The sequence below is a fragment of the Macaca nemestrina genome, chromosome 17, assembly GCF_043159975.1.
Source record: "Macaca nemestrina isolate mMacNem1 chromosome 17, mMacNem.hap1, whole genome shotgun sequence".
NCBI lineage: Eukaryota > Metazoa > Chordata > Mammalia > Primates > Cercopithecidae > Macaca > Macaca nemestrina.
The window spans coordinates 82,912,854-82,984,273 of NC_092141.1; the positions used below are offsets into that span (position 1 = coordinate 82,912,854).

A 71,420-nucleotide genomic window follows, 5' to 3' on the forward strand; every position below is an offset into this window, starting at 1 on the left:
CTGATGGCACCTCGTGGAAAAGACCAGGCAGGGCCTGTCGCAGGAGGCACTTGGGTTGCTGGAGGAAGGGCGGAAGGGATGGAACCTGGAGTGGGAGGAGAGAGGGGTGGACTCCTGGGCAGGTGACAGGTTGTGCATAGCTTGGAGGCTGTGCTGAAGACGTGAGGTTTGTCCTAGAAGCAATGGAAAGCTGGAGGGATTTAAGCAGAGCTAGGTCAGATCCCAAAGACTGGACCCAAGAGGAAAAGTAGTTAGCACAGGGCCCTCGGCTGCTGGAAAGCAAACAGGACTGTCTTTGAGCCCTGGCCTGGTTTCCTGCACACCATCCGACCTAACAGAAGCGGGGAGACTTAGGGGAGGACTGAGGTGGGTGGGTCTTACCCAGTGCTTTGGGGACCCTCCCTAAGGTGACTCAGAACATCTGTGCAGCAGCCTAAGGCCCAGCAAAGGAAGGGACTGCTGAGGCTTCCTGCCCTGCTCCTTCCCTCGGGGGCTTGCACGCAGCTCTCCGGAATCCCACCCATCTGGGGAATATATCGAGCTATGGATCATAACCCTGTAACGTGCAACTAATGTTCTGTGGACAGTTACACAGCAGCGCCACGGCAGACTCAGCACCAGAGGATGGAAGGCCACCCCTCCTGCAGACGGGGCCTGCCCTGCCGCCCAGCTGCTCTGTGTTGGGGCCTCCCAGGAAATGAGAAAGGAACCCGGGCACCAGCCCTGGGGCAGCCTGGAGGAGCCTGTCCTGGCCCGAACACAAGGACAGAGGCCAGAAAACCCTATGGCGCTCAGATGGGGACCCTCGGAGGCCACAAACCCAGCTAGATGACTATAGTAGCTGGTGCACCTGTGTTAAAACCTGACTCTTCCCCGGCTCCTAACAGCTTCCACTTGCCGAGCGCTTTGCCAACTTCGCCCAGTTAAACCTTTGGAACAGCCCCGTGGGGAAGGTGTTTTCCCCACTCTGTGACTGAGGCCCACCACGGTGGTCACACATCAGGACTGGGAATTCAGACTCTGCTCTGATTAATTCAAAGCTCTCAGCTCCTCGGCCAGGATGGAAAGCAAACCACTCATGCTCTCTGAGCTCCTGTTACTCATTCGTAAAAGACCGACGACAGCTCCCACTTTCCAGAGCTTGCGAGGAGTCCGTGCTGGCAGAAGGCCTGGCACAGGGCTCAACGTGGCTACATTCGATTGGGGTTCTCCAGGGAAACAAAGCCAACGGGATGTGCATTTCTAGGTCTAGAGAGAGATTTAGTTCAAGGGATTGGCTCACTTGATTGATAAGGGCAGCAAGTCCAAACTCTGCAGGGTGGGCTGGCAGGAAGGAAGCGGGAGGAAGAGATGCAGTTGAGTCCAAAGGCCGTTGCTGGCAGAACTCCCTCTTTCTCGGGGGCAGGTCAGGCTTCGTTCTATGCAGACCTTCCACTGATTGGGCGAGGCCCACCACACCATGGAGGTCCATCTGCTTTACTCAGAGTCCACTACTGTCAAGGTCATCTCATCCAAAAAACACCTGCACAGCAACATCCGGGGTAATGTTTGACCAACTATTTGGGCACCGTGGCCCGGCCAAGTTGACAGTGAATTAGCCATCACAACGGTGAACATACCCCTGAGGCGGCCGTTCTGGGCAGAGATGCTGCCACTGCCAACAGCACCCACAGCTAGTGTTTATGTGTTCATGGTTCATCCCTGGGGATGTGGGAACTCATGAGTGAAAATGTGGCATGCACACAGCTCTAAAGGGGACCAATGAAACTGGATATCCCCAGTGGGTGAGCCAAGCTGTGCCCAGATCCTGGGGCCAGAAGGGCTACTTCACTGACCCCACAGAAGGGTGGGGACTGTAGAAGAAGGTAGACAGAACTGGGTTTAAATCCTGGCTCTTGGCCATGACCGTGGAGAGAGCGAACCTCCCTGAGACTCAGTCCTGCCTCCATGAAATGAGTATAGTGACCGCAGCTGCACGGAGCCACTGAAAGGATGCAATGCGTCAGCGGATATAAAGCACCTAGCTGGACCCAGCCCAGTGCACAGACGCCTTCCCTTCCCAATCTTACCGAAGAGAGGAGTACGTCCAAAGCAGAGGAGAAACTTAATTAGGATTGGAAAAATGTGAATTCCAAGGCTTATTAAATTCATGATATTTTTACTTACCATGTACCCAGAAATATATTTAGCAAAGCAATTTACACCATCACTGGCTGATGGATTGTGGTTTTCTAAGTTGGGTTTTAAGATGTAAATGGGCTCCAATCAGAGCACTGCTTGGAGGGAGAAAACCTTCCTCTCCACCGCCCTGGTCCTTGGGCTCCAGCCTCACCTGCGCAGCCTCCCAGGACAGACAGATGGCCCTGCGCTCCCACCCTCCACGGAGGCTCTGCTGGGGTCGGGCAGGGAGTAGAGACGATAGAATATCAATGGTAACAACCATTTATCTAGCACTCACTGTGTGCCAGATGTGGGAGCTTTACCTCTGCTATTCACTTGACTCACGCAGCACCCTTGTAAGATAAAGGGCCTTCGGGCACCTTACCAGCTGTGTGATCTTAGGCAAACCACTTGGCGCTTGCTCTCTCTCTCTCTCCCTCTCTCTCTGTCTCTCTGTGTCTCTCTGTCTCTCTCTCTCTCTCTGTGTGTGTCTGTCTCTCCCTCTCTCTGTGTGTGTGTCTGTCTCTCCCTTGCTCGCTTTTTCTCCCTACCTCAGTTTTCCTCATCTGCAAAGTGGAAATACTAATACCTTACACTGGAGAAGCCCAGTGGCTGAAAGTTAATAAATGCTCAGAATTAGAAAGGGGTGAAAAGGAAAATTTCCTGCCCGAGGTCAACCAGCTAGTAAGTAGTGGAGTTGGGATTCCAAAGCAGGTGTAGACGCTAAAGCTCTTGACTGCAAGTGGGGATGGACAGGCACACAGACACGCAGACGGGGCCTCCCTCATGTGCACGTGTAAGCGTGGGAGGGGGTCAGTGAGGTGTGGCTTAGCCTACCCCAGCAACCCACACACACTCCCAGAAAGCCCAGGCAGGGATCATGCTTCTAGGACCCGCTGACACTTTCCAGATGAGGCAAGGTTTGCTCCATAAGGTCCCAGCTTCCCCAGGGCAGGCCAACTGCAAGAAGACGCCCAGCCCAGCACCTTCCTCCTTGTCAGTCACTGTCCTCCCTCTGGAGTGCCCTTGCTTGAATCAAGGGCTTGCTGGAGCAGGACAAGCAGCTAGCCTTGAAATTTTATTTACTGAAATAATTTGCTTATAAGCCAGATTTTTAATGCAAAGCCAAACATCGTCCTCGCTCAGATGAAATCATCACAATTTCCAAATTAATGGAGTTGACTGTACATGGAACACCTGACTGGGGAAGGCTGGTGAGCTCAGAGTCAGGAACCGTTTCCCAGAAGGGGAGCGAAATGGGAATGCTGCCGGCAGGGCTGGGATATCTGGGTGGGAGGGACACTGGCTATGGGGCCCCAAGCCCGCTGGGAGGAGCTGGGACCAACCCAAGAGAATACTCTGAGCGCTCCCCTTCCAGCGCTGTGGGTGAACAGGCTGAGCTTCCATGCTGCCGGGATTGTGCATGGAATGCAACCACCCCTCCCTTCACTTGCTTCCAGGACTATGAAAACCTTACTTGTGCTTTGAGATGACACTTCCATCAGGAAGCCCTCCCAGATTTTCCCAGTTGAGTTGCTCCGTCTTCATCTGGACACTTGTGTGGCTCTTTAAGCCTGAAAACTGGAAGCTCCTAGAGGCCAGAGACCTTTGTCTTCTGCTGTCTCAGACCTTCCCCATATTCCCACCCAGTGCTCAGCATGTTTATAGTACATGGTGGCTTCTCCAGAAATGTTTGTTGATTTGAACTGAGACATATTCTGGATAGGTATTTTTTCAGTTATTTTAAGAAAAAAAAAAAAAATATATATATATATATATATATATAAACAATCTAAGTAGAATTAGAAAATATGTGAGCAGCAAGAATGCTTGTTAGGGGATACAGCACAGAGGGCACAGAGCCTCTGGCTGGGCCTCCTCCTGACCTCTCCACCTGCCCCCTGGGCACCTCCTATAGCCTGGTCACCACCACACGTGCTTCAGAATTAGCCACCAGCAGGATGGCAAGGCCCCAGGAACCATCCCTTGAGGGAGGTCAACCTGCTGCTCTGGAAGGTTCTCAGAGACCCTAGAAGAGGCTGCCCAAGGCCTGGGAAGGACCCCAAATTACACAGATCTAAAGTTAGTGGCCTAAGCAGGGTATGAAGATATGGACTCTATTCTGGCATCTCTTAATAGTAATAGTTTCCAGTGGGGGCCCTGGGACCGGGGGGAAATGGGTGGGAGGTGGGAGCCCACCCCATCCCACATCTGACTCATTGAGATGTTGCATAGTGATCAGGGAACAACGTTCTGACCTTATTCCCCCCACAGGTGGGCCCAGTGCCAACCACAAGGGACTTGGGTGGACAAGTGCCCAAGTCTCTTCGCTGACCCCTCTGAGACCACCTGGCAGTGATCTCCTTCCAACACTCCTGGCAGGAAGTAAGGGACTCACTTTAGAACCCAAAGGACTCAGAGGTGCCCTAGGAATCTGACTTGCAAATCAACTGTGGAGTGTTTACCAGGCCACGCCCTGCCGTCAGGACTGCATTTTCCACAGTGAAATTGGGCTATTACTTTCCCTTGATCTTGCGCTATTTGTCTGTAATGGGTGTGGGGCTCCTCCTCCCAGCAGCTGGGTCTCTCCGCTGCAGCTGGTCACAGGAGTGGCAGAGACCCTGGTGGAGTGACAGCAGCTTTGCAGGGGGCTAACTTTACTCCAGCCCCTGGGCACTGAGCTCTGGGCTTCCAGATGCCCCCAAAGATGAGCAGAGGCTATGGACACACATCAGATATCACCCAAGACATGTAACCTCTCATTTCTGGGGGGTTGCAGGAACAGGAACCCCAAACAATGTGCCTTGCCTTTGCCTCACCCCATCCCAAGGTCAGCTGTCTTAGTGTCATTATTCCCTTCCAGAAAAGACATGAATATTCCTCTTAGCCTCTGCAGGCGCTAAATAATAATAATAGTAATAATAATAATGATAACACAAAATAAAGAGCATTTAGGCTGGGCGTGGTGGCTCATGCCTATTATCCCAGCACTTTGGAAGGCTGAGGTGGGGGTACTGCTTGAGCCCAGGAGGTTAAGGCTGTAATGGGGGATGACTGAACCACTACACTCCAGTCCAGCTTGGTCCACAAAGCAAGACCCTATCTCTCACACACACACACACAAAGAACATTTAATATGGTTTTTATTTTCAAGCTATAAAATTAATACATAGTGATTGTAGAATACCTGAAGCATGCAGAATAGTATAAGGAACCATACTAAAATTGTCTTATCCACTGCTAGAGGTAAATACTGGTAACATTTTGGTGCATTCTCCTTGAGACTTTTTGTGTGCGTGTGTGTATGTGCGCTCGCGTGTGTGTGTGTGTGTGCACGCGCACGTGTGTGTGCGCATGTGTGTGTACATGTGTGTGCACGCGTGTGTGTGCACGTGCGCATGTGTGCACCTGTGTGCGCGCGTGTGCGCACGCGTGTGTGTGCACACGCGCGTGTGCGCGCGTGTGTGTACGTGTGTGTGCGCGTGTGTGTGCGCATGTGTGTGTGCGCGCACGTGTGTGTGTGTGCGTGTCTGTGTGTGCACGTGTGTGTGCACGCGCACGAACATCTATGTGTCTGCATTATAAAGCACAGTTAGGGTTATACTATATACACTTTGAGTCCTTCTCTTTTTAATTAACATTGATATCGTGAGCCTTTTCTCACCCAACAGAACAGCCTGTAAGGGCCGCCTTACCTTTTCCACTTGCGTTTTGGCCCTTCAGAGGGCAAGGTTCCAGCTGTCCACACCCCTGGCCAGGAGAGAGCCAACCCAGGAAGGAAAGAAAGACAACGGCATGCATTAACCCGGAGTCAACAATTTATAAAGTCAAACATTTAAAAGGCAAAGAGATTCACAGTTAATCAAATAGTCGATTTGTCAGAGGGTCGAAGGAGATAAAGCCGTGGCTTCAATTTTAAGTTCTAACAAGTGCCGCCACCTCCTGTGTCCTATTCGGTCATCCCACCTCTCTCAGAACTAGGACATCCTACAGTTTTGGCCGTCACGGCCCCCAGCCAGCCCGCTCGCCCCTCCACGACAGGCCCTTCACCCTTCACCCTTCACCCTGTTGATTCCCTCATCAGCATTCCCCACCGCACTTTCTGGAGCTTATGCCAAGAGAGCTTTCCTTTGGGAGTTTTGTGAAACGGGGACAGGAAGCCTACCTGGGGTGGGGTGTGTATGTGTGTAGGGTGTAGGTGGACAGGGCTAAAAGACTGATGTAAAATGGAACAGCCCAAGGTCGAGGGCTGGGGGCCAGCAGGAAGCTGCTGTGGCACAGTCATTAATTCTAAATAAATGAAGCCCTCTAAGCGTTTTGTTCTTCTTTTCATCAGTTCTCAACCAGGGGTGATCTTGTCCCCCAGATGACATTTGGCAACGTCTGGAGACATTTTTGGTTATCACAACTGGGGTGTGGATGCTACTGGCATCTGGTGGGTAGAGGCCAGGGATGCTGCTCTGGGATGCAGATCCACAGTCAGATCCACAGATGCAGACTGTCATGAATCTGAAAGACTAGTGTGGGGTGACTCAGTCTACCCCACTGGGGTCAAGAAAAATAAGTGGATGGAAACCGGGAGGGATGGGAACACAGGGTGTGGGTGCAGCTGTGAAAATTTCATGCTCATGATTCCACACACTCTCTTAAAGTTCTTACAAGCCTTTGGGGAGTAACCTTGGGAACCGCAAACACTTTGCCCCCTTCTCAGGTTCAGCAAGGCAGGGTCTGCCTGCAAAGTAGTAGGACAGGGTCTAGGGAGCAAGTTGCACTTTGACAATTGTGTGAGCTGAAAAGAGGAGGAGACGGAGACATCCCAGGGACAGAGGTGGCAGGGTACCGTCTTTGAATGTTAAGGAGATGTTTTCTCTTTGGGGCTCTGTTCACCACCCCAGACTCTTGAGACAAGTCATAGTTACAAAATGGCCACTTTGCATTTGCGGTCACCTCTTGGATGGATGTTGGGTTGACTTAAGAGTATTCTGAGATGCTGTCCTGGTGGACCTACAAATATGAAGTCCACCTCTCTGCATGGAGTGCCAAGGCCACCCATTGTCAATTGTCCAAAGTGGCAGTGTGACCTCAGACTGGACATTGGAACACGGAGATGAGCCTCTGGCCTTCACCTCTTGGACATTCCCTGGTTTGGACACCTGATGGCAGGTTTGGACTCCTGATGGCAGATGCCAAGGTGATATCACTACCTCGATCATGCTGGGAGGAAGATGGAAGAGGGCCCAAGAGCTTCAGAGAGCAAGTCGTCACTTGCAAGCTGGGTCACCTGACTCTGGCAGCCATTTTTCTTTCCTTTGGGTTCCCCTGACACTGAGTACTGTTTTGACAAAATGTTCAGCGTCCAAGTGTCCATGCATGACCTAGAGGGTTCAGGAGGGACAGCCAGCCTGGAGACTTTAACAATAGACCCAGCACGGAAGGAGGCTCTCCGAGGCTGGAGGGGAAGGAAACCTGACTTCTCTCTGGACACACCATGCCTCTATTGCCAACGCATGAAGGGAAATGGTGGGTCCTCTCCTAGTAATACTTGAAGTCTTTGTTATTTGGGATCATTTGATTTTTGACTCTTAAAAATAAGAGTCCATGGGCCAGGCACGGTGGCTCATATGTGTAATCCCAGCACTTTGGGAGGCCAAGGTGGGTGTATCACGAGGTCAGGAGATAGAAATCATCCTGGCTAACATGGTGAAACCCCATCTCTACTAAAAATACAGCAAATTAGCCAGGCGTGGCAGCGGGCGCCTGTAGTCCCAGCTACTCAGGAGGCTGAGGCAGGAGAATGGCATGAACCCAGGAGGCGGAGCTTGCAGTGAGCCAAGATGGTGCCACTGCACTCCAGCCTGGGTGACAGAGCGAGATTCTGACTCAAATAATAAAATAATAATAATAATAATAATAATAATAATAATAATAATAGAAGAGTCCATGAGGACTGAAAATGGTAATGAGGTTACAGTGAAAGCGAGATTCCAGGACAGGCTAAAAGATCAAGAAAAAGAGGCTGGAGGAGAAACCTCACCTCCTTTGTGGCTTTTCAGAACTGGCCTTTGGAAGAAGCAGCAACTCTGAGAACGAACCTGGTGGCCCCACCCAGCGATGGAGAGAACATCCCTTTCAGAGCAGAGATGCAGGATGGAATCGGTGAAGGGAGAAATACAGATTCCCTGAATATCCGTGTCCTCCCTCTTTTTTCAAGGACTCCAGTATCTCCTGGAAGCTCCTAGAAAAAGTCTGGCATTGGTGTGAACTTAATCAGCAGAGACTCATTTACATAATAAGCATTCTGTGAACACTTACCGTATACAAAGCACGTGTCCCACAGCCAGCATAAGTTCTGGCATACAGTAAGTATTTAGTATTTGTCTGTTTAGGAGATTTGTTTTTGAGATGGAGTCTTGCTCTGTAGCCCAGACTGGAGTGCAGTGGCGCAATCTCAGCTCACTGAAACCTCTGCCTCCTGGGTTCAAGCGATTCTCCTGCCTCAGCCTCCCTAGTACCTGGGATTATAGGCATGTGCCACCACACCCGGCTAATTTTTGTGTTTTTAGTAGAGACAGGGTTTCGTCATGTTGGCCAGGCTGGTCTCGAACTCCTGACCTCAGGTGATCCGCCTGCCTCAGCCTCCCAAAGTGCTAGGATTATAGGCGTGAGCCACCACACCTGGCATGTTTGGGAGATCTAAGGGTGACTGAGAGACTATCCCTGCAGCCAAGGATTTTGTAATCCAGCAAGGAAGTCAGAGGTGCCAGGGAGTAATTCAAGGCGGAATGAAATAAGTACATTTCCTGGTGTTTCTTTGGTCTCAGCTGCTAATCTGAAAGTGAAGCAGAGCTCCCTGGGGACCTAAGTATAGAAAATTTCTTTCTTCAGTGAACCCTAAGAATTAATGGGGAGATTTCCCCAAAATAAACCAGCTCACCCTTCCTTTTTCCTTTCCGCGGAGCTGAGTCTAGGGAACAACAGTAGCGCCATCTTTCTTTCTCTGAGGCAGAAGCTGTGCGCTCTATCGGCAGTGGGACAGGCTTGGGCTTTGGACCCAACAGATCTGGAGACCACCCACTAGATGAGGGAAGCTTGGGTACTGAGCCTTGGTTACCTCTTCTGTAAAGGGAGCTAATTTTGTCTTCCTGCAGGGGGTGGGTGTGAGAATCGTGAACGCAAAGTGGTGGGCACACTGCAATGGGTGTTCAGCCGTCTGAGTCTTCGTCCTGTGACGAGTGTGCACATAATAGCATCACGCGTGTTAAAGCTTTTTGAGCACAGGGCCCTTGTATTACTGATTTCCCTGCATCGCCTTAGTGTATAGTACAGTGTTTGCCCATGGTAGGTTTTTGTTGTTGTTTTTGAGATGGAGTCTCGCTCTGTTGCCCAGGCTGGAGTGCAGTGGCACGATCTCGGTTTACTGCAACCTCCGCCTCTCAGGTTCAAGCAATTCTCCTGCATCAGCCTCCCAAGTAGCTGGGACTACAGGCACCCACCACCATGCTCACCTAATTTTTGGTATTTTTAGTAGAGATGAGGTTTCACCATGTTGGCCAGGCTGGTTTTGAACCCCTGACCTCGTGATCCAACCGCCTCAGCCTCCCAAGTAGCTGGGATTACAGGCACCCACCACCACACCCGGCTAATTTTTGTATTTTTAGTAGAGATGAAGTTTCACCATGTTGGCTAGGCTGGTCTTGAACTCCTGACCTCGTGATCCACCCACCTCTGCCTCCCAAAGTGCTGAGATTTCAGGCATGAGCCACCACGCCCAGCCATAAATATCTTTAAATGGGATATTTAAAAGCACACGCATGTTGTTATGATATATATCTTCAGAAACAAAAACCGAGACATGTCTGACTAGGACAAGGACACCCAAGGCAGGCACCGATGAAGCACTTTAAGTAAGGCCAGTCCTCAGAGGTCTGGCTCCAAGATGAACACTGACAAGGCTATGCGCCTGGCTCCCCCATCACTCCCGGCAGCCCTATTTTTCAGGGGGAGAAGGATGAGGCCCAGAGAGAAATTAAGATGACTTGAGCCAGGTCACAAGAAATATGATATTCCAAGAATTACTAGTTCCCAGCTTCATCCTTCAATATCGCTCTTTCTCTTTATTTTGAAAAATCCACCCAAGAGGCAAGAAAATTTCCCATGATGCTCAGCTTGTTCAGGTGACACATCGGGAGACGGGGTGAGGGCAGAGGGACGATTTGGTCTCCAAAGCAGGGGTCAGCAAATGTTTTCTGTAAAGGACCAGATGGTAAATTGTACAGGCTCTGCAGGCCCACCATCTTTGTCACAGCTTCTCAGCTGTGCTGTGGTAGTGCCAAAGCAGCCCTCAACAATATGTACATGAATGAGCGTGGCAGTGTTCCAATAAAACTTTATTTATGGACACTGAAATATGAATTTGATATCATTTTCGCATGTCATAGAATAATATTCTTTTGATGGCTTCTCAACCATTTGAAAAAGTAAAAAAAAAAAAATTATTCTTATCACTCAGGCTATAAAAACAAGATGGCAGGCTGGCTTTGGCTGGTGGGCTGTGTTTGCTGACCCTGGCTCCAAGCACTTGTGAGATGATCACCAGATGGCATGCATCCTCTTACTCCATATTCTCATCTTCCTCTTGGAAAAAGAAACTTCTGGCCATGGGGAGGTGCCTGTTCCCTCAGACAAAAGACTCAGAGGTACAAACAAGGCACTGCTTTCTCTATGAGGCTTCTAGATCCACTTGCCACCCGAGAATGTGAATACCAACATTTTTAGCTCCTAATGGGGGTGGACAGCCAGAAATCAAACTAGAAATGTGTGTTCTAAGCCATCTAACCCCCAGATGCCAGCACTTGGCTCCTCCAGCTTGAGCTAAGAAGTTGCATGAAAGCAGCCAGGCACGGTGGTTCACGCCTATAATCCCAGCACTTTGGGAGGCTGAGGCAGGTGGATCACCTGAGGTCAGGAGTTCGAGACCAGCCTGGTCAACATGGCAAAACCCCATCTCTACTAAAAATGCAAAAATTAGCCAGGTGTGGTGACGGTCACTTGTAATCCCAGTTACTCAGGAGACTGAGACAGAGGAATCACTTGAACCTGGGAAGCAAAGGTTGCAGTGAGCTGAGATCAAGCCATTGAACTCCAGCCTGGGTGATAGAGCAAGACTCGGTCTCAAAAGGAAAAAAAAAAAAGTGTGAAAACAAATAATCCGTGCCTCAACTCTCTTTGCAGAGAGTCCAGGACGCTGGATGTTGGAGGCCTCACTGCTAGACATAGTCACAGAGTGCCTGGTGCACTGCTTAGAATTTGTCTTTTGTAAATTTAACTCGGAGGAGCACAGAAAGTTTGCCTTTCATATTGTGGCATAAATGATTGGGGAGCAGGTACCCCAGGAATGAAGACAGAGGAAGTTCTCAGTCCGTGGTGGAGTGCACAAGAATGATAGGAAACCCAAGGTTTGTGAAAACCATACATATCGCAATGGTATGCAAGGGCAGCCTGGAGAGCATCATTATCTGATCCCCTGTTTTAATATGCTGGGTAGAGAAGCCTGAGAAACCACCGGAGGCTGTAGGGCTTGGCGAAGATTTGGCTGGAGCTAAAAGAAGGCAGCCCATGGGGAGGACAACTTTAGAATAACGTGAAAATACACAGACACGTGCTTGCAGACACTTTCATTCATTCATCCAATATTTATTTCCTGCTTATGTTGTTCCCAGCACTGGACTAGATGCAGAGAGAATCAAGTTGAAGAAGACTCAGCCCCTACCCACACGGAGCCTGGGAGCAGGGGAACGCTGGAAGATACCTACTGGAAAGGTATCTCAGGAGCATGAATTATTGCCAGGGCAGGGGTGATCCAGGGGTGTACCCCACAGAGCACCTGCCCTCTTGTGGAAGCCCAGCTACCTGCAGCCTGAGCGCTCACAGCCTGACCAGCACCTGCAGAGACTGCGGAATGATCCTCCCCAGGTCCTCCTGGGCCGTCCTACCTCCGCCTCAAGCTCCCAGCAGAGAGGATCCCGGCCAGCCCTGAGCCAGTACAATGAAGGAGACAGCTGAACTTAATCTACCGAGGCTCCACTCCTCTTTCTGGTTGGAAAATCTCCATCCAGCCGGCTCAGCAGAGGGAGCTGCCCCAGGAAGAGAACAGTGGCGGGCCTGGGGGCCGAGTGAAGAGAGTACAGAGGGAGGAAGCTAAGTACACACACAGCTTCTGTGCTCCCGCGTGCTCCCTCCGCCTGGTCAGCACCCTGTCGCTGCCATTGATGGTTTCATTTTTCTAGGGAGAAAAAGAACAAACGCGGAAGATAATGGTAGTGGAACTGCCGATAAGTAACGTTTGGTCTCCTTTTTACAACCATTCCCTAGGGCCATATTATGGTAATTTTTCTTCTATAACTGGCAAATTGTATAACGAGTCAGATGATAAACCAGCAAGCAAGGCAGAAATTTGCATTTTAATACAACTGCTGGTATCACTCCCCCCACCCCCCATCCCAGGGAGATCAGGGCCTCTCTGATCCTGGGTCATCTGGCACCCTGCCCTCCTTTTCCCTTCTCTAACTCTGAGTGAGTGAGTCTGGAGCACTCAATAAATGTAGCATTTTCAATGAAAGCATAATCTCTGTTTTCTCCAGATATTATGTAGCATAGAGATTAGGATTCAGGGCCCTGGAATCTGCCAGCTGAGCCCTACCCCAGCTCTGACACTGACTGAGTGGCTATTGTTAGGATCCTGAACTGTGCCTCAGTTTCCTTTTCTGCAAAACGAGGATCATTCTACTCTCTACACTATGGGTTTTCTTTGGATGCCTGGTGTGCAGCAAATGCTCAATAAATATTATTAGTCATCGTGTCGTGATGGTCTGTGTGGAAAAAATTCAAGCTGCTTTTCCTCTCTCCTCCTATCACAATCAACACAGAAGACTTCTGTGCCCAAACATGTGGGTTTTTTCCCCACATGCCAAGCAAGTCATCAATTCTGCAGGGAACATCAGCTGGGTATCCTCCCACCCCAATTCAATCCCAACACCATCTACCTGGAAATAGTGTCAGATCACAGGTTGGGGGGCTCAGTCCTACAAGAGTGACCCCCACATTTCCAATGCCCATCACAAGCCCCAGTTTGCTTCACCTGGGCTTCTGACCTGCTGGATGTAAACTTGGGTTCCCATACCTCTCTTCTAGGGTTCAATTATCTGCTAGAGCAGCTCACAGAACTCAGGAAAACACTTCCTACATTCACTGCTATATTCTAAAGGATAGACGAAAGATAGAGATGAAGAGATGCACAGGTCGAGGAATGGGGGAAGGAGCGTGGAGCTTCCACGCCCTCTGTGGGTAGACACCGTCCTGAGATCTCCACATGCTCAGCTATCCAGAAGCTCCCAAACTCTGTCCTCTTGGGCTCTCTATGGAGACTTCATTGGATAGACATGATTGACAACCATGTAGAAATGTGACTAAACAAAAAGTGACTAAACAATTAGTATTGATCTCAATACTAATAAGCTGAGCAGGGAAACCCAGCCAGGCCTGTCTGTTCAGATTCTTCTTGGCCTCTCTCTGTAGCCTTCCTTCCTCCAGGGTACAGGGCAGGACCTCTTCTGAAATGGGGGCCTCTACTGACTTATAATCAGACAAGGAAGGTCAGAGAATTTCTTTATGGCCAGCTCCAAGACGGAAAGCTGGGGAAGATTGGAGTCCTGCCTTGGCCAGGTAAAAGGAGGGCAGGAAAAGTTCAGAGAGAGAGATTCTGTTTTTTGAGGCCTGCTTTTGAGGCCTAAAGCCCCCCAACAGTATAATAAGGGCTATAGGAGTCATGAGCGAGGAACCATGGACAAAAGCCAACATAGCATAGATGATGCTCTAATATCACAGGTGGTGATGACGATGATGGGTCCAGGTCCACAGGGCAGTGGTTCCCAGTCAAGGCCGTGTTATCAAGCCAGCCTCTCCCTCCCCTGTGCTCTTGCACACACCCCCACCACCACCTTCAGGGCCTTAGCACTGCCTTTATATTCAGAGCCTGGGAGTCCTGGAAAGTTCAGAGCACACAAGGTTAAGGGTACACAAAAAGTCAAGTCATGGGTTATGGAAGATCACATAGATATGTACACATCACCACCAGCCCGCAGGGCCCAGAACTGTTCTGCTCATCCCCTGTGCAAGTCCAGTTTTAGAAATTATAGAATCTTCCAGCCAAAGGAAGTGGTAGAAAGAGCACTGGCCTTGGAGTCACAGGCTTGACCTCGAAGCTCTGCGCCATCACTTCTGTCTGCTCATCTTTGGAAAATGAGTCCATTTCCTATCTATACAAGGAGTAACAACATCTGTGCTTCTGAGGACTGAAAGGGTTAACAGAAGCCCACGCCTGGCACACAACACCAGTTAAATCCACCAATTAGCTGACTCGGAAAGAAAGGCGCTAACAACCTTGGCCAACTTCTCGGTGTGGTGGTTACATTTGGCAGGGACTGCCCATCCTTTCATGCCCAAGAGAAGCTAAGTGGTGTCCAGAAAATCCTGCCAAAAACAAGAGATTATTATTTTAGCTCCAGGAGTGAAGCCTTTGGGGACTTGGCATGCCCTATTGTTCGAATTTATAGACAGGGGCCCCTCCAGTCACCAGTCAGAGGGAGGAAAAGGTTTGCTATCACAGTGGATTTTTTGGAGGGTTGTTTTTAGAATTTCCTACAACCCCTTGAGACCACTGGAAGTTCCAAACCAGGGCCGGGAATTGAGTTTGTTTCTGCAGTGTGATGAGGCTTCTGTCCACCTCACTAGGGTATAGGGGGTAGGAGCTGCTTTTTCTACACAAAATGAACCACAGACCGTGATGAGGACCTTGGTCGTGGTACCACAACTAGGATCATTCATTCGTTCAACAAATATGTATTGACTTCAGTTTATGTTCCAAGCCTGATCTAAGTGCTTAGGATACATCAGAAAACAAAACAGACAATACTTCCCACCTTCATGGGGCTTACTATGTTCTAGTGTGGAGACACACACACACACACACACACAAGCACAAGAACAAGAAGTAGGTGAATTGCATGTTGGAAGGTGGGAGTACTAGGATAAAATAGAGCAGAAAGAGGGAGAACACTGAATATTCTTTTTCTTTTTTGTTATTTTTAAGAAATGGGATCTTTCTCTGTTGCCCAGGCTGGCATGCAGTGGCATGATCACAGCTCACTGCAGCCTTGTTCTCCTGGGCTCAAGCAGCCCTCCCACCTCAGCCTCCTGGGTAGCTGGAACCACAGGCACAGGCGTGAGGAACCAAACCTGGCTTGAATTTTCAGGAGGGAGTGTGGATAGAGTGGATTGTTGTCCCCAGCTTTCCACACCCTCCTGGTAACAGAATCTGATATCCTGGCTCTTGGTGGGTGACTTAGCAGTGCCCTTCCCACCCAGAGCAGGTGTAATACCTTTCCCACTCCATGATGCTGGGCTTTGCCATGTGACTTGCTTGGGCCAATGGGATGTCAGCTGCTGTGATGCATCAGAGGCCTCACGTGTGCTTGTGAGCCTTGGTTTGGCCTCCTTTGCCTCTGTCATTGCTATGTGAAGAGCACACCCAGGTGCATGAAGCCTGCAGTCAGCCTGGCTCAGCCACACCCAGCCCACTCAGCCCAATCGCAGCCAACTTGTCAACCACTCACATGAAATACAATATGACTTAAGACTTCTGTACTGGTTTTCTATTGATACCATAATAAATTACCACAAACATAGCCACTTAAAACAACACAAATCTGTGATTCCAATAGCTCTGTGAATCAGAAGTCCAGTTTGGCTCCAGGCTTCAGAAGGACAAAATCAAGGTGTCTGCTGGTTGGGCTTTTATTGGGAGGCTGTGGGAAGAATTTTCTTCCAAGCTCATTCAGGTCATTGGTTAAATTCAGTTCCTTGTGGATGCAAAGCTAAGATTCCCTTTTTTTTTTTTTACTTGCTGTTGGTTGGGAGCTGTTCTCAGCATCCAGAGGCCTCTCTCTCTCTAGTTCTGATATCTCAGAGGCAGCAATGGCACACTGAAGCCTTCCTATACTTGGAATCTCTCGTTTCTTCTGCTTTTCCATCTGCTATCAAGGGCTTGTTTGATTACACAGGGTCTACCTAGGTAACCCAAGTGTATTAGTCCATTCTCATCTGCTATTGGAACATACCTGAGACTGAGTAATTTATAAAGGAAAGAGGTTTAATGGACTCACAGTTCCACATGGCTAGGGAGGCCTCACAATCATGGCAGAAGGTGAAGGAGGAGCAAAGTCATGTCTTACATGGTGGCAAGCAAGAGAGCATGTGCAGGGGAACTGTCCTTTATAAAACCATCAGATCTCATGAGACTCATTCAGCATCACAAGAACAGCATGGGAAAAACCCATCCCGATGATTCAATTACCCGCCACCAGGTCCCTCCCACGACATGTGGGGGTTATGGAAGCTACAATTAGAGATGAGATTTGGGTGGGGACACAGCCAAACCATATAATTCTGCCCCTGCCCCCTCCCAAATTTCGTATCCTTACATTTCAACCAATCATGTGTTCCCAATTGTCCCTCAAAGTCTTAACTAATTTCAGCATTAACTCAAAAGTCCACAGTCCAAAGTCTCATCTCAGACAAGGCAAATCCCTTCCACCTATGAGCCTGTAAAATCAAAAGCAAGTTAGTTACTCCTTAGATACAATGGGAGTACAGGCATTGGGTAAATACACTCATTCCAAATGGGAGAAATTGGCCAAAACAAAGGGGTTAGAGGCCTGATCAAGTCCAAAATCCAATAGGGGAGTCATTAAACCTTAAAGTTCAAAAATGATCTCCTTTGACTCCATGTCTCACATCCAGATTATGCTGATGCAAGAGGTAGGCTCCCATGGCCTTGGGCAGCTCCATCCCTGTGACTTTGCAGGGTACAGACCCCTCCTGGCTGCTTTCACAGGCTGGCATTGAGTGTCTGTGGCTTTTCCAGGTACACAGTACAAACCGTTAGTGGATCTACCATTATGGGGTCTGAAGGACAGTGGCCTCTTCTAACAGCTCCACTAGGCAGTACCCCAGTGGGGACTCTGTGTGGGGGCTCCAGCCCCACATTTCCCTTCCCCACTGTCCTAGCAGAGGTTCTCCATGAGGGCTCCATCCCTGGAGCACACCTCTGCCTTGACATCCAGGTGTTTCCATACATCCTCTGAAATCTAGGTGGAGATTCCCAAACCTCAATTCTTGACTTCTGTGCACCTGCAGTGCCAACACCATGCGGAAGTTGCCAAGGCTTGGGGCTGGTACCCTCTGAAGCAATGGCCTGAGTTGTACTTTGGCCCCTTTTAGTCATGGCTGGAGCTGAGGGCAGCTGGAATGCAGGGCACCATGTCCCAAGGCTGCACAGAGCAGGGGTCCCTGGACCCAGTCCACAAAGCATTTTTCCCTTCTAGGCCCCCAGGCCTGTGATGGGAGGGGGCTGCCTCAAAGGTCTCTGACATGCCCTGGAGACATTTTCCCCATTGTCTTGTCAATTAACATGTGGCTTCTCATTAGTTATGCAAATTTCTGCAGCTGGCTTGAATTTCTCCTTAGAAAATGGATATTTCTTTTCCACCACGTTGTCAGGTTGCAAATTTTCCAAACTTTTATGCTGTGTCACTTCTCAAATGCTTTGCTGCTTAGAAATTCTTCCACCAGATTCCCTAAATCATCTCTCTCAAGTTCAAAGTTCCACAGATCTCTAGGGCAGGGGCAAAATGCCGCCAGTCTTTTTGCTAAAGCACAACAAGAGTCACCTTTGCTCCAGTTTCCAAGAAGCTCCTCATGTCCATCTGAGGCCAACTCAGCCTGGACTTTACTGTTCATACCACTATTAGCATTTTGGTAAAGCCATTCAATAAGTCTTTAGGAAGTTCCGAACTTCCCCACATCTTCCTGTCTTCTGAGTCTTCCAAGTCTCATTTTCCTATCTTCTGAGCCCTCCAAACTGTTCCAACTTCTACCCATTACCCAGTTCTAAAGTTACTTCCACATTTTCAGATATCTTTACAGCAGCACCCCACTCTACCGGTGCCAATTTACTGTATAAGTCCATTCTCCTGCTGCTATAAGGACACAATCGAGACTGGGTAATTTATGAAGGGAAAAGGTTTAATGGACACACAGTTCCACATGGCTAGGGAGGTCTCATAATCATGGGAGAAGGTGAATGAGGAGTAAAGTCATGTCTTACATGGCAGCAGGCAACAGAGTGTGTGTAGAGGAACTGCCCTTTATAAAACCATCGTATCTCATGAGGCTTATTCACTATCATGAGAACAGCATGTGAAAAACCCACCCCCAGGATTCAATTACCTCCCACAAGGTCCCTCCCACAACACATGGGGACTAGGGGAGCTACAATTCAAGATAAGATTTGGGTGGGGACACAGCCAAACCATATCACCAAGATAATCTATCTTAAGGTCAGCTGATTAGTGATCTTAATTACATCTGCAAAGTCCCTTCACAGCAGGGACTTTAAGCAATTGTTTAAGTAATAGTGCAGTGGTTTAAATAACAGTCTTTCTCTCTTACCCAATACTTGAGGGATGAGTGGTTTGGATTGGTGGGGCCTCTCTGCTCTTGGAGCAGAGAGGAAGCTTGGAGAAGGCTCTTACTCAGACATTAGTGTTTGACTGAATAACAAAAGGATGGGAATCTTGGAGACGTTTTTAGGATTCTGTCTACCACAATCTACAATGTGGGGTTCCTGGAACTGTTTTTTACATGGTGCTATCACTACAGAAACCTGGCTCTCACAATGGCCAAGATAGGCCTCACTGAGAAGTAATGCCTCAGCAAGAGGCTTCTCCAAGCTTTCTTTTTCCTTCCTACTGGATCGATCCCACTTCAACCCAGCTTGAGCCACGTCTATGACAACAGTACCTAGGGGAAGACAGAACAACAGAGCAGAGCAAACTGTTCTCCCATGTCCATGAAGAGTAGAGAGGCCCCAGCAATCCAAACCACTCACCCCTCAAGTATTGGGTAAGAGAGAAAGGCACTTTGTTATTTAAACCACTACGTTATTGCTTAAACAATTGTATTATAGCAGCTTAGTCTTTTATCAATACTAACACAATATCTAATACAATAACTATACTACAAGGCAAATAAACCAATGGATGTGGGACACCTTGGGGGAAGCAGCAGCATGTTTTACCAGGTAAATCTCAAAAGGTTGCTTGCGAGGGGTGTATGGCCTTAACCTCTAAAGTTCACAAGTACAACAGACACTCATGTGTGAAACAACGTGCAGAGGACGGACAAACGGAGTGACTAAGAGTGAAAATAAATGATTCTTATTAAAGACATGCAAAACAAAGAAGAAGGGCAGGTCTAAGAGGGTCAAGAGGTAAGGTTAGCGGAGGTACCAGGAGAACCAAGAAGCCTTCACAGTAGGATCCCCATCACTGGCTGTGGCTGGACTAGATGGGGGATCAGCTTAGACTGGGGAGTTGTTAATCCATGAGGGGGAGGCTGGGAGGTAGAGAGTGACATCCAGCTGAGTCCTGTCCATGCCTGTAGCTCCTCAGCACCTAACACCACCACACTGTAAGCGCCCAGGAAACAGCTGTAAATTGACAACTCAGAAGAATGAGTCTCTCTCCTCCACCTTCCCTAGACCAGGAGATGCCCCCGACTTCAACAGCAAAGCAGAGATGAACGACCTCACGATGACACACATACCAGAATGTCATGAGGTTGAGTTTCTGTTCATTCAATCAACATTTGCAGGGCTGGGTGCAGTGCGGCCATAAAGGTGGATGAGCTATGACTCCTGTCGTTAAGAAGCTTGCCAACTCGGAGATGATATAAGATATGCAGGTAGGAAACTAGGATAAAAAGGAGAAATTGATGTGCACCCTGACAAAGTGTAGAGAAAGCATTCCGAGAATTTCAAGGAGGAGTGCTTCCTGCTTGGGAGGGTGGGAGGGGCAGGAGAGGAGGCCGAAGACATCAAGGCAACACCGAATGAAGGTGTTTGAGCTGAACCTTGAAAGAGATCAAGGCTGGAGGCATGCTGGTGGCACACCTGTGTGAGCAGGCTGGGGAGGAGGAGGGTGCTGGGTGTGGCCGAGATGAAGGCAGGTGTGGGGACTGAGTTAGGCTGGAGCCTGGTCTGGTTCCATAGGTTTACACCACCACTGCTGTTCCCTCATTCTGCACTAAAGGGAAAACAATAGATGTTTAAATGTTCAAAGGTGAGGACTGGGAGGTCCTCTCCATTGTTCCTTATTCTGAGAGCCTTAGAAGCCCTAGCTTTTGCGGCTGGAAGGGATGTTCAAGACAGTTGCCTCCACCTAAGGCCGGAGCCCCTCCTGCTCCAGCACCTGTGGTTCCCTCCCCTGCAGCCCAGCAGCACAGTCCCGCAGGGGCAGGTGGGGCATCCCTTCCATGGCCACAAACCCACCCACCCTCTCAAGCCCAGCGCAAGGGATGACTTCCTGTTCACACACACACCTGCATGCTCTCTGGGGACCAACTGGAGGGAGAAGATGCTGAACCTGAGCGGCACCTTTTGCTGGGAGGGGAACCCTCCCCGCCCCCTTTCCTGTCAGTGTATTCTCCAGTGAGCCCAGAACAGCCCCTTTCCTGTTCACCTCCTCTCCCATCCTGCCTCTCTAAGCAGGGAGAGAAGTGGCTGTGGGCTAGAAAAATGTCCCAAACCTTCCAGGATCAAACTTCTGGGGAGCAGTAATTCCAATGGGAGGCCAGAGCTGGCAGCTCTGGAACTGGCAGCAGCATTTAGGGGAGCAGGATGGGGGGAACCTCACTTTCTCCTCATCAGTGGGAGAAATGGAAGGCTGGGGAGGAGAGGCCAAAGCCGCCCTGAGCCAGGTACATCCACGTCCACACACTTCTCTCAAACTCTCTCATCAAAATGAGACAAACAATTCTTCCGGAAACCCAGCCCAGGAGATGTTCACAGCAGATCCTACTGAAAAGTGGGGATGGGGAGGCAAACACTAAATAATTGAAATTCTTGAGAGCTGTGTGGAGAGGCACGATATTCTTTGCTGCGTGTACAAAGATTAATAAACACGCGTGACACAGGGCAGTGGCTGGGGACTCGCGGCGAGCAGAAACACTTCCCAGAAGGAAGCTCGTGCCTGAGTTTATGCCCAGGGCTGGTGCATCTCACAAGCTCAGCTCCTCCTACTCCTGCCTCTGGTCTGCTAGCCCCAGAAGACACCTCTGAGGCACCCAAGGGCAGAGACGGACATGCAAGACTTTCTAAGTCAGAAGGCTGTGCAATGTCCTGCCCACACCCCCTCACTGGGTCCACAGAAAGGATGGAATCCAGCCTCTCTTTATCTTTCCTTAAAAGGAAGAGGCAGAAGGAGAAAAGTGTCATGTCCTGAGCCTCTGGGCCAACTTCCAGGGATCTGGTCCCACGCTGGAACCATTCGAGATGGACCCTCAGGGCTGGCTGTCTTGCCCTGCATGGCCCTGCATCCCCTCACAATGAAGGCTGTTGAGTGGGGACACCTGCAAGCAGCCCTCAGCATCACAGCACCCCAGTCAGTGTCCCAGACAAACTTGGATGTGGACAGGTGTGCCCCCATGTGCTCTCTGGTAGCTGGGAAAGCCAGTGTGGAGGTGACGGAGGCCCTGCAGGGAGCGAAGATTGCCCCAGGCGTGCTGCTGTCCACCCAGAGTCCACATTCAAGCAGCAGTCCACGCATGGGCCTCCTTCTGCCCTGAACCCCAAGCTGCCAGCGCTTGGCAGCCAGAACCCAGGATGTCTCAGGATGCTGCCGGGTGCTCTGATCTCCCTGGCAAGTGCCTGGCAGCAGTGGTTTACTTTCTAAACACCGCATCTGGAATCTGACAGGGAAACAAGCGCTTGGGTGACACCCAAATGCAGCATCAACAGACATGCTGACATTTCCATCTGCCCCTCAGTCCCCAGAGTCCCCATGTGCAAGAGAAGCCACAGGCAAAAAAGTAGGTCACCCCACGCTGGGTGGAACAGGGCAGGTGTTTACCAGATACTCAGCTAACTGTTTTGGGGGCAGGGGGCGTGGTAAGGATGCAGAGAATAAGGGAAGGGGCAATACTCTGCCTGATTCCCCAACTAACCAGCAGCTGGCGCATGGCAGTCAGTATACTTGGGTCTAGGCCAGCGGTTCTCAGCCCTGATTTTGGAAGGAGCTTCATTTGAGGGGGAAAAAAAAAAAAAATCCTAAAACACAAATGTCTGAGCCCTACCGAAAACCAGTTAATTCAAAATCTCCTGGAAGGAAGAGACTGAAGCATCAATGATATTTAAAAGCTCTCCAGGGGTCAGGCGCAGTGGCTTATGCCTGTAATCCCAGCACTTTGGGAGGCCAAGGCAGGCGGGTCACCTGAGGTTGGGAGTTCAAGACCAGCCTGACCAAGATGGAGAAACCCCATCTTTACCAAAAACGTAAAAAATTAGCCAGGCGTGGTGGCACATACCTGTAATCCCAGCTACTAGGGAGGCTTAGGCAAGAGAATCACTTAAACCTGGGAGGCAGAGGTTGCAGTGAGCTGAGATCACACCATTGCACTCCAGCCTGGACAACAAGAGCAAAAAAAAAAACAAAAACAAAAAAACAAAATCTCTCCAGGTTCTCTGGGAATGTTGGAATGTGCAGTCACAGTGGATCTGCTTCTGGTCCCAGCAGAGGGAGGATGGCCCTTCCCCTTTGTGATCCTGAAAAGGAAAGAAGGGCTGGGAGGCAGAAGGTAGTTCAATGCTGAAAATTGTGTTTTTTAAAAATTATTATTTCTGCAGCTTTACACAAAATGGTCCCCCATCTGGAATGCACCCTTCCTCTTCGCTTACCTGCATTTGACTGACTCTTCAAAGCCCGATTTCAGTTCATCTTCCTCTGATCCCAGGACGGGGTGTGCCCTGTTCATTGTCTCCTGTTTCCTCTTGCTGTCTCATTCCCCTGACAGGCCCTGCACTCCTAGAGACCAACCACTCTCAAAAATGTTAGAGAGACAAATTCTCAGTCTCTAGCCCACACCTACTAAGTTGGAAACCCTGGGGGTGGGGCCCAGCCATCTGGGTCTTCACTAGCCCCCTGGGTGAGGCTGCTGAGAGTTCCTGTTCCAGAGTCACTGTGCTGGTCTCTAGACCGGGCTTCTCAAAGAGTGGTCCCTGGACCAGTGGCTTCGGCCTCACCTGGGAACTGGTTAGATGTGCAGAATCTCACGCCCCATCCCAGACCTATCAAATCAGAATCTTTATTTATTCTTTTTTTTTTTTTTTTTTTTTGAGATGAAGTCTTGCTCTGTCACCCAGGTTGGAGTGCAGTGGCACAATGTCGGCTTACTGCAACCCCCACCTCCTGGGTTCAAGTGATTCTCCTGCCTCAGCCTCCTGAATAGCTAGGACTACAGGTGTGTACTACCACGCCTGCTAATGTTTGTATTTTTACTAGAAACAGGGTTTTGCCATGTTGGCCAGGCTGGTCTTGAACTCCTGGCCTCAAGTGATGTGCTCGCCTCGGCCTCCCAAAGTGCTGGGATTACAGGTACGAGCCACCGCAACAGCCAGAATCTGCATTTTAACAGGATGTACGGGGGTGTGCCTGCTGGGGAAGGTGTGAGAAGCGCTGCCCTCTTCAGGGAATGCCACGATGGACTCCCTGAAAAGGGAAGGGCTGGCAGGCATCATCACCCCCCATCGCGAGAGCCATGTCCCCATCCCCCACTCCGTTCTAGGAGATCTCAGCCTTGATCACAAGCTGCAGGTGCTGGGAGCCTATAGAGAGATTCCAGAAAGGTCATCCGAGAAACAAACGGCATAGCCCCTTATCGCTGCCTAAGATCAAGTCAAAGATGTGTCTCTGAGGGGATTGCATCCCAGCTGACCACATTCTAGCACCATCCGTGAACATGGGCCAGTGTTGAACAGCACCCACTGCAACTGCCCAGGGAGCTCGGCTTCTTCTATAAGGGCCACCCTGAGGAGTGACAGTCTGAATTGCCCCAAGGTTGTCATCTAAGCCAAGCCTCCTGCTCCCTCGTCCTCTCTCCTGCAATCTTGCCCCTTTCAGCCTTCCCTGAGCACGCTCCCCTCAAACGCACCGAGAAGAGCGGCGTCGGACCTCAGTTCCGGGAGTGGGACTCAGGCCAGGCGACAGAGACAGAGAAGGGGGGAGAGAAGAGGATATTGTGGGATTTCCCTGACTCCTCCCTCACAGGCTCCCTTCCATTCACTTCAAGGAACACTTGAACGCCTACTAATCACTCAGCACAGTGAGTCCCTTCTGCCCCTGCTGAACTCCCACATTAGAGGTTGTTAAAAAATGTATTCAATGAGTTTGATATTCAAATATGAGCTTCTCCTGACAGGTTATAAATAGCTTCTTTGAGTCCAATTTGAGGTTTTGATTTTTTTTAAATGTAAGCTATCAGCCATCCATCTGTGTTTGAATCAGAGAGCCTCTTCTCCCTCCTCCCTGAAACCCATCGTCAAAGGCCATTACTACTTTCCCTACTCAGAGAATGTTGTGTATGGAGCTTTAATGTCCCCTGGGGAAGAGACCATTACAGGGAAGGAAAAAAAAAAAAAGACGCATTTCCATCTCTGTTCCAATACGCACAACCTAATTAAGATTTTATAAACACTCACCCAACAGGAAAACACACACGCACACACATTCACAGGCACCTAAATTAGCAAGGCAAATAGAGTCTAGATGAAGTGGTTTTCTTGCCTGTTTCCGTCCAGTTTTAATTAGGCGTCTGTCACGAGGAGGGCGTCACACAGTGGAATTGTCTCATTTTGATTCTTTAGGCTTGGGATGTTGGGTTGCCAGATCCCCACACCTACCCCTTTTTCCTGAGAATCACAGCTCCGTCTCCCCTGGGCTCCTCTCTCCACCACACTCACCTCCTGCCTGCTGTTTGGGGCCCGGAGGAAGGAGGAGGGGCTTGTCCCCAAGCAGTCCCATTTTGGTGGCCTCCCTACAGCACCGGCTCACCAGGGGACTTGACCCTGGCAGAGCCCAACTGTGGGACTGCCTGGTGGCAGTGGCGTCCTGCCTACACCCTCCAGATGCCAGGCTCTGGGGACAGAAAGCACAGGCTCCCTGTGGCCCCTCACCCCCCATTCCTGAGTGCCAGCAGTGCAGCCCCCTAGCCCTGGTGCCCAGGAGGCTGTCTTGGGGGCTGCTCTCAGTCCTGCCAATGTCTTCTCTCCCATCCCTACTGCTGTGCTCCCCCATAGAAGAAAATAGGAAAGATGATTCACTTTCTCCCTCTTCGCAGATCCCTGGGGCTGTTTGGAAAAGTACATTTTCTTCACGTGTGTAGAAAATTAAATCTGTTGTGTTTTTGAGGAGCATGGGAGGGGCGAGTTGGGGGAAATGTCACTCACTCTTCTGAGCAGACTAGGTGTCGGGGGTGGAGAGTAGGAGAGGGGAAGCTCCAGTCTTCTGAATACCTTGTGGGGGTCAGGCTGGGAGGTGCCAGCTGAGCCAGGCTGCAGACTTGGCCTCTTGGTCCTGCCTGGAAGCAGCCTCCTCCTTGAAGCAACTCTTTTTTTTTTTACTTTAAGCTCTGGGATACGTATGCTACAGTAACCAAAACAGCACGATACTGGTACCAAAACAGATATATAGACCAATGGAACAGTACAGAGACCTCAGAAATAATACCACACATCTACAACCATCTGATCTTCAACAACCCCGACAAAAGCAAGCAATGGGGAAAGGATTCCCTATTTAATAAATAGTGCTGGGAAAACTGGCTAGCCACATGCGGAAAACTAAAACTGGACCCCTTCCTTACACCTTATACAAAAATTAATTTAAGAGGGACTAAAGATTTAAATGTAAAACCCAAAATTATAAAAACTCTGGAAGAAAACCTAGGCAATACCATTCAGGACATAGACATGGGCAAAGATTTCACCAAACACCAAAAGCAATTGCAACAAAAGCCAAAATTGACCAATAGGATCAAATTAAACTAAAGAGCTCTGCCCAGCAAAAGAAACTATCATCAGAGTGAACAGGCAACCTACAGACCGAGAGAAAAATTTTGTAATCTACCCATCTGACAAAGGTCTGATATCCAGAATCTACAAGGAACTTGTAATTTACAAGAAAAAAATTTACGAGAAAAAAAACCAAACAATCCCATCAAAAACTGGGCAAAGGATATGAACAGACACTTCTCAAAAGAAGATATTTATGCAGACAACAAACCTATGGAGCAACTCTTTGTTTCCTAGAACAAAGCAACAGCTACGCCTACCCGCCTACCCGGTGACATCCAAACTTTCCAAGACAGGCTGCAGGGGGTGCAGGAAGAACGAGGCTGGGCTGCAGCGAATGGAAGTTGGTGACTTGTCACTGTGAAGTGGACCCAGCCCCCTGCAGCACTTGTCCATCCGAGGTCACTCTGCAGCCTCCTTCTCCTCCCACAAGGACCAGGGTTTGGAGGACGGTGAGGATGCATGTGAAGGTGTGGGGCCGGTGACCCACTGGAAAGATGATAACACCGAGGCCTAGGGGAGAGTGAGAACTAAGAGCTCACTGCTTCCTGCTCAAGAGACAAAGAGAACTTGTTAATTAATAGATCTCTCCGCCCCGAGAAGGATGAGGGCTCCACTCCTCTCTCTGCCCAGCAGAGGCAGAAGTAGAAGAAATCAATGCAAAAGAAAACAAAGACCAGGCACAGTGGCTCACGCGTGTAATCTCAGCACTTTGGGAGGCCAAGGCAGGTGGATCACCTGAGGTCAGGGAGTTTGAGACCTGCCTGACCAACATGGCAAAATCCTGTCTCTACTAAAAATACAAAAATTAGCCAGGCGCAGTGGCGCACAACTGTAGTCCCAGCTTCTGCTGAGGAGGCAGGAGAATCACTTGAACCTGGGAGGCAGCAGTTGCAGTGAGCCGAGATCATGCCATTGCACTCCAGCATGGGTGACAGAGCAAGACTCTGTCTTAAGAAAAAAGAAAATAACATAAAAAATAATAATAAAGAGAGAACAGAAAAGCTGTTAGGTCGACTTGAATAAGTAGCTGCTAGCTCAATGATAACCTCAAGTCCAAGTCTCCAGACGTGGTGAAACAGGTGAGTAATACCACCTGCCTTTGAGATATTTACAGTGCGAAGGAAAATTATTAGCTCTCAAAGCAATGATCACCAGGCAGCTGGGTATGAGGCCGCCATCAGCTCTAAAGGAAATGTGGACGCGTGATGTCCAGGCCCAGTGGACCGAAGCTTTGCCGCCTCCCTCTGCCGGCCACGGGCCCTGCTGGAAGACAGGCTGGCCACCTGTACCCGCTGTCTTCTGGGGCCACCATTCTGCCCTCCACCCAGGGACAGCTGCAGCCACCACAAAAGCAGCCTGGCTCCGGTGAATTAGCTGAAGTGACACTCACTTTGTATACACATGTTTACAATCAGGGCCAGATGGTGAAGTATTGGATTCGTTTCAACACCACTCCAACCTGCTCAGCTGAGCCGGGCTTTGCATGTGACACAAGAACCACAACCCAGGGAAGGGGCAATCCCCTTCCTTAGACACCAACCCCAAATCCCATGGGATATTTATTAGCCCTCACTTAAAAGTAGCCTCAGCTTACCAGCTGTCAGAACATTTTTTTTATCAAATATCCTGAAATTCTACAGACAGAAGAAACACAACCTCCTCTGATACTTTCCAGTTTCTTTCCCTTTTAAAAAAAAATTAAAAATAAGTAAATAAATAAGGCATACTTGATGGAAAGGAGCTTTCAAACGGTCACCGATGACCGTATTTATGTCGCCAAATTATTCATACTGGCAGGAAAAGAGGGCAGACTGAACACAGATCAAATGCAGTGATTATTTACCAAGCGATGAGGACATCCTTAGGTGACATGACAGAGAAACGGGGTGAGGGAGGATGTTGGCAAAGTGCCAGAGACAGAGTTGAGCAAGTCTGTGTGTTTCCATCTGCTTCCTCCCCAAAAGAAAGTGGCAAGGGAGCCTTTGAGGACAGCTGCACTGCAGAGCCAGTAGGATGGGACTGCCGGCCCCCAAGGAGCCCCAGGCCTGAGTGTCCGGCTGGCAGGCCAGGAAGAAAGAGGAGGAGGGGGCTAAAAGGTAGTGATGACAAGAGGAATGGCCAGTCCTTACCCACTGCAACTTCACCAGGAAAAGGTGCCCTCCCAACCAAATCTAGGATAACCAGATATAACACAAAAAAGAAAGAGAGAGAGAGCGGGGGAGACACACACACACACAGAGAGAGAGAGAGAGAGAGAGAGAGAGACAGAGAGAGAGAGAGACAGAGAGAGACAGAGAGAGAGAGAAAGAGAGAGAAAGAGAGAGGATGAAGAAGAAGCAGGGGCAGCAGCAGGAGGAGCAGGAGGAAGGAAGAAGGGGAAGGAGGAAGAGAAGAAAGCAAGAGAAGGAAGAAAGAAAGAAAGTGAGAGAGAAAGAGAAAGAGAGAAAGAGAAAAAAGAAGAAAAGAAAAGAAAAGGAGACCAGAGATATGCTCTTGTCATCTCCAATTGTGGGAATTATATGGTCTAAGTAGAAAGTAACAAACTTTTTGGAAAGAACATTCAAGAACTCCTCCATCAGAGGAGGAGTTCAAATCCAAATTGTCCCTCTGGGAGGTGTAGCTTTATTTCTGGAATGTAGCCATTACTCAAAACACCTTATTTTGAAATTTTCCTTTTGAAACTCCCTTTAGAGTGACTTCGTGAGAAATATTTTATAGCACAAAGCCGTAACCTTGGCTGTGTGTGTAGGAGGAGGGGGTGAAGGCGAAGGTGGGGGTGAGGGTGGTTCTGGTACTAGAACTCTGACATTGTTTGGGCTGGAACAGTTTCCAAATGGTGATTGACTGACCACCACCACCCCTAAAACTAATCTGACCCCAAAGAAAACAGCTTTCTTACCTTTGAGAATGTTCAGAGGATCTGACTGGGCTTCTTCTTCAAGGTAATTCCAAGAGGTTGCTGCAGAAATGATTTCAGCTATAGCAGGACATCTGAGCACGACAGTGGCATTATAGAGTGGTCACTACAAAAGAGGAAAGAGATCATATTCTCTTGAAAGAGCACACACACACACATAAAGTTAGGGCACAGCTTTAGAGATTGGCCCCAGTCATCTGCCTCCATTAAACCAGTCACTTATTCAGCCTTGTAGATTAGCATGGGCCCAAGCCCAAGGAGGATATCATCTGTGTGAAGGCAGCAGTTTGGCTCTTTTTCAGTCACTTATGAATCCTCAGAGGGAGGAACAGTGCTCAGAACATAGCAAGTGCTCCATGAATATTTATTAAATGAATAGACCAAAGACACAGTATCAGAGGAGATTTGAAGTAGGAATAGGTGAGTGTGGTGGCCAGCCTCTAGAATGATCCCAGTGACCCTACCTCCTGGTATTCACCTCTCTGTGTAGTGCCCTCCCATGCTGTGCCAGGGTTGGTCTCTGTGACTAAGAGAATATAGCAAAAGTGATAGCATGTTACTTCTTAGATTAGGTTATACAAGATACAACAGATGTGGGGAAGCCAGCTGCTAGGTCATGAGCAGCCCTATGGAGAGGACCACATGGAGAGAAGCAAGAAACCAAAGCCTCCTACCAACCACCATTTAAGTGCACCAACCACCATTTTGGATGTGGTTGCTCCAGCCCCAGCTGAGCCTTCGGATGACTGCAGCCCCAGCCAGCATTTTGGCTGCAACCTCTGGAAAGACCCTGAACCACAACTATCCAGCTGAGTTGATCCAGATTCCTGACTCATAGAATAAAGTGGGAGTCAATAAACATTTATTGTTTTAAGCCACTACATTTTGGGATAATTTGTTATGCAGTGTGAGATAACTAATACAGTGAGAAGATAGGGAAAAAAATGCATGTGCTAGATTATGTACCTTTGCATTCATCCACAAGGCTGCATTTTACCCCAAACCGATTCTGTGTTTCAAACATTTGTTGGAAAAAAAAATGGGTGGTGTGTCTGTTAATACCTGTATTGTAATAAGGATACTGTACCCCTTAATTTGTAGTAGCTGCTCTTTGCACCCAATCCCAACTCCCCTCTGGTGCCTCCCCTTTGTTTGAGGAGAGGAGCCTTCACTTCTTTGGTGACTTTTCTTTTGTCTTTCTTTGTCATTTGACTTTCCAAGGTACTGCTTGGCCCTAGCTTCTGGAACTGCACCTGCCCTGTACTAGGAACTTCATAAATATTTGTTGAATGAATGAATCAACAACCCAGGCCTCCACTGATGCTGCTCAGGGGGTGCATAGCCAAGCTCTCCTCACTAGCCCTCTCCCTTGCAATCAGGGCTCAGCGAAGGGTGGGAGGCAGAAGGAAGAGACAGAACGACTTATTATTATCACTTGGCCTAATGAGCTGGGACTGAGAAGTTAAATGAGAGAACTATGGGATTGAAAGGCAGACTAGACTGTTTTCTGCCCACTACTATTTGGAAGACACAGCGGCAAGTTGAGAGTAAGCTGGTTTTCATTCCTGGCTAATGAACTCACATGATCTAAGAAAGGGACAAGTTGGCTGGAAAAAGGGGATGAGAGCCTTTTCCCATTCTCCTTTGTCAGGCAAGAGCCGAGGAAGTTAGGGGTGCACCTGGCTGGGAGGAGGAGAAGAATCTGAATGGGCATCTCTCTGTTTTGCTCTGGAGAGAATGAAGACATCCTCACCCTAGGAATGGGGAAATCAACCTGTGGGCAGAACCAGCTTCTGCCTCTGGTTGCAGCCATCGTCTGGCCCCTGCAGATGACTTCTTGAAGTATCAGAATGCTTGCCAACCACAGAGAGTGACAGTTTCTGGAACCTGCACCAGGAGCAACCAGGTCTTGGGGACAGGCAGAGCCCCTACTGCCCTCTGTGGAAACCAATGCAAAAGGAGAAGCCCTGTTTCCTCAGATGAAGGTTCCCTCAGTCCAAGGGGGCATGGCCTGCCTGGGGAAGGAGGACCCCAGGATCAATCCCATCATAACACCACCCAGCCTGACCTGTAATACTTCTTACTTGGTAGCTCAGGGCTACAAAGGTGAGTGTCCCAAGAGACCCAGGCAGACGTTGTCTGGCTTTTCTGACCTAGCCTCAGAAGCCCCATCATGTTACTTCTGCCATGACCTTTGGTAGGAGAAGCAGCCACAAGTCCACCAGATTGAAGCAGGGAGAACAGATGCATCTTATCTACAGAAAATGTCTATGGTCATCCTCACTGCAGGGGCTCTGGTTGTGGCCACTCAGAGACTGGACCTCCAAAGCAACATGACCTCCCTGGACATCACGACATTGGGAAGGGTGTTTAGGAGCTTAGGCCTCTACTTTTTAATGTTTCTGGATTTTGCCAATACAACTGAGAACACCCAGAAAATATTTGCATTTCAGATAAATAGCAAATAGCTTATTTAATATAAATATATCCCAACTATCCTATGGGACACACTTATACTAAACATGAGTCATTGTTTATCTGAACTTTCAGTTAAACTTGTTGTCCTGCATTTTATCCGGCAATCCTCTGATGATTTCCCTCTACAACACATCCTTTCTACCCTCTCCTGTTCCTTACAACTGCAGGGGGTGGGGTAGGAAAGATAATTGTTCGAGATCCTGAACTGTGTTTCTGTGCCAGCCTTGGAGAGATATAAAGAAGGATGTGGCCCCAGTAACGATTGCTGCATAACAAACTACCCTACAGGGCACTGCAGGAATGACTTATCTCTGCTCCACAATGTCTGGAGCTTCAGCTGGGAAGACTCAATTGCTGGAGATAACTCCTGGAGGCCGGAATCACCTGGAGGCATGGTCATCACCTGTCTGGCGGTTGGTGCTGACTGTGGGCTGGGACCTCGGCTGGGCTCTCTACAGGAGCATGTGCACGTGGCCTCTTCATGTGACCTGAGCTTCCTTACATCATGGCAGCCTCTGGGTAGTTGAACTTCTTGGTAGCTCAGGGCTGCAAAGGTGAGTGTCCCAACAGACCCACGCAGATGTCATCTGGCTTTTCCAACCTAGCCTCAGAAGCCCCATCGTGTTAATTCCACCATGATCTATTGGTAGGAGAAGCAGCCACAAGTCCACCAGATTCAAGAGGGGTGAACAGACGCACCTTCTCCACGGCAAGAGTGCCAAAGAACCTGTGGGCTTGTTTTACAACCAGTGGAGGTGGAGGAAGTGGAAGGAACTTGCGGTGAGGGAGGGGCTCACGGTGAGACTGTGGAGGTAGAAAATTTCTGATGACGACGAAGGAGGTTGGAGAAGTTGGCAGGAGTGGAGCTGAAGCTTGGGGAGGTTGGGGGAGATTTGGGAATCATGAGCTCTGTGTGTGAGGAGGACCAGGAGGGGCTAGTGCTGAAGTCACTGGAGATGGTAGGTTGCAGAAGAAACCACTGTGGAAGAGGGAGGAGAGACAGCACCGAGGGTGTGGTAGCCATCAGGAAACATCAGAAGCGCTCATGTGCCATGCACGGCTCACACTGCGCTTTGTCAAAATCGGCGTCTGTCACCAAGATTGCATTCGACTGACACCATCTGCATTGATCCTGCTCACAGTCCCCCAGGCTCCCTCTCCACTCCCACCCATCTGCACACACCGAGTCTCTGCATTCCCCCGTCTCCGCTGGAGAACAGCAGCATCTGCCAGCAGCAAAGCCCCCTCTCCCACCTCTGCCCAAGATGGGTTTTGGCTGCCTGCACAGCACCTGGGACTGTCTCTGCAAACCTCAGAAGAGGCTCACTCTCAGGCCAGGAGAAACATGTGGTGACTTTCGGGGAGCAGAGAGTTTGGTCAAAACAGAGGGGCCGAGAAGTGGGGGCACTGGGCAGCAGCAGGCAGCTGAGGGCCCACGCACTGCAATGCACTCCCCATCCTTTCCACCCCCACCCCTGCCTTGAGGGGGAGGGAGCGACCTTCCCCTCTGCTGCTCTGTCTGGGGAATGGATGCTCACAGCAGCCCTGCTCCCCAGCACCAGCCTCTAGGAAGCCAGCAAGGCAGCCGGGCCTGACTGTTATGGAGGTGGGAACTGGCACCACATGGAGATCATGCCTTTTGAAGCCTGAGTTAATTGGATTTTACATCATCCTCTCTTGCCTGCCCCATCTTTATTAAATGAGAGGAGAGGAGAGGAGCAGCTGATCACCGAGAAGGAAAAGGTTAGGACAACGGCCTCTTTGTGGAAAGTAATCAATGCTCAGCCTCTCCCACCACGCCTCCTGATGTTCAGGCTCAAACAGTGCCTAGAACTCAGGGAGTGTGCAAAAAGATCAGTTGCCTTTATTACTATTCTTGTCATTACCTGGAAGGTACAATCTCACTCACGTATACACATAATCATGTGTGCATGCACACACATGTGTGTACACATGCATACATCCGTATACATCCACACCTGGCTAACTAGTGACCTGGATCGGCCAGTTACCCACCCAAAGGACCAGGGGTGGGGCCTCAGATCTGCTGTCTGTGGTCTTGTTTGGATGGAGAACTGCCCGCAGGGTCCAGAGCTCCAGCAACTGAGCCATCTCAGGCCTTAGTGGCCCCTGTCTGTCCTGTCCTGTCTTTTACATATATGTCCTCTCTTCGTGTTATATGAGGGTTTGAGGATCACTGGGGAGTTATTCCTTCCTCTCACTTTTGTAGATCCATCATTTAAGGGAAAAGGGTGGCTTATTCAAGCGGATACTGGTGAAATTGGCTAGTGTGGGAGACAGAATTTGGGTCTCGGTCCCTCACTCCCTGTGGCCCTTGGCTGCGCCTCCAAGGCGGGCAGAGAGAACCTCCCCACCCCTGACTTCAGGCTGCACACAATGCTTCTGCTAGTGGGCTAGGAGCAGATGCTAAGGAAACAAAAGCTCAATGTGAGCTCCAGGACCGGCCTTGCCCCCTCAGATTTGAGCCACCCCCACAAAAAGAATGTACTCTGGTAGCCTGCTGGTCCAAAGAAGATGAGAGACTCATGGAGCAAGATCTGATTTCAGCCCCAACCTGAAGTCAGGCTCAGCAGGGGTTGGGCTGGATGAGCTGAGCCCTAGCCGACCTGCCGAGAATTAATGAGCACCAGAACAGAGGCTCACTGGTGTGCGCCAGCAAGATTATACGGCTGTTCTACAGGACTCTACGTGGCCACAACTCGCTCGCACAGTGCACCTCACCCTGCATACAGAAACACATTCCAGATGCATGTAAAACTAAAGGAAAAAAATCGAAAGAGTAAATAAGTTTGAAAAAGACTCTCAAAGCTAAAAAGCAATGAAATATTATGAAGAAACAAGACGGATGGATTTAACTGCAGAACTATTAAACGACTCTGCATCACAAAGCATTATAAGCCAATTGAAAACGTAACGTAATACGTGCCAAAGATTAAGCCCAGAAAGTTTTAGTCCCATTTCCTTAAGACATTAAAGCTAGCACCCGTGGAGGAGAGCTGTATAAGGATCTAGGGTAGCCTCCCTTGGCAGAGGGGTGAGAAGAGGTTTTTAAATACACAATGCTAAAAGGATGTCAGGGAAAAAGAATTAGCTTCTTTCTAGAGGTCTAGGGTCAAGGAGAGAGAGGAATACAGTCCTAAGGAGAGAACCAGGAAAAGAAGTCCTCATCCAAGTTTAGGACACGTGAAGCCACCCTTGCATGTGGTCAGCCCAGAACTACAGCAAGGATGCCCTTTGTCCATCCAGGAGCTGTTTGACACAGAAGCATTTCCAGGGGCGACAAGCCTGGCAACGGCTGTCCTGTGTTTGAGTAGTAACTGTGACTGGCTTTTGTTGCAGAGCCAAGTCCAGCAGGGTCCAGCCATAGTATCGATGGGAGCTTGCACAGCCAGGGCTCTGAGCCTGTGCACCACAAATTGGCTTCCAGGAGAAATGCTTCATGTCCTGGGTTCCCTGTGTACTCTAAGGGGATCCCCAGGCACTAGGAGGATCAACCGAGGGAAGACACCTGCACCAGAACTTTAGGCATGGGCCGGGAGACCCTGTAGTGCCTCAAACTGGCAACTGACGGAAGTGCACATCCTTGTTACAAAGACCCAAATTAAAATATTGAAGGTCCTCATCAGTCAAGAAAAATTAGGACTGGGGGTAAAGGAAGACCACAAAGTGAATCCACTTTAAAAGATAGAAAGAGGCCAGGTGCGGTAGCTCACACCTGTAATCCCAGCACTTTGGTAGGCCGAGGCGGGTGGATCATGAGGTCAAGAGATCGAGACCATCCTGGCCAACATGGTGAAACCTCCTCTCTACTGAAACTACACAAATTAGCTGGGGATGCTGGCACGCACCTATAGTCCCAGCCACTCAGGAGGCTGTGGCAGGAGAATCATTTGAACCTGGGGGTGGAGGTTGCAGTGAGCCAAGATCGTGCCACTGAACTCCAGCCTGGCAACCGAGTGAGGTGCCATCTAAAAAAAAAAAAAAAAAAAAAAAAAAAAAAAAAAAAAAAACGGAAAGAAATAAATGTTTAATTGTAATTTTATATTTAGAAAAAAAGACAAATTATGAAACAGTTTCTTTTAGCTTACATGTGACAAAGTAGGCTATTAATGCAACTTTTTAATTCCTCAGATGAAAAAAGAACAAGATAGTGATTTGTGGGGACATACTTTTCCTGACGAGATTGTCTGATAGAACATACGATCCAATAGCCTTGATTTCACGTTTGACTTTTGCAGCACAATCCCAAAAAGGACATTTTTACAAAAAGGACATTTTTTGCAAAAAAATATTGGAAGGCATGATCAATTTTCCCAACGGCCTGTCTTAATCCTCTAAAATTCAAATCTCTCTCGTTTGAAGTGCCTGTCATTTCATCAGCCTTGTAGATTTTCTCTTCTGTAATTGTTAACCGGCTAAGAACTCTGCCATATCCTCATTGGCCAGGAGCTTTGCACGCGATGAACATGATTCTCCATAATCACTGTGATCAACCTCAGGAAATTCTGCATCTTTTGCAAAATTTGAAATTGTCTTGCATTATCCTTCAGAGTGTTGGCAACATATGGCTAACAGGAACAGGCAGACCTATAAATATGATAATACAGGGTGGGGAAACATGCTGGCGTTAAGTTTAAGGGATGCAGGAAGAGGGGAAGGTTTATAAGAGATCAGCCCAACAATGAATTTTTTTTTTTTTTTTTTTTTTTTTTTGAGACGGAGTCTTGCTCTGTCACCCAGGCTGGAGTGCAATGGCACGATGTCAGCTCACTGCAAGCTCTGCCTCCCGGGTTCAAGCGATTCTCGTGCCTCAGCCTCCCAAGTAGCTGGAATTACAGGCATGCCACCACGCCTGGCTAATTTTTGTATTTTTACTAGAGATGGGGTTTCCCCATGTTGGCCAGGCTGGTCTCAAACTCCTGACCTCAAGTGACCCTCCCACCTCAGCCTCCCAAAGTGCTGAGATGATAGGTGTAAGCCACTGCACCGTATTTTTGTGTTGCAATATTATTATAACTTCAGGAACTCAGACTGTAGTAATGTGAGAACCAAGGACCTCTGTATAAAATCAAGGGATGCTATCCACAATATGTAAAGAGCTCATAGAAAGCAACGAGGAAAAAATGGGCAGAAACAGAAATCTTTTCTGAAAAACAAGATAGAAAACGAAAGATGGGAAGAATAATTATTAATAGCTTCACTGTAAGCAAAGAAACATATAAGAAAGCAATATTTTTGCCATCAAATGAATGATTTCTAAATTATAATTCTCAATGCTGCTAAGGTTATGAGGAACTAGGCCTTCTTTGTACACCGCTGGTAGGGTGTAAATTGGTACCGGCTTTCCAGAAAGGAAATGCAAAATTATATCCAGTCTTAAAATCATTTCAACTGCATCATATTTTTTTATAAAGTCCCATGTTGTCTGGGCATATCCTCACATCATTCTTAAAATGAACAAAGACTAAATCAAATGTTGATTTTGAGGGTGTAATTTTTCTGGGGAAAAGAAAATCATCTAGTGGCACAAAACAATATCCTTCACTTTGAGTGAAGTTAATTGCTTTTTCAGCCCTCTCTAAAGTTTGATCTCCCACTCGGAGGCCACTTCGCACAGGAAAGAAAGCCTTTCCCCTCCGGAGAGTGCGCAGAGGAAGGGGCGTGAAGCCCAGCAGAGCCTCATCAAGGCACCCACGCCAAATAGCAAGCAGTTCCTGCCTCAGCCAAGGGGCTCCTCACACACCTGCCCCAGGCTCCCTCCCTCCTCAGCAAATCAAACGACTGTGCCTTACAGGTCTGTGCCTGTGCTCCCCGGCATTGAAAAGCTGTCAGCCAGGAGTCCACCAACACACCCACAGTGAATATCTTTAGTTGAATGGGGTTAGGAAGTTTTTTCACTTTCTTCTTCAAACTTTCTGTGGATTTGTAAGTTTCTACAATGAAAAAGCATCACATTTACAATCATAAAAGGAGATTTTTTTTTTAAGGTAACAGAGAGGAATAGCATAAACAAAGCACAGAAGTAGAAATGAATGGAGGAATGTGGAGGAAATGTCAGGGCAATGCAGAGGCTGGAAGCTTCAGTGGCGGTGAGTTGGGTGGAATCAGATGGCAGGATCCCATATTACTTGGATTGAAAGATCATGGCTCTGCTGGGTGCAGTGGCTCATACCTGCAATCCCAGCACTTTGAGAGGCCGAGGTGGGCTGCACCTGAGGTCAGGAGTTCGAGACCAGCCTGGTCAACATAGTGAAACCCTGTCTCTACTAAAAATACAAAAATTAGCCAGGTGTGGTGGTGCACACCTGCAGTCTCAGCTACTCAGGAGGCTGAGGCAGGAGAATTGCTTAAACCTGGGAGGTAGAGGTTGCAGTGAGCCAAGATCATGCCACTGCACTCCAGCCTGGGTAACAGAGTGAGACTCCATAAAAAAATAAAAATAAAAATAAAGCATGGATCCCTGCAAGTAAAGAGGAGCCAGGCAGCCCCAGAAGAAGGCCATGCCATGGAGGGCACAGTATGGAAATGGAGGGGAAATATACAGTTCTTTGGAGAAACCATTGAGCTACTGAATCAACTCTCACCTGAAGTATACTTTACCTCTGGACTTGCACACACACCAATTAATCCCTTTAATTTTTTTAAGACACTTTGAGTCAAGTTTTCCATATATCGTAACAGAAAGCATGCCAACTGGTAGAATGTGAAAAGGAGTGTGGCTTGGAGAATGTTGCCACTGGCTGTCCCAGTTAAAATAGGGGTGAGTCCCTTAAAAAGAGCTAAGCCTGAATCTTCCTACTGATGGATGGGATGGTCGTCCTCTCTCTCACTGGCAAAAGGACATTTTCTGGGTATAATAAGGGTTTGGATATAATAAGATGTGCCACAGGTCTGAATTCCATAAACCCCTCCTGCAGACATAAGAGCAGTTTGTCCAGCCTCAGGGTTAAATTGCATATGAGGATCAGGTCTGCAGGGAAGTGTACAATGGGCAATGGGGGGCTGGCTGCAGGGATACCGCTCACACTTAGGTGTGTAGGAATGCGGTGGGCGTTGTTATAATACAGGTTCTGGTTCAATAGGTTTGGGGTGGTGCCTAAGACTGCATTTCTAAAAAACACCCGGGCCATGCCAAGGTGGCCAGGAGCTACAGTAAGATTTAAATAAATAAATAAATAAATAAATAAATAAAAACACATCTCAGCCAGGCATGATGGCTCACAACTATAACCCCAACACTTTGGGAGGCCAAGGCAGGTGGAGCACTTGAGGCCAGGAGTTTGGAACCAACCTGGGCAACATAGGGAGATCCTGTATCTACAACATAGGGAGATCCTGTCTCTATATATAAATATATAAATATATATATATATATATTTTTTTTTTTTTTTAAATTAGCTGGGTATGGTCCCACACCTGCAGTCCTAGCTACATGGGATACTGAAGTGGGAGGATTGCTGGAGCCTGAGAAATGGAGGTTGCAGTGAGCCATGATTGTGCCACTGCACTCCAGCCTGGGTGTCAGAGAGAGACCCCAGTCTTAACATTTCAAAAAAAGTAAAAAAATGAAAGCACACTTATACATGTGGCTTCCTTCATCCAAGCACCACATTAAATAACTCAGCCTCTGGGGGTGGTTGTTCCTTCCCCGTCCCCTTCCCAGCTGTGTGACCTTAGCAAATTACTTCTCCCCTAAACTTTGGGTCCCTCACATATAAAAGTGGGGTAATGATAGTGCTCACCTGCCACCTGCTAGGGTTGTTATAAGAGGATAAAACACATAAAGGACTTAGCATGGTGCCCGGCACACAGTACGTACTCAATAAATGGTAGCCGCCGTTCTTATCACAGCCCGGCAAAAAGTCTGTACGATCTACGCTTTGAGGAATGTTACAAGTAAATGCCACTTTGTTAGCCCAGAATGAATGAAATTCAATTAAAATCTCTATTGGAACCTCTCAAAGAACATCAAAGGTGATTCTGTTCATAACCTGCAGCCAAACTCCTGAAACTTGTCTCTCATTTCCACACTCCTCATTTCTTCCACCGCCTCCCTCTGGTTTAACATTTACGTGGTACATGCGTTTAGTTCCCCTGACCCCCTTCTTTTGTTTGGCTTTTGTTTTGCTTTGTCGGGGTGTGGAGGGGTGCTTAGTTTTATTTTGCGTCTGCCTCCTCCCCAGACTCTGTACAACCAGGAGGACCCAGGAGCTGACCCAATGTGGAGGTTGGTTCTCCTCTGCTTGAACGTGGAAAAACCCGACTCAAGCTGACACCATCAAAAAAGGGAATTTTTAGGCCAACATAACTTGAACCTCCAAGGACCAGTGGGACTGGTGCTGAACAGATCTGGGTTCAAGGTCCCAGCTCCTCTTCCTCTCCTGGCTCTGCCTCTCTGAACTGGCATCATTTTTTTTTTTCTATAGAAATCCCCAGCTCACAAACCCCAGCCCCCAGCACAGACAGAGAGAGTGTGCAGGCCCTGGAGCTCAATTCAAAAGGCCCAGAACGAAGGCTTATTGGCTCCAATTGGTCCATCTCAGGTCATGTGTCGATCCCTGAGCCAATCCCAGAGGCCAGAGGGCGGAAGCCACTCATTGGTTCAGCCTCAGCCATGTGCTCCACCACAGCCTGGGGTGGAACCAGCCTCAGCAGAACCACAGGCCTGCCTATGAAAACCAGGACCCTGCGTATGAAAACCAGGATGCTGTTAGAAAGGAGAATGGACCCTGGACAGTTAAAAACCATACACACGTGTAATCCACTATGCGGGATGTCTCTCCTCCTTGGAAGGCTGGGGGAGGAGAGGTTGGCAAAGCTCTGCAGGTTGCAGAGTCTCAGGTCCCTGGGCTGAGACGCCCTGGCTGTGCTCAGTATGAAATCACTGGCAGTCGGTGTATGACAAGTCTCTGCATCTCAGAGTCTAGGGGTATATTACATCCCAGAACACTGCAGCAATTTTTTTTTTTTTTTTTTTTTTTTTTTTTTTTGAGACAGGAGTCTAGGTCTGTTGCCCAGGCTTGAGTGCAGTGGCGTGATCTCGGCTCACTGCAACCTCCGCCTCCCAGATTCAAGCGATTCTCCTGCCTCAGCTTCCTGAGTAGCTGGGATTATGGGCGCACGCCACCACGCCTGGCTAATTTTTATATTTTTGGTAGAGACGGGCTTTCACCATGCTGGCCAGGCTGGTCTCGAATTCCTGACCTCGTGATCCATCCACCTCAACCTCCCAAGGTGCTGGGATTACAGGCATAAGCCTCCGCACCTGGCCTAGCTCAGGCCTTTAACGTGTCACTCCTGACTCGGCCCCCCATGCCATCCAACCAAATTCCTCTGCCTGACATGTGAAGTTCTTCATGATCTCGCCCCATGCACCCTTCTGCTCCCTTGGGGTAGCGTCCTTTCTCCCTGCCACCCCACAGGCTCACCCTCATCCCTGTGCCTCTGTTCCACAGCCCCCAATCCTAGAAGACTTCTCTTCCCTCCGCTTATCCAAATCCTGGTGGAAATGACCCTGGAAGAGATGGCGGACGAGCTGGTTCTCCTCCCGACTCTCCCAGGAGTCATGCAGACTTCCATGCTGCAATTATCCAACCTCATGGGTCAGAGGGTTCCTTGCCAGTTGGTGAGATGGCTGCTGCCTGCCTATGTCAAGAGGAGAGGTCGAGAGAATGGAGACGAAGCACGTGAAAGTTTCAGAGAGATGCCTCACCAATGAGAGGAGGACGCTGTATGCTGAAGGGCTGAGCCTAAGTCATGCCCACCCCTGGCAGGTTTCTCTGATTCCTCAGTGTCCCTGGCCCTGTGTGTCTCTGGGCCTGGTGGTCTCCACGCTGTAACAAGACTGAAAGCACAATTGAGCAGGAGGGGCTGACAGCCCACCAGGATCACAGAAAGACTCTTTTAAACTGAAGACATTTGAGATATGGCAGATGCAGAAAGGGATCTTTTCTGAGCTTCCCTTATCTGATGAAAACAGAGATTCCCGAGAAGTCAGCTGCCATCGCCCCCACTGGGGGAGTCTCCAGACACGAAGGCAACTGACCTTTAACACTGTGACATTCCACAAATACTGTGTAAACGAGCTGACCCCATCAGCTCAGGCTGCCGAACAAAATGTCATAGACCAGGTGGCTTAAATGAAAGACGTTTATTTCTCTCAGTTCTGGAGGCCGGAAGTCTGTGAGCAGGGCATCAGCAGGGTCGGGTTCTGGTGAGGGCTCCCTTCCTGACTTACAGGCAGCCGCCTTCTTACTGTGTCCTCACATGGCAGAGGGGGAGAGACAACAGGCTCTCTGGTGTCTCCTGCAAGGGTTCTAATCCTCTCTGAGGGCCCCGCCTCCATGACTTCATCTTGACCTAATGACCCCTTAATTGCCCTACATCCAATCTCATCACATTGAGGGTTGGGGTTCCAGTGCATGAATCTGGTGGGGATACAAACATTATGTCCACAACATAAGCCTTGTCCAAGCATTTTTTTTTTTTTTTTTTGAGACAGAGTCTTGCTGTCACCAGTCTGGAGTGCAGTGGTGCAGTCTCAGCTCACTGTAACCTCCACCTCCCAGGTTCAAGCGATTCTCCTGCCTCAGCCTCCCAAGTAACTGGGATTACCGGCATGTGCCACCATGTCCAACCTTTTTTTTTTTTTTTTAATATATTTTTAGTAGAGACAAGATTTCACCCTGTTGGCCAGGATGGTTTTGAACTGACCTTGTGATCCACCCGCCTCAGCCTCCCCAAGTGCTGGGATTACAGATGTGAACCACTGTGCCCAGCCTGTCCAAGCCTTTTATGCTTTCCCACTAAAGTCCTAACCCTGCCCTCCAACCACCCCATCCCTCCCACCCATTAAGCTGGTATATAAATCCTTACCCCTGGCTGTTCAGAGAGCTCCTCCTTACAGAGTACTCCCACGTGCATGTGACACAAACCTGTCTTTCCTCCTGTTAACCTGTTTATTCGCAGGCCCCCCACCACACGAACCTAAGCTGGTAGAGGAAACGTTCTCCCACCAGAGCCAGGCACCATATGACTGTGAGCATGGAGTTCTCATTTCCTTAGTAAGGTTCCAGAGAGGACAGAGAGTGTCTTCAGCCCTCTCTGTGCCCACAGACAGCAGCCTCATCCTCAGATCTCCCTTTCCTCTGAACATGCAAGATCATGACCTGCTTCCCCGTCACTGGTTCTGATGGAACCTGTGTTTTTGTGTGTGTGTGTGTTTTGGTTTTTTTTTTTTTTTTTTTTTGCCTAAGTCTTATCCCCCAGCCACACTAGACTTATTGCCAGACTGGCCCATTCTTTTCATGCATCTGACACTCTAGTGGAGGCTGGGGTTGAGTGAAAATAAATCTAGACTTTGGCCAGGCATAGTGGCTCACGCCTGTCATCTCAGCAATTTTGGAGGCTGAGGCAGGTTGATCACCGGAGGTCAGGAGTTCGAGACCAGCCTGGCCAACATGGTGAAACCCTATCTCTACTAAAAATACAAAAATTACTGACCATGGTGGTGGGCACCTCTAATCCCAGCTACTCAGGAGGCTGAGGCAGGAGAATCACTTGAACCTGGGAGGCGGAGGTTGCAGTGAGCTGAGATCTCACCATTACACTCCAGCCTGGGTGACAGAGCGAGACTCCATCTCAAAACAAAAAAATAAATAAATCCAGACTTTGTAAGGAGAGACTTTATCCACAAGGATTATTATTGCAAGGGGGTGAGGGTCTAGGGGACACTAAAATAGGGAGAACGCTGTGACCAAGAGATCTCCAAGTGTCTCAAGGGCAGGTTTATGTTGCATGCATGTGGGAGTACTCTACAAGGAGCGGCTCTCTGACCAGTCAGGGGTAAGGATTTATATACCATCTAAAAAAAAAAAAAAAAAAAAAAAGAGGCTTTTTTTTTTAAATAAAAAAACAACAAACAAAGCTAGAAAGAACCACTGTGGGGAAGTGGATGAAAATGTGGCCTGGGTGGACAGTGGACAGGGAGAATGTTTCCACCTGAGTCCAGCCTGTTCTCAGGAGGGACTGTGTGCTGAGAGTGGGCCAAAGTGCAGAGGTCTGGAGAAAGGAGAGAAGCAGAACCAAAGTTTCGCTAAGAGCCACTTTGTTCCCATTGACCAATAGGGACCAGCATTTTGCAAATCACTGATGAGGCCAAGATCGAGAATCTGGAAGGCCAGTGTCCGTCCCTGCCATACATAGGTAAACATGGGAGGCATCCCAGAGTTTTCTCTAAGTCATGAGAAGAAAGATATGCCTTTGCAGCAAGCTGTTTTCCGAACAGAGGGTGAGGGGATTCCTGTAACCTCGGCTCTTTTCCAGGGACAGGGGCGCTCAGGTGAAATTCAGCATTGTCACTGGATATACACACACACATGCACACACAAATACAGACAAGAAAGCCTTGTTTTGAGAGCTTCCTGTAGTTGCTGTTTGTGTGTGTTTTTAATCTAGAGACACAAATCTGAATCTCTCAGTGAGGGCAGACTGAACCCTTGTTTAGGGGATTACCCTCTTCATGGACCTCTTGGTTTTGCAAAGTTGGCACCCATTTCCAGCTTTAAAATGAAGATCAGAAGAAGCCAGCAAGTTTGATATGGAGAACAGATGCTCTGCATAGCAATGAAAACTTCCTCTGAAATTATAGCTGCTTTCAAGTATAAAAGTTTCCTTTCCCCAGGGCACTTCAGAGGATTGGAGGCCTGGACTCGAGGAGGGAGACCTGCCTCAGACACTCCTGGAGCAGGGAGCATAAGGCTGAATCAAAGTCAAAGTTGGGGCTGAGATGAGGGAGGAAGGAGGGAACCCCATGGATTCTGGGAGTAGGCAGGACACCTGTGTTTTCTTTTCTGGATTGTAATTCCCTCTGCCTGCCCAGGCCTTTGGGAAGTCTATAGGTAGTCCAGCCTGTGGGGAGCTAACGGGAGGCACCCAGTGGTGTGCTGCCAAATATTTAACAACTGGCTCTCTGGGAGCTGGAAAGTGGGAGAGGAAGATTTCTGGTTTGCAGCATTTGCCAATTTCCATGGTGTCAGTACAATCACCATAGCCAATTCAAAGCTACCAAGCTTGAGAAACTCCTGAAATTCAATAATCAGCACTGGTATACCGGTACCAGCCAGCCCCAGCAACGCACTAGTGCGCCTCTTACACTTAAGGCAAAACCACATGGAGAGGCAGTGGACAGAAGCCTGGGGGAGCTAGTTACAAGGTGGCCAAACGAGCAGAGCAGGCTGGGTGCGGTGGCTCATGGCTGTAATCCCAGCACTTTGGGAGGCCGATCACGAGGTCAGGAGATCGAGACCATCCTGGCTAACACGGTGAAACCCCGTCTCTACTAAAAATATAAAAAATTAGCCGGGCATGGTGGCACATGCCCCAGCTACTCAGGAGGCTGAGGCCTTGAGAACCGCTTGAATCCAGGAGGCGGAGATTGCAGTGAAGCCAAGATCGCACCACTGCACTCCAGCCTAGGGAACAGAGACAAACTGTCTCCAAAAAAAAAAAAAAGGAGCAGAGCAGCAGGCGGGCTCTGATAACTGGCTGGGACGGCCTGATCTGGGAATGTGGAAGTATTCCTCAGGGGTTCCCAACAATCTCTGCACTAGGGAATCTGTCTGTAACAGATTGGGTTTCCTGTGCTCAAGTGGAGGCTGGGACTCTAGCGTTACTTGGGAAGCACAGGCACTGAGTGCTAGATCCTGTGTGGCTGACATCAGCCTGTTAGAGAGTGCCTTGCAAGACCCCGACCCTTGAGTTTCCCCAGTCTGTGTTCACTGGCTCCGGAATCACTGGAGGTTTGGTGGAAGGCACCTAAGTATACGCGTCTGTGGGCGGGTGGAGCAGTGTACGGGTTTCTTGCACAGAACAGGCACCCTCTGGGTAGCTCAGCGTGACTGTTAGAGAGGGTTCCTCAGGGTAGGGGATGAGCTCCTCCACATCTGTGTACGTGTCAACACAGACGGCTAAATGCAAACGCTTTTAATCAAGGCCAGAAACTGCCACCACTTTGGTTACTTCCTTTCACCATATCCACTAGCTGGGCAAGGTGGAGATGATGAACAAGAAGTTAAGAGGCCTGGAAATGAAAAGCCATTCATTTAATGAAGTCATTTCCTCCCCTCCCTCCATGGCTATGCCATGAATAAATTTGCAATCAACATCTCAAGGGTGCAAGAAATGGTGCATGACTTTATTTTCTTTAAGTCAAATTCAATCTGACTCCAAGCCCCATCCCATGGGGATGACAAGAAACAATCCTTTTCAATGTTGGGGCTCCCTCCCCAGGGTCATATTGAAGGAGAGAGACATCCCTGCAAAGTAAAACTCTTGAGGAGCCTGTCTGTGGTCTGTCTATACTGGTCCTGGACGTCCAGCAGCTCTCCAGCATCTGTGCTAGGTTAAGGCTTAGACTATGTTGAGGGGGAACCCTGGTACCTGCCCTCCACCCCACTCTCCACAACCCCTACTCCCTGGGCATCTCAGGGGAGCCAGCTGCAGAACTCAGGGGTGGGGGTCATCTCCATCCTATTCTGGAAGAATCTCTTCTTTCTCCACTTTTATATCTGTCCCTGAAAAGCCTCAGCCCTCTGTCTTCCCAATCTCAGCCACCCAGCACCACGTCCTCCTGAGCCGATCCTTTCACAGGAGTCAGGAGGAGTGAGTTGGGCTCTACAGCTTCTACCTTCAACCCTGCAAGTTCCCTAAGACAAAGAGGCACAATGACTCCCTGGGATAGGGGAGTGGAAAATACAAAGAACCAAACCCAGACAGTGTGAACCTTCCACTGCAGTGAAAACAACATGCCAATTAACATCAGTGTTAGCCTGTCCTGTGTGATCGGGAGAAGAAAGGGAGAAAGTTGTGGGGAAGAGAGACGGGGTCCCATCCTCAGAACTGTGGGGGTGGACAGCAGCTGGTGTGGTGACCACAGGTGCGGCCTGCCCATGCCAATGATGGCTGAGCAATATCATCGGGGTTGGATAGCAGCACACAAAGGGCCAGAGGCCGGGCGGGGAAGGGGAAGGCTGGAGTCACACCTTCTCATACAACATTTGCAGACTCAGCTTTTTTGAGGTTGATTCCCTCCTCAGCATACCAAGCACCATCCCAGGGTCCATGGTCTAAACTGTGAGACTCGGCCAGGCACAGTGACTCATGCCTGTAATCCCAGCACTTTGGGAGGCAGAGGCGGGTGGATCACCTGAAGTCAGCAGTTCGAGACCAGAAGACCAGCCTGGCCAACACAGTGAAACCCCATCTCTACTAACAACAACAAAAAAAAAAAAATACAAAAATTAGCTGGGCGTGGTGGCACGCACCTGTAATCCCAGCTACTCGAGAGGCTGAAGCAGGAGAATCGCTTAAACCTGGGAGGTGGAGGTTGCAGTGAGCCAAGGTGGCGCCACTGCACTCCAGCCTAGGTGACAGAGTGAGACTCTGTCTCAATAAACAAACAAGCTGTGAGACTCACCTGCAGATGTGACTTTCTTTTCCCCCTCCTGCCTCCATCATCCCGCTGGTCCACATCCACCTTCCTCTCCTGGCCCATCCCATGCCCTTCCCAGCTCCTGTTACGCTCATCTCTAATGCACTGTTAAACACTAAGATAAATCCACTGGTAAAGGCAGAGACAACTGGGTGGCTGTGGCTGCCACCTTCCTGGTGAGGCCAGTGTCACCACATGAGTCTGACAACGTTCGGACCCCCCTTCTGAAAGCGTTCATAGTCCCTGCTCAAGGCAGGGTGACTGCCAAGACCCACAGCATACTCCATCTTTCATCCTCCCAGCACCCCAAGTAGCAGAGACAGGGGAAGGGGATGGAATGTCTGGCTCCATCTTAAACCCCAACTCCATTACTCAGCAAGCCTCAATCCTATTTCTCTGTTCGAGAAATTCATGGCACTCAAGACCTGTCTAAAGAGTTCCCCAAGGCCCCCATCTCTGCCCAGAAGACCCCAGTCACAAACGCAGAAAAATAATAGACCATCCCTGGACACCGTGTCCCAGGTCCAGGTGTACCCCAGTCAGCTTGTGGAGACTTTGGGGCTGAGCCTCAGGTTGGGCAACGATGATGATAACCACTGAACTAACTGTGTCTGCCCTGTGCCCGGCCACTCTTCACACCTGCTCTAAGACTGGGAGCATCCGTATCTCCCATAGAAGAAAGGAAGCCCGGAGAAATCACTTCTCCAAATGCACACAGTTCATGAGCCTTAAACAAAATCTCAGGCATCCAATGCCCTTTTATGTTGCAACTTTGTTACAGGCCAGGAGGAGGGAAACATGTCGCCCCCACACCCGTGGGTAATTAACGTGGATTCATTTATCAGATTAGACACGCTCAGACAAGAGCAACAGATAGAGCCCTGAACAAATAACTTTCCAGAGCAGGAAAGCCACTGAAGAGGACTAAACGGTCGGGGAGCAGGCTAGGAAGCCCCCCGCATAGTGGGGGCCCAGGTGCGGTGCAGTACACAACCTGCACAGCTGTGCACAGAACCCGCGAGAGTCGGTGCGGGTGTGATTGGTTTTGCTTCTGTCTGCTGGGGCAGCGCTTCTCACACTCGAATGTGCTGCGGGGGCCTGGGGGATGCTGTTAAAATGCAGATTCTGATTCAGCAGATCTGGGCTGGAGATGGAGCATCTGCATTTCTAATAAGCAGCCAGACGATGTGGATGCTGGTTGACGGCCATACAATGAGCAGCAAGGTTTAGAGGCGGTTCCAATCGTCCTAGGGTTAACCTGCCACATGGAGCAGACCAGGGTATCTCTACCTCCTCAGAGTTCCCTCCTGGGCCGTCAGCGGGGGCTACAGATGCACGGCCTCTGATGGGGACTTAAATCCCCTTACTGGGATGCTGTGTGTGATTGGACCTCGTCACACTTCCCGCTGCAATTGCTGGCACCAAAGCAGCTTAGGGAACCAGAGGGACTGAGGAAAGTAATATCCTCACAGCCCGGGGGGTGTAAATAATGAAAGTCAGATCCATAAGTAATTACTTTTTAATTAATTAGGAATGATGAATAGCGAGGACCCAGCGACTCTCGGGTGGAGTGGTGTTAACTGTAATAGCCTTGTTCCTTTCCCTGCCCAAATTGATTTGCTGGCAAAGGAGACAGAGGGAAAAGATCACCCTGGGTCTGGGAGACCGAGGAGAGCAAGGCAGGGACAGAAGGACAGTCCCCTCCCAGGGCTGAGCCCCAGGAACCTTGACCAAGGTCAGAGAATTCTCCCCACCCCATTGAAATATTTTGTTCCTGGAGAAAGACACGAGCCACACTTCTCACTTCCCAATTCTTTACAGACTTACCTAATTAATCTTCATGCACCTCCTGGAGGGAGAGCCAAGTGCTTCTTCCTTTTCACTCAGCAGGAACAGAACCGCTGTCCAGGGAGGGCCTGCTCCAAGCCACAGTGGGTGGGAGAGACCCTTCCCAAAGGCACACCTGGGAGGATGGGAAAAGGAGAAAGGCCAGGTGACCCCCAGGAGGGCCAAGGGTCCGTGTGGTATTCCTCTCACCCAATGCCCTAAGCATAGTAGATCCAGACCCTGCCCCCTGCCTACCACTAACTCATGAACAAAGCCTGAAAGCAGAGCCATTTGGGAGCATCACCCCTATCCACCACATCTGGAAGAAATTACATCATTCAAAGGTGTTAAAGGCACCGAGCGTTCCAGCTTCTCCGTTTGTAGAGGAGGCAATATTGGATCTCAAAACGTGAACACCATTAGGCATCTACAAGGGGTCCTGGTTCCTCTCCTCCTGCCTTTAATGACCATGTGGACCCCCTACTTTCCTCCAGTTCAACCAGGGAGGCCGGCAGGTGGGAAAATGACAGGGTAAAGATTTCTCTACGCTTTTGAAGAAGAGCTGGGTAAACTAGGGTAAGGCCAGTGAAGTACGTGCCTCCAAATTTAAGGGGGTGACCCCCAAACTCAACATATTTGCCAGGTTTGTCTCCCCAGCTGATGCACTTGCCAGGGTCCTCAATGTCAGACTCCCAGGGAATCCCTGCTAAAGCAGCACCTTCCCCGAGGCCCAGCTGGGAACTAAGTTTTAGGCAGCTTTGAGGAAAGAAAGTAAGCCAGATGGGAAGAGAGAGGAAGTCAGGGAAAGGAAAAGAAGCAAAGAGGGCTAATGCTCACTTAGTACCTGCCCTGCCAGGCCAGGTTCTTTGCACACTTCCAAGGAAAACATTTTTGCCCCCATTTACAGGGTAAATTAAATTCCCCCACTTGTGCAGAATGCGTCTGAGAAAAAAAAAAATCCACGATGAACAAAACATCCCAATGTTAAACAAAGACCAGACCCAGCGCTGCCCTTGGCCTCCTACCTCTCACTCTAGTCCCAGCCCTATAGGACCCTGTCTTTATTTCAAATTTGCATAATTTTTTCATTGTGGATTGAGGAGCTTTGAATTTTGATTTTAATATTGTATATCTTGATTACCTAGTTTTTAAAAAATCCCCCTCCCAAATCTAGTGCCCAAGGGAAATGCCTTACTCACCCAACCCTTGGTCGTGTTTGGAAGCCATACGGGGTAGTGAACAATGAACATTGATTTAAGAATCAGACACAAAACCAAATTCAGCTTTGCCATGACACCTAGCCAAGCCTCAATTCCCCCTCCATAAAAATGGGCTACTAGTGCCACTGCAGGCTGATGGTGAGACTGGTGACAAATGCTGACCTTGGCACGTTGCCTGGCATAGAGCAGAGGCTCAGTAAAACGGCAGCTCCCTCCTCTGCCCAGTCCTTCCACGCCCCAGTCCCTGACCACAAAGACAGCTATCAGTCAGGGGCCCACAGAACCCACCCAAGCTAGGTGGGGACCTCCAGCTTCTCAAAAATCCTTCCTGGGTCTTTCTCTGGCAAAGGGAGAAATGAACTGTAGATTCAGGGTGAGAAGGGAAAACTGATAATTGCAGCTGTGTCAAACCAATTTGTTTGTGTTAATTGCCACCAATTAAACTTCCTTTTTGTTGTTTTTGTTTTGTTTTGTTTTTAAGTTTTAAGTTACCCCAGGTCAGGCTATCTTAGGGAAGTGGATTTCTGGCCAGATGGTAAGAAATGCTTTTATCTACCCTCACCTGATATGGAAGGAGAAAAATAAATTTCAGAGACACTCGGGAGCAATGAACAGATGGAAAAGAGCTGGGGAGGATATGTCAGAGAGAAATGAGTGACTGGGACAGCGTGACAAGCCCAGTCCCCATGAGCAGAGGGAAAGAGAGACCAAGGGCAGCCTAGGCTGGCTGGCTACTCAGTGTGTGGTCCGTGGACCGGCTGCACAGGCAGCACCTGGAAGCTTGTAAGAAATGCAGCACCTCACTCACCACCCCAAGCCCCTCAGTCAGAATCTGAATTTTAGCAAGACTCCTGTGGGGGTTTGTATCCACAGTACAGGTTTGAGAGATGCTGGCCTATCCCACTCTGAGACACACCCATCCTGTATAGATCTTCCCCAGGCACCAACATGGAGGCTCCTTAGGCCATGGACTCTTCTGAGTCACCCCACTCATTTCTAAAGCACCTGGCCATTCACCAAGAAAGGTCCTCTCAATGGTTCCATATCTTCTGATGCAACTCCATTCCCCAGCAGATCACTCCTCCACTCGCCACTCTTCTGGGGCTCCAGGAACTGTCCTGCTCTGTCTGGTTGGATCCAGCGAATGGGAGCCCCCACCTGGAGATGGGAGGCAGGAAGAGAGAAATGCTGGGGAAGGTATTCCTGACTCCTCCCTAAAGGGCTTCAGACTGAAGCCCCTTTAATGGCTCTGCTCTTCTCCTTCTGGCCACATCTGCTGGGCACCCCCCTCCAAGGCTAAGCTCTATGCCGGGGTCTATTAACCTGGCTCCCTCCTCTTGCCCGGGCAGGCCTAAGGGGCACAGCAGCTTCCTGGCTACTGTTTAGTAGATGCATCTGATGGCAATAACTTGAGCACATCTCAAGAATGACCCCGTAAGGCAGGCGCACCTGAACGCACGCTCAGAATTCCGAGCTAAGGAATCCAGGAGGAGCCAACCCAGAGAGTCATTCCTTCTCTATGAGGAACATCTGAACCCCCAGCCAGTCTGTGGAACACAGGCCATACAGGGGATCGAGGCCCATGGTTTTGGGTTAAATGAAGGTGCCCAGGTGGAGATGGTTAAGGGAGGGTGCTAAGTAAGAATACTGTGTAAACTGCATGCTTTTGTAAGCAGTGGTGGTTCTCCCGCCCAGCCCACAGCTGCTGAGCTGTGTGCTTCATCCTGTTGGACTCACTGCCGCTGAACCCTCCCCTGTCGGTAATCCCCCAGTAAAGCCCCATGTCTCATCTGCTGGATCTGGGTCTCTTCTTTGGCCTGTTGAACCTGGTGCCATCCCCATTGGAGTTAATAGGGATTTGGCACAACAGCCACTCCCTGGATATTTCATTCTCCTCGTTTGCCTCAGCCCTGCTGTCTAATGGGTTTTACTTTATTTAGGTGCTGCAAGGTCAACAGATCAGCAGACAACTGACATTGAAAAGACTGTCTATGGTACCCACAGGGGCCACACGGAAAAGCAACATGCTTGGTTTTGAGACAGAGGAAGGCGGCAACCACGGGCAAGAGCCTTCCCTGTGGTTCATCGGGATGAAATGAGCAAGGCACAGTGGGCAGATGTAGCACTGGCAAGTGTGAGTAATTTCAGTGGACTCAGACATCGGAGCCATCCCTAGATGTCTGGCACCTAACCCTGGGGTGTTTAGTGCAGGTAGATGTGGTCAGAGTGAGAGCCCAGCAATGGAGGGAATTGAGGGCGTAGACTCTGGATTGGTTGGTTTGTATTTGAAGGGTTCACCTACACCACCTCCCAAGAAGATTCCTCCCAAGGAAGTGGGTGCGGCGGGGGGGGAAAGAGGAAGGCAGGAGTCTGAGGCAAGAGGATTCGGGCAACGGCTGGGCGCAGTGGCTCACACCTGTAACCCCAGCACTTTGGGAGGCTGAGGTGGGTGGATCATGAGGTCAGGAGTTCAAGACCATCCTGGACAACATGGCGAAACCCCCATCTCTACTAAAAATACAAAAAAATTAGCTGGGCGTGGTGGTGCATGCCTGTAGTCCCAGCTACATAGGAGGCTGAGGCAAGAGAATCACTTGAACCCAAGAGGCAGAGGTTGCAGTGAGCTGAGATCATGCCACTGCACTCCAGCCTAGAGACAGAGCTAGACTCCATCTCAAAAAGAAAAAAAAAAAAGAAAAAAAGTACTGGAGCATCATCCAGTTGTTCAGACATGTGCAGCCTACGGGTGCAGGGCTGATATTAAAGCACTAAGTGTACAGAAGCTAGGACACGGTTAATACGCCTACCTAGACTTCTAAAATCATCCTCTTAATAAACTTTTCTGTTAAGCCTTTGAATGTGCCAGCTGCTTCCTGCAGGGCCCTGACTAAATCAAAAGGCAGCCTATGCTCATCTTTGACCCTGTTCTCTCCTCTCCAAGAGCGTACCTGGATTTTCTTCACCTGGACCCTGGGTCATTAACTACACCTGAAACAGAACTCCAGTCTCTCTAGAATAAGCTTTTAGATATGTAAGCAGACCTAATAAACATTTTCATAGGCGACTTTCCACCTCCAATACATACACAAAGTGACCCTGAAAAGTTTTTTTTTCTTTTTTTGGTTGAGATGGATTCTTGCTCTGTAGCCCAGGCTGGAGTGCAGTGTTACCATCTCAGCTCACTGTAACCTCAGCCTCCCAGGTTCAAGCAATTCTCCTGCCTCAACCTTCCGAGTAGCTGGGATTACAGGCGTGTGCCACCACACCCAGCTAATTTTGATATTTTTAATAGAGACAGAGTTTCACCACGTTGGCCAGGCTGGTCTCAAACTCCTGGCCTCAAGTGATCCACCCACCTCAGCCTCCCAAAGTGCTGGGATTATAGGCGTGAGCCACCGCACCTGGCCGACCCTGGAAGTCTTAATATACAGCTATGCACGGGAAAGCAGGAGCAAGGTCTTCTTTCTAGTAAAAGGCAAGAGGTCAGAGTGGGAACATCAAGTCTTCTCTCATCCCCTGAGAAAACGGGTCATCGTCCCTTCTCTGCCTCCCAACCATCCCTGAATTCTGTGACCGAGGGCAGGAGTCAAGAATGTGCTGTGCATGCTCCTTGGAGCTCAGAGGCGAATGATGATCAGATTCAATCATTATTAGTGATCTGCATATTCTCTACAGCAGATGAAATAACTGTACAGAAGAGCGGGTGGAAGGGAGAAACCCAGAAATGCCTTTTCCTTTCAGCATTAAAACAGCAATGCTATAAAGCTTGCTGCGATTAATTAGCACTCTTATTAGCACCTTTATCTACTCATCCCCACACAGTGTAAATGCCAGAAAGCATCAGGCAGCTGTCAGCCCAGGGCCTGGGCAGAGCTCGGGAGGGAGGGGCCTTCCTGAGTTCCCATGCTAGGGGCAGGGAGGATGTATGTGTGTTGCCTAGAGATAGCTGCACCTCCACAGACCAGAAGACTGAATCTCCTGGGCACTGAGCCAGTGGGAGTAACCCAGGGAATCTTGTGTGTACAAAGAAATGCCAACTGCCAAGTAGCCAGGGAGAAAGAGTGACACACACACACCCCTCCTAAAGTATCCACGCTCCAAGACTCGTTGCCCAGGCCGGCTTCCTGATCATGTGACCGATGCAGTGTCACCCGGGGTCTCGCAGTCGGAGGGGCCCCAGGCTTGGAGTTTCATCCTCTGAAGTCGCCTTCTTAAAACTTGATAATTTTATCTTTGAGGCCGGGCACGGTGGCTTATGCCTGTAATCCCAGCACTTTGAAAGGCTGAGGTGGGCAGATCACCTGGGGTCAGGAGTTCGAGACCAGCCTGAGCCAATATGGCGAAACCCTGTCTCTACTAAAAATACAAAAATTAGCCAGGCACAGTGGCGCGTGCCTGTGATCCCAGCTGCTCAAGAGGCTGAGGCATGAGAATTGCTTGAGTGCGGGAGGCAGGGGTTGCAGTGAGCTAAGATCATGCCACTGCACTCCAGCCTGGGCAACAAGAGCGAAACTCCGTCTCAAAAAAAAAAAAAAAATTTAAAAAGACCGAGAGCCATGGCTCACACCTGTAATCCCAGCACTTTGGGAGGCCAAGGCAGGCGGATCACGAGGTCAGGAGATTGAGACCATCCTGGCTAACACAGTGAAACCCCATCTCTACTAAAAAATACCAAAAAAAGAAAAAGCCAGGTGTGGTGGTGGGCGCCTATAGTCCCAGCTACTCAGGAGGCTGAGGCAGGAGAATGGCATGATCCCAGGAGGCGGAGCTTACAGTGAGCCAAGACTGTGCCACTGCACTCCAGCCTGGGCGACAGAGCGAGACTCTGTCTCAAAAAAAAAAAAAAAAAAAAAAAAATCTATCTATCTATCTTTGAACCTGTGGTTTGTAAGTGAAGTCAGATGGGACACTGGAGCATTCTTCGGGGCTTGGGCCTCTGGTGGTGGCCCCTCCCTCTGTTTCCACACCTCCCTGGGATGATTCTCAGCTGCTAACTCTACCTCCTCCAGCAACTGCTGCTGCCCTGTCATTCCCCTGTGGCAAACTGGGGTGCCAGAGGGTCATTGTGGAGGTGTGTGCCCCATGGACCAAATTGTGAAGTGGGGCCACAAGCATCTGTGGGCATCTGTGGTCACCCCACAGATATCCCTATACTGACGGAGGGAAACTTACAGCAAATATAAACATCATGATGGGTAGAAGAGAAAGCGATAAGAGAAAGGAACAAGCTTTTTTTTTTTCCTTTTTGAACAAGGATTCCCTACATTTTCGTTTTATTTATTTTGTTTTGTTTTGTTTTGTTTGTTGGGGGGTTTTTTTGAGACCAAGTCTCACTCTGTTGCCCAGGCTGGAATGCAGCGGCCCAATAGCAGCTTACGGCAACCTCCGATTCTCAGGTTCAAGCGATTCTCCTGCCTTAGCCTCCCAGATAACTGGGACTACAGGTGTGTGCCATCATGCTCTGCTAATTTTTTTTTTTTTTTTTTTTTTAGTAGAGTCAGGGTTTCACCGTGTTGTCCAGGCTGGTCTCAAACTACTGACCTCAAGTGATCCTCCCGCCTCAGCCTCCTAAAGTACTGGGATTACAGCCGTGAGCCACTGCCTCCAGCCCCATTTTAAACTGGGCTCTACCAATTATGAAGCTGAGCCAGCCCACTGCTTCCAGGGCATGTTTGGGGGTGCTTCACGGGGCTCCCCCAGCCCTCTGATCAGCTGTGACTACTACATTTAATCCTTTGACAGACACATTGAACCCTGCTATGTGCAAGGCTCCGGATGAGGTGATATGGGGGATGGAGGGATGAGAGTCACAGACCCCCGAAAAAGCCACAACCTCGGGGTTCAATTGCTCCTTCTCTGCAACTGTGCGTGTGTTTTTAAATAATAAATGTAGAGAAAGAAATACTGATGCCAATGTTTCAAGCCTAAGCCCTGGCTGAAATTTACTTAGCTGGGGAGGTGAAGAAAGAGTGACCTCAGTGGGGGCAACTTGGTAGCAGTTCAGACCCCGTAGGATGAGCCTGTTCCTTAACTGTAGAGTGTCTCAGCAGTGCTGCCCTGAGGTGGTTAAATATAAAAGAGCTAAATCAGAGCCGGTTAAGTTTCTGGTTCTGCTACTTACTATGTAACTTTTCGAGTTTATTAAAGTCTCAGCTTTTACTTTTCTCTGCTCTTGAATCTAGCAAACAAAAAATGTGGATTAAACAACATAGAATGGGCCGGGCATGGTGGCTCACGCCTGTCATCCCAATACTTTGGGAGGCCGAGGCGGGTGGATCACCTGAGGTCAGGAGCTCAAGACCAGCCTGGCCAACATGGTGAAACCCTTCTCTACTAAGAATACAAAAGTTAGCCAGGTATGGTGGGGGGAGCCTGTAATCCCAGCTACTCAGGAGGCTGTGGCAGGAGAATGACTTGAACGTGGGAAGTAGAGGTTGCATTGAGCTGAGATCGCGCCACTGCACCTCAGCCTGGGCGACAGAGGGAGATTCTGTCTCAAAAAACCCCCCAAAACATAGAATGCCCATTAGCGGGTGTGCAGAAACAGGAAGCGTGAGGGATGAGGAGAAGCCAACAGAGAATGCATCAACGAGCATCCCTGCTCTGGCAACTGAACTCAGTTCCGCTGGGGAACCAGGCAGCATGGGCCTCGGAATCATCCCTCAGAAGATCAGGAGGCTGAGACATTCATCCGCCACCTCCCACCCCCAAGGATGTCAGCTCCCCTGCATTTCTGGGCTGCCATACACTCCAGGTGGCAACCCCAGCAGCTGGAGGAAAAATCCAGAATATAAATGGAAGCATGGGATGGTGCCCGCTGTGGGAGCTTGTGAGTGTGCCTGGACACTGCCCACCACAGCTAGAGCTGAAATTCCAAGTCAGCTGGAGGATATGACACAGGACACCAAACCGTCTGCTTCTAAGGCCCAGCTGTGGCAGGGAGCCGGCCAGAGGGTGGGACCCAGGCCTCCTTGTAGTGGCTGCATGCAACAGACGAGAGTTTGCAGCAGTGCAGGCATGAGCCAGCACTCACCAGTGGAGAGGAGGAGCCCATGCCTGTCCCAGAGTGAGCCCTGGGACCAACTCCAGCAACATCATCGTTGGGTTTTCCAGGGCCTGGTGTTCAGGCCCCTCCTTGAAACAGCCGTGGGGACCGGGAGGGCAGCCCAGCAAGGCCCCACTGACTGATGCAGAGACTTCCCTGCTGGGTCTAGATGATTTTCACCCAGGTTTCTGGGAGTAGAGCTGTTCCCAGAGCTCCCCTAAGCTCGTGCCCAGATGGCAAATCATGATCCTGTGAAACAGAAGGAGAAATGGTGCGCACATGTGAGCAGGTGAATGGATGCGGGGCTGAGGAGCCTGGGCTGAGTGCAGGACAGCTGGGCTCCACCCTCAGCTCTGCCCCCACCACACTGTGTGATGTCCCAAGAGCTTGAGACAAGAACTAACACTGATTGAGCACTCACTCTTTGCTGGGCACCACCCTGGGCGCTTTACAAGGGCAAATCCATTTAATCTGTGCATCATCTCTACCCCTACTTTACAGATTAGCAGCCTGAGGAATTGAGACATTAATTGGTCTGCCTCAGGGGACAGCTGGGATCCAGAGCCCTGTCTGACCCAAAGGCACATTCTTCTCCTCTGTAAAGACCTCTGCTCTGATAACTGCACTGGACTTTGGCCTTTAGTGAAATCAGTAAGTAGAAAGCGATTGGAAAGGAGAATGCAGATCACACTACCACACCACACAGGCAAAGAACCATAGTGTGTGCTGCTAATGGAATCCCACCTGAGCAGAAAGGATGGAAAGTGAGAAATGAAAGACAAACCTGAGCAGAATTCCAGGCATTGGGTTCCTGGCTTGCCCCTCCACCACCAGCTACTGTCACCACCCTAAGTCTAGGAGTCTATCACCTCCCATTCTCACCCCAGGGGAGACGGAACCAGTGGGCACAGCTGGTGGACAAGGACACTGATGGTGAGTACAGCCCATGAGAAGGCATTCCGCGGAGGGTCCAGAGCCACATCCCCCAGGTTCCTGAACCAGGACACCGCAGAAGTTACAGTGTGTGGCTTGTACGCTGACGACAGTGGTGATACGATGGCAGCGGGCCTGCAGACATCCACGGCCCTCCTTCCTGCCCAGCCCTGGAAGCCAGCCTCAGAGCCAGCTCATTCAGAATGGCCATGCCTCCGTAGAAGATATACCTTCCTCTCTCTGTCCCTCTGTGGGGTAAAAGGATCCAAATCCCCTAACAAAGATAATCCTGGGCCTGGCTGCACCCAGCCCTAGCCAAACCCAGAGGCCGCCCAGGACCACTTTCTAATTCTTTTGCAATCAGCACTTTCCTTTCTTCATTTGCTGGTTGAATAATGCAGCCTGTAAGAAAAGGGCCCTCAGCACAATTCTGGTACTCGTTTACAATGGAAATTGGGAAAACGGCGAAACGCATATTGCAAAATGCATTTAAAAGAAGATGATTCAATTGGATTTGGCAGCTCTGATATTCAGGACCAGAAGGAGAAAATCTGTCTATGATTTGAACATGTATAATTAAGATGAAAGCCTTAAGTACCGGGTGCATTTCTTAAGATGTCACCGGCTCTGTTGACTCCAGGCGTTTTGATCAGTGGTGCAGAGCATTTATTTCTGAAATCTGAATAGCTATGAGTGAGGCGCCTTTTTAAAACCAGCACGATGGAGCCAAGCCCTGACATGGCACAGCTCGTCAAATGGGGTGAAAGTAGAAGGAGCAAGGAGGGAGAGCAAAGGCCCCTCTGGGACCAGCTCTGATCCTCCCCCAGGGTGTACCCCCAAACCTTGCAGACTGAGGTTCAGGCAAAATTAGATCCATTTGGTGTGTCCTATTTTGGTTCTTCTGCTGCTGCCAATGGAAGTGCCAGCGCCCTGGGAACTGTTCCATCCTGAAAACAGAGAACTTGCTTTGAATGTTGGAAACATTTTAAAAACGCAACTAGTATTGTGGAAAAAGCCATGCAGTGGTTACCAGAAAAAGAAAGCTCAAACCCCATCTCCACCTGGCTAATTGTGGGATCTTGGGCAGGTTACTTAGCCTCCCCCAGTCTCAGCGTCCTCATCTGTAAAATGGTCTAAGTAATAGACTTTCCCTCATAAGACAGAACAATTAGACGAAGTTATCCGTACAAATCCCAGTATCTGACATGATACTGGGCCCACTGTACATGATTTATCGTTATTATTCTCTTCAGCCCTGTCTTTCAAGCCACCCGAAATAACTGCATGAGCCCAACTCGCTCACTGGGCCCTCCGAGAGTCTGTGTGGAAAGCAGGACGTCATGAAAAGCCTCACTTGCAGCGCGAGATGACTCAGTGAGGGAGCTGCTGGCAGCCCGAAGCCTTCTCCATGGAGAGCTGGAGGCTTCGCAGGGATGACTCACAGGTGGCACAGCGGGACAGAAACCTCAGGCCGAGATGAGTCACATGACCATAGCTGTCATATGACTTGTTGGCTCATCATCCTAAGCAGAACTGGAATCCCCTGGGACTTCTAGGGTCCCCTCTCTTTTCCCTTTCAGATGGGGAGAGGAAAGAGAAGGATGAGAAACTGGTTTGAGCCCTGGCTGTTCTTCTTAGAGGCCTGGCCTACTGCGGGTAGAATGTGGCCAAACTGTGTCTGACAGAGCCACCCCTTCCCTCCACTCCCTAAGCTGCCCGCACTTTTCCTGGGGAGGGGAGGCAGGGAGGAAGGATGGGGAGAAGTCCAGGGGAGGAAAAGGAAGAATCTTTCATGCAGGGAATAGCTGCAGGTTTCATAACCACACATGCAGGACACACCTGTTGCAAGACTAAGGAGGAATTGATGCTCAGTACTCCCACGTTTTCCAGCGGATGGGAGGCTAGCCCGGCTGGTGTGGGCCCCACGATGCCAGAGCTGATGGTCAACCACCAGGCTCACCAAGCAAGGAGACCCTGCAACAGGAATCAGAAGTCAAAGAGCAGCCAGCCATGGACAAATGCGTGGTTCCAGGAGGGTCCCAGAGGTCACAGCCTGCTGGCAGGCTCTAGGGTTCCCAATGACTTCCATCAGATATGGGGGGCATCACCTGACCTTCAGCAATGGGTTACTGCCAGGCCCCTGAGTGACCACACTCCCTGGGGTCTGGCCAGTACCTCTCTACACATCCAGGCAGCCCGCCCTGTAGTCGTACCCAGCCCTGATTCCCAAGGCCAGTAGCACTGCACCATGTGACCAAAAGATTCCAGCCACCTGGTTCCCAGTGAGAAGCCACAGCCCCAAGTGGTCTGCTCGTGTATCAGGGAAGAATTCCTTGCCAGCAAGAGTTACAGCTGGAAACATTAGGCACAATCTTAGGCCAGTTCTGCACAGGTGAGGAAACTGAGGCTGGCCTTGGCTCAGCAGAGAGCTAAGGCACAGTGAGAATGTCTAGTTCTGGCCCAGACCATCGGGCCATGCTGCCTGCCTGGATGCCAGGGTGTTGGAGTTAATGTAGATGGCTTCAAGTCCTCCAGCTCTACCCCTTGCCAGCTGTGCAGCCTTTGGAAAGTTACTTAGTTTCTCTTTGCTTCTGTTTCATCACCCTGTAAATGGGGCTAAAGTACCTTCCTCAGAGGTGTGCCAAGAATCCGGCCTGGTAGAGCAGGTACTAAGTAAACGTTTGCTTTCTTTTTTTGTTGTTGTTGTTTTGATGGAGTCTCACTCTATCACCAGGCTAGAGTGCAGTGGCACGATCTTGGCTCGCTGCAACCTCCGCCTCCCAGGTTCAAGTGGTTCTCCTGCCTCAGCCTCCCGAGTAACTGGGATTGCAGGCACGTGCCACCACCCCCAGCTAATTTTCTTGTATTTTTAGTAGAGGTGGGGTTTCACTGTGTTAGCCACGATTGTCTCGATCTCCTGACCTCATGATCCGCCCGTCTCGGCCTCCCAAAGTGCTGGGATTACAGGCATCACCATGCCCAGCCCTGTGTTTTTGTTTGTTTGTTTGTTTGTTTTTTCCTGAGTTTCTCACTGGTCCCATCTGTTTCCCGCTCCTTCCTCAAAGCTGCTTAAAGCTCCAAAACACCCCTGCCTTTGAGATGGCTCAGCCTTTAGCGCCACACGTGCTCAATGATACCCCCATGAGTCTGACGGTGAGGACCTCGGCAATTGCATCTGACCCGGAGGCAGAGCCTGAAAATATAGGCAAGGAAATGGTCTGTGAGTGTTAAGGAAGGCCCAATGACTTCATCCCCTGAAAGACGTGAGAAGAGGCCTTCAGGCCTCTAGTCCTGAGCCTTCTGATGTAGTGTAGTGTGAACAATTAATGTTTCTGGTTTCACAAGCTTTGTTTCTTGCTTTTTACCTTACAAATCGGGCATGGCTTATAGGAACCAAAGCAATCCCAACAAGAACAAGAAGAAACGAAGAGGAATGAAAGGAAACATGAACTGGAAAAGCGTAGAAGCTAGGGTCTTCTAGGGAAGGGGCATTCTGCAAGAGCTTCTGAGAACATACCTGTTGCAGCACTAAGGAGGAATTGATGCTCAGTACTCCCATGATGTCCAGCGGACGGGAGGTTAGCCTGGCTGGTGTGGGTCCCACAATGCCAGAGCTGATGGCCAGCCTTCAGGCTGACCGAGCAAGGAGAGCCTGCAACAGAAGTCAGAAGTCAAAGAGCACCCCAGCTATTGACAAATGGGTGGTGCCTGAGGTCAGAGCCTGCTGGCAGGCTGGCTCTAGGGTTCCTAATGCACCTCCATCAGAAATGGGGGGCATCACTTGGCCTTTAGCAATGTCATCCCTTAGGGAGGCCAGAACCTGAAAATAAAAGAGGAAATGCCCTCTGGATGTTGAGGGAAGCCCCACAGGACTGTATCCTTAGGAATTTTATTACATTAAGAGAGGAGAGAAATGCTATTTAGACCCTCATTCCAGAGTTTCTGGTGTAGTGTAGTATGAAAATGCAGTGTTTCAGCTTTCACGTTTTGGCTTTTTTTGTTGTTGTTTTTTTTAAGAGACAGGGTCTCACTCTGTTGCCCATGCTGGAGTATAGTAGTGCAATCATAGCTCCCTGAAGACTTGGACTCCTGGGCTCAAGTGATCCTCCTGCCTCGGCCTCCCAAAGCACTGAGATTACAGACATGAGCCACCATGTCCAGCCACTTGTTTTTGTGTTGTTTTGTTTTGTTTTGTTTTTAATCTTCCAAACCAATGAAATGAAGAGAATAGGAGGAAGAAGATTGGCTCCATTTAAAAGGCCAGAAGTTTGGGCCTGGTGGCTCATGCCTGTAATCCCAGCACTTTGGGAGGCTGAGGAGGGCGGATCGCTTGAGCCCAGGAGTTTGAGACCAGCCTGGGCACCATAGTGAAACCCTGTCTCTACAAAAATTACAAAAAATTAGCCAGGCATGGTGGCGCATGCCTATAGTCCCAGCTACTCGAGAAGCTGAGATGGAAGGATTGCTTGAGTCTGGGAGATGGAGGCTGCAGTGAACTGTGATCGTGCCACTGCATTCCAGCCTGGGCAACAAAGAGTGAGATTCTGTCTCAGAAATAATAAGATAGAGAGATGATTGATTGATTGATAGATAAATAGATAGACAGATAGATAGATAGATAGATAGATAGATAGATAGATAGATAGATAGATGCCAGAAGCTGATCAGAGAGAATAAGGGCATAGAACACATTATAGAAATATCTCATTCAAAAGTGGTTAACACAAGGCGTGTTCCCACTGAAAGGAGAAAGCCTCTGATACAGAAAACAGTCTCTCACTCAGGACACGTTATTCCCTGACCATAGTAAATAAGGAAGATGTTAATGCTTGCTGGGGGCTCCCATGAGGTTGGGTTCATTGGGAACACTGCTTTATAAGAATGCTGATTTAAGGCCGGGCGCGGTGGCTCAAGCCTGTAATCCCAGCACTTTGGGAGGCCAAGGCGGGCGGATCACGAGGTCAGGAGATCGAGACCATCCTGGCTAACACAATGAAACCCCGTCTCCACTAAAAAATACAAAAAAATTAGCCGGGCGTGGGGGCGGCGCCTGTAGTCCCAGCTACTCGGGAGGCTGAGGCAGGAGAATGGCGGGAACCCGGGAGGCGGAGCTTGCAGTGAGCCGAGATAGCGCCACTGCACTCCAGCCTGGGCGACAGAGCGAGACTCCGCCTCAAAAAAAAAAAAAAAAAAAATTAAAAAAAAAAAAAAGAATGCTGATTTTTTTTTTTTTTAAATATAAGTATGGCCTTCTCTCCTAATGTCTTTTGGCCTTTGAGGAGTGACACTGATTCTTGCTCTTCACATGCTCCCCATTGCATAGAGTGGGACTCTGCAGTTTGGCTCTGGGTTCAGAGAAGGAGTTCTGGGGGCAAACACAGACCCCTAATTCAGCAGCCCCTTAGCTTTGTGGATTCTGGCAAAGTACTGAAACTCTTTGTAGCACTTTTCATGATCTTCCCTATGGCCACCCTCCTGCTGGAGAGTTCCTGCTGGAACTGAAACTGACCTATTGGCTGGGTGTGGTGGCTCATGCCTATAATCCCAGCACTTTGGGAGGCCGAGGTGGGAGGATGACTTGAGGTCAGAAGTTCGAGACTAGCCTGGCCAACATGGCGAAACACTGTCTCTACTAATAAAAAATTTAGCTGGGCATGGTGGCAGGCATCTGTAATCCCAGCTGCTCAGGGGGCTGAGGCAGGAGAATCACTTGAACCTGGGAGACGGCAGTTGCAGTGAGCTGAGATTGCACCACTGCACTCCAGCCTGGGTGACAGGTGAGATTCTGTCTCAAAAAAAAAAAAAAAGAAAAAGAAAAGAGTCTGGGCATGGTGGCTTACGCCTGTAATCCCAGCACTTTGGGAGGCTGAGATGGGCAGATCACAAGGTCAGAGGTTCAAGACCAGCCTGACCAACATGGTCTCTACTAAAAATACAAAAATTAGCCGGGCGTGGTGGCACACACCTGTAATCCAGCTACTCAGGAGGCTGAGGCTGGAGAATCGCTTGAACCTGGGAGGCGGAGGTTGCAGTGAGCAGAGATAGCGCCACTGCACTCCAGCCTGGGTGACAAAGTGAGACTCTGTCTCAAAAAAATAAAAAATAAAAAAAAGAGAAGAAAAGAAAAAGAAGCTGACCTATTGTAGGAGGCAATTTCATGCCCTTGGGTTTGCCACTTGACTGAGACTCACATCTCTGCCCCTTTTTGGCTGGGGATGAGTATGTGGCCAGTCTGGTCCATGAGACCCAAGGAATCTGTTGGAAGTCTACAGAAATGAATTGTCTTGCCTGATTTAAAAGAGCAAGGGACAGAGTGAGAGAAGGGAGGTAAAAGGGGCAGCCCTTGCTGCCCCTAGCTATCTGTGTACATGGATGGGTGAAGACAGAAGCTTGGGGCTGCTGCCACCATCTTTTTTGAGACAGAGTCTCACTCTGTCACCCAGGCTGGAGTGGCACAATCTCGGCTCACTGCAACCTCTGCCTCCCAGGTTCAAGCAATTCTTTGCCTCAGCCTCCCAAATAGCTGGGATTACAGACACACGCCACCACGCCCAGCTAGTTTTTGTATTTTTAGTAGAGACGGGGTTTCACCATCTTGGCCAGGCTGGTCTCGAACTCTTGACCTCATGATCCACCTGCTTCAGCCTCCCAAAGTGCTGGGATTACAGGCGTGAGCCACCACGACTGGCCTGCTGTTATCTTTTAATGCAAAGGGAAGGCTGAAAAAACTGCAAAGATGCTGGCCAGAGCTCTGGCATCACCACACTGCTGTAGCCACCCCAGAGCACGTGCCTCCAGATTCTTGTGTGAGGAAAGAAATGATTTAAGTCCATTCTAGCTGTATGTTGTTACTTGCAACTGAGCACACTCCCTTTCCAAGCCCTAACGGGCACAGCTATCAAGTCAAGAGAGGAATAGTGCCAGCATTGGAAGGTTGCCGTGAGAAGGTTCACATGACGGTTCACATGACACGTGTGAATTGCGCAGCAGTGTGCAGCATGCAAAGGACGCCCACAACACGTGGCCCCTCTTCTCTTTAGCCAAACCCAGACTTCATGCCTCCAAAACCAACTAGTCGTGTGAGGCAAAAAGGGCTCTTTCCAGAGCCCAGCCCGGGTGCCGAGGCAGCCACCCAGTGGTTGGGATTTAGAAGGAGCCTCACTGGCTCAGCAGCCACAGAGCTTCTGCCTCCAGGATCCAAATGCCACTGCCCAGAGGCCCAGGTTGACCGAGAGCAAACACAGGAGCTCTTCGAGTGGCAGAGAAAGTGTCAAGGAAGTGAACCGCAGGAGCCGTGAACATCTGACCCCTCCAGAAAGTGCTGGTGTGGAGAAATGCTAGTGGAGCTTCATTTTCAGCCTCTGATTTCATTAATAAGATAATGATGAGTCATTTAACTTTGCATCTGAAGAGTGAAGCAAATTACCTGTGTCTATATTGCTTAATGACAGAGGCACTAACAGGACCTTTGCTGCCTGCGGGAACCGAAACTGACCTACTGCAGGAGGCAATTTCATGCCCTTGGGTTTGCCACTTGACTGAAGCCATCCATCAGGCCGGGAACTCACCGCCCTCCCCAACACACACTCCACATTAGCTCAGTGTCCTCTGCTGCATGCCGTCCCCCTCCCTAATGGACGCAAGCTTTTTTAACCCAATGATCCTGCTACCATTTGTCATTTCCCAGACATGAACCATTGGGCCCTCTTTAGCCAATTCTCAGGTATCCAGGTGTGAATTTTCCACTTTGGCGTCGTTTCCCCGGAGAAGTATTCATCTGAGCCAAGCCGTGTCCTGGACTCCATCTTCCCATCAGCAGGAAATACCAATACCGCCCGTGGCCTTCTGAGCCAAAGATGATGAGAGAAATCAGGACGCAGCCAACCACAGAAGCCTTCCAACGGCCAGAGAGGCTCTTTTGGATTTTTCACTGTTTCAGGTCCATAGATTTTTTTTTTTTCATTTCTTTTAATTAAAGTAGAATTTCCATACAGTAAAACTCACCCTTTCTAAAAGGGAATGGCTCCAAGGGTTTTCACAAATGCATGCAGTTATGTGGCCACCAAGACAGACAAGACACAGAACAGTTCCATCACCCCAAAGAGTTTCGTTGCACCTTCTATGGTCAACCTCTCCTCCCACTCCCAGCTCCTGGACAGCACTGATCTTTCCCTATAGTTTAGCCTTTGCCATCATGGCATATACACTGGGAAGCCCTTTGATTCCAGCGTATTTCACTTAGTCACCTGCATTTAAGACGGATCCAGGCACTTTTGTGCATCAGTAGTTGGTTCTGTTTTGGTGCTGAGTAGAAGTTCACTGTACAGGCCAGGCTCAGTGTCTCACCCCTGTAATCCCAACATTTTGGGAAGCCAAGGTGGGCGGATCACCTGAGGTCAGGAGTTCAAGACCAGCCTGGTCAACATGGTGAAACCCCATCTCTACTAAAAATACAAAAAATCAGCCGGGCATGGTAGCAGGCGCCTGTAATCCCAGCTACCTAGGAGGCTGAGGCAGGAGAATCGTTTGAACCTGGGAGGCAGAGGTTGCAGTGAGCCGAGATCACACCATTGCACTCCAGCCTGGGCAACAAGAGCGAAACTCCATCTCAGAAAAAGGAAGTTCACTGTATAGACATACCACGAGCTATGGATGAGGCCCAAGGGTGTTCACTGAGTGCCTACCTACTCTAAGCCAAGTACTTGAACATACATTATTTCAATTAATCTGCAGGAAAAACTGTGAGGTAGGTACTCCTTTTTTTCTTTTTCTTTTTTTTTTTTTTTGAGATGGAGTTTCGTTCTTGTTGCCCAGGCTGGAATGCAATGGCATGATCTCGGCTTACTGAAACCTCTGCCTCCCGGGTTCAAGTGATCCTCTTGCCTCAGTCTCCCAAGTAGCTGGGATTACAGGCATGTGCCACCATGACCAGCTAATTTTTTGTATTTTTAGTAGAGACAGGGTTTCACCATGTTGGTCGGACTGGTCTTGAACTCCTGGCCTCTGGTGATCCGCCCACCTCGGCCTTCCAAAGTGCTGGGATTACAGGCGTGAGTCACCACATCCGGCCAGTAAGTACTCCTTTGTCTCCATTTTGGAGATAAGAATAGGGCCATGCAGCCAGAAAGAGAAGGGATGGGCCAGGGACAGCCACGGGCACCACAGAGAGGCCATCCACTCCATCTTTCACTCATTTGTTGGACAAGCATCTCCTGGAGCCCTTTCTCAGGACAGGGCACTGTGCTGGGTGCAATGGGGAAGCACACACAGCCCTGCACCGAGGGGGTTACGGTCGAGGACTATACTCCCGCCTGCCTCGCAGGGTGAGTCCACTGGACTTTCTTGTACTTGATGCTGAAGATGCCACATTTGGTGAGCGTGTGGCCCACATGAGGTGATCCTCCTGGTCTGTGTAGGGAGAGAAAAGACTCAGCCCTTCCGTAAGACCCGGGGGACCAGCAGCAGGAAGCATGAGAAAGCGGCCCAAGGGTGTTTTCTCAGCACATTCTCTCGAAACAATGAAATTGCAGGTTTCACTAGACAGACATGCCAGCCACTGCCTGCGAGTAAATATAGTGGTCCCTGAGGCCTGCTGCCCTCCAACACCAAGTCTCTGTCTTTTGGACTTGGGCCACAAAACCAGAAAGCAGATGGTGGGGAAGTAGCGGGGGTAGGGAGGAGGAAGTGGTCTGGGCATCACTGCCTGGCTGTTTGCACCCCTGCTCCAGGCACATGGCCCTGAGGCTCGCCACCCTGTTGGGGAAGATGGCACCCACATCATGGCCTCCCATCATCAGCCATACACATGCCTGGGGTCGTCCTCTGACCGATACAGTGTAAGCAGCAATTTGCTGGATGTATAGATTTCCAGGGGAAAGAGGCAGCAGTGGCTGTTGTCCCACAGCTCTGCCTAGGGGTGTGGACTCCAGCTTTCTTGGCCTAGATCATAAGAGGGAATCCCTAAATAATGCTTTCAGGGAGGGGATGGAGGAGCCTCTGGCTCATTTCCTCCTGGGAGGCCCCAATAGAGCAGACCACTGGGCTACTGAAGGCTCCTCAGAAAAGTGCACATTTCATATTTGTTCTCAGCTCCTAGCCAAGCGCCTGGTTTACTAAGCAGTCCTTGAGCAATAATGAATGAACGAAAGGAGGAAGGAAAAGAGAAAGACAAGGAGGGAAGGGGCGAGGGAGGGAGAGAAAGAGAAGACCCTAGAGGCAATCCATTCTGAGTTTCTCAGTAAACAGAGAAAAAACTTAAGCTCACCAGGTGGTGAACAGCAGGAATTTGGGGTTCCAGTGCCGAACCCCCATTCCACCACCTCCTAGCTGCACAAGTTATTTTACTTTTCATAGACTTGGTTTCCTTGTCTATACAACAAGGATATGGATACTTCTCTCTCAGGATCTGGGGGAGGATGACATGAGATCATTTTAGACTTCAGCCTAATGCCTGGGATGGAATAACTGCCAATTAAAAGTCACTATTGCTGCTGCTGTTCTGACTTTAGCAAAAGAGTCCTCCTGGGTCTGGCCTGAAAGCAGGGCAGGCCGTGCCATGGCCGGAACGCCCTGGTGAGAAAGGACCCTCTTGGAGACTCTGACTTCATTCCTGCCCGAGCTGCAGGACAGCTGTCCCTGCCGGCAGCTCCACGTGCCTCTGGAAATCTCTGAGCACCAAGCTTTGTGTGTCTGGATTAATTGCTTTCTCCACCCCCGCATCTCTGCCCACCTGCGAGTGGAAGGCTGAGGTGACTGGGGACCTGCAGGTTTTGGTGGAGCCCCTGGCCCCCCAGGCCTGAGCTTGAGGAGAGATGGAGAAGGACTTTATTAAGATGGATGTCAGAGCTCCGGTCAGCCCTCATCCCGCAGCTTACGCTAAATTATTAAACGTCGGCAAGGACGCCAGGGGCTTTGCCATTTGTTAACAGATGGCTCTCAACTGAATCTCGGTGCATCATCTTGATGTGATATCAACAGGGGATTGAGCACCGCCCGGGTATGCAGCACTGGAGGAGGAAAAGGCACTGCGGACCCCCGTGGAGACTGCCCACCTTGTCCCTGCAAGCTCCTCTCGGGTTCACCCACCTGTGTCAATTTTGCTTCTTGTCCCCCTGCCGAGGGGCTCTCTGAGTCCAGCGGGGCACCAGACCTGCCCAGAGCAGCAAGTGTAATAATTAATGTTGCATGAGGGTCTACTTGGTGCTCAGCATTTCCCTCGCATTTCTTATTTAATCTCCACGGTGAGCCTGCAAGGGAGGTGTCATTCACATCCCTTTATAAATGAGCGCGTGGGACCCAGAGTGGCTTATTGCCCAGTGTTGCACTTGCTAAGTGACAGAGCCAGGGCCAAGATCCACATCCCTCTGACATCTCCAGCCTAACCTCTCCACTGTGCTGCCCCCTGGGCCCCTGTCCACCAACTCTGAAACCCTCCCCAGCTCCCCTTGACCTGAGAGTGCACGGGGAGAATCACCACTGGCGAATTCCGATGCTCACATCCTCCCTGGAGGTCCAAAAAAGGAGGAGCAGGGAAGAAAATGCTGGAACGAGCTCAGCCCTCCTCTCTGGACATCCCCCACTTCATGAGGGTAGGACCCAGAGGATGACAACAGGCTGCTTGCCAGGATTCGTTTGCTGTGGTGAGGCAGCTATCACGGTCCCTGCCCTCTGCCCTGTCTCCGGGTCTCCCAAAGAGGTGTCCAGCCTGCCCTGTCATTATTATTTATTGTAATTGCTGCATTTTATTGAGCACCGACTCTCTGGAGGGCAGCAGGTATAATGTGATCACATTTAAATCATTGTTAAAAGCTTTGTCATAAGGACAGTCAGTCAGTAAGAAAATCTGATCACAGCAATTTGGAGGTCCCTAAGACTCGGGACCGGGAGGGGATCCTTGATTTTATACTTTGCAACTGAATGGAACTATCTCAGGTTAGAAACTCCAGGTAGCAGGTGACTGACTTTCAGATCTTCCAAGAGCCCCGCATGCCCATTTTAATGGAGGGACAGCTCGAGTCCAGATTCCCCAGCCTGAGGAGGCTCTGCAGACAAGACGCGTGTTATACACGCTCATCTCCTCACATCGAGTCTGTCCTGAGTTTACTGCAGCCACAAAGCCCGAAGGCTCCACACACTGACATTGACCCTTCCTCTGACCCAAGGCCCTGGCAGGTAAGGAGAAGGCCAGCAGGTGTCCGCAAGAAGACGCTTCTGCCCTCCCCACCTGTCTCCTTGGAGCCCCATCTCCACTCTCTCAGGTACAATCATTTCTCTGAGGAACCTTCTGGCTCTGGGAAAGTGGCTGAAAGCCTCCCTGGTCAGCAATTCTTACTCCTTCTCTGGCTTCCCACTCTCTCCTCTTCCATCCTGATCTTCTCATTGGAAACTGACGTCCCACCTGGGCAAAATGAAGCCCAGCCAGGCCTTTGCCTCTGTGGGGAGGGGAGGCTCCCCAGAGCTTCCTCCCCCCGCTTCTCGCACCTGCCCACGGGCGCTTCCCTAAGGAACTATTTTTAATGGGTGTCCCCATGTCCCTTCCAACCACCAAAGGGGGAAAATATCCTTAAAGCAGTTGCTTATTAACAGCATTTGGTGGCATTCACAGCCCAGGACGTGGCAAAATATAGATCAGAGCTGGGAAAGCCAGGAATCATACTGCCATTTGTCCTATTCCAAATGTCATTTTGCATTCCATCGCAGCATATTACCGAGATGATTAGTGGCATCAAATGACTTCTGAAAAATGATTATGTGCCATTAAAAGCATTAGTCTGTCCAAAACCAGCACAAACAAATGACCATGCGAGGATGAGTCATTAGCTGGGGAGGCTGGGTGACGAGTGGAGAACTGCCCTGTGCTGGGCAATTAGCGAGACCAACAGGTTGGAGCAGCGGGTGCGGGGGGTGGGAGTGAAGCCCAGAGTTCTGCCTGGGCTGGGGAAGCCCTGGGGGCCCGTGAGAGCAAAGGGCCTGTGGGGTTCACGCTTCTCCCAGGGAGCACGGATTTGGGTTTGCTTGGAGGGCACTGCCCTCCCCACAGGCTGCTGGCAGAGATGTCACAGCCTTCCCCAGTGGAGGAACAGGAAAATGAGGCTGGTGCACCTGCAGGTTACTGGAAACAAGATGTGGGGAGAAACAGAGGCAGGCCCAGGACATCATTACAGGGGTGTAGGATAAGCAGGCAGAACTCCACCACAGAGTTCCCTGGGGGGAATTTTTAAATTAATTCCAGCAAAAAATAACAACAACAACAACAAAAATTGGCTTGGGGATCACAGTGTAATTTACAACAACAAGAACACTTAGAG

At 49.7% G+C, this 71,420-nt stretch overlaps 2 long non-coding RNA genes across 3 annotated transcripts in view; both read right to left on the reverse strand.

Annotated features, from left to right (window-relative positions):
• Positions 1-574, reverse strand: part of LOC139359683 (uncharacterized) — a 7,383-nt gene extending 6,809 nt beyond the window's left edge. Inside the window, exon 1 of the long non-coding RNA XR_011616001.1 lies at positions 1-574. This exon is cut by the window's left edge and continues 307 nt beyond it. This is a non-coding gene — a long non-coding RNA (uncharacterized lncRNA).
• A 28,513-nt stretch (positions 575-29,087) lies between these two features.
• On the reverse strand, positions 29,088-57,255 carry LOC105469108 (uncharacterized). Of its 2 annotated transcripts, none has more exons than XR_011615291.1 (4): positions 57,169-57,255; positions 51,141-51,293; positions 48,916-49,051; positions 29,088-29,205 (listed from the first exon to the last, which is right to left on the reverse strand). It is a non-coding gene; the product is annotated as an uncharacterized lncRNA (long non-coding RNA). The 2 variants fall into 2 exon arrangements; XR_979816.2 differs by lacking the exon at positions 29,088-29,205 and adding an exon at positions 48,634-48,708.
• Positions 57,256-71,420: the final 14,165 nt, after the last annotated feature.